Here is a 72,089-nt window from a genome sequence, read left to right on the forward strand (position 1 = left end):
GGTGTGGAACTAATGTGGGACAATTTATTAATCTGACAGCTGATAAAGTTTCTGCCCCTGCTGCGATAGCCTGCGAATGCCGCAAAACTGTTTATGGTCGAGGAGGGGGCTGATCAACTGGTTGGAGCGACCTCCCTCCCCTCTGAATCAGAGCTGTTTCAATCAATTAATTCGTTGATGGGACGCCCGGAAACAGCTTATGATGGTGTAACCCAAAACTTTGCAATTAATTATGTCGATAATATCAGTTAGATTTGAGTGATTTTTTTTCGAGGGGGTAAGTCGTGTGGTGATATCGAAACTTGGTACGCTTTTGAGCCATCGAATCAAAAAAAATGTGCAGATTGCACTCCGGCAGCACGTTCTTGGAGGGAAATTTACAACCTTGAAGATAAAGTTTTTTTTTCGATCCTCAAAAGTGCTTGACTTTGGCTTGGGAACAGGAAACATATTTTTCCGATTTTTATTTCTTTACCTTGGCGTGAGGAGCAGCAGCAGCAGATGGGGCACGTGCAACATTTTCTTCCTTGAGATGCAGTGGAAAAGTAAAATAAAAATAAAACTTCGAGTACATGCACTCAGGTGCCAAGTCATGCATTTTTCGGGGTGAAGATGAAAACGGTGTCGATATCAGGAGCGATGCTGCTGGAAAAAAAATGAAAAAAGAACATCTTTTTTCAAAAAAGTATATTTCTCTAACATTGTTTCGTATACCTTTGGTAGGCTCATTAAATTTTAGATTTCGTTGTTTAATTTATTGTCTTAAAATAAATTGATTTAAATTCTAACATTGTCAGTTGATCAATGTTGCAAAAAAAAGGAATGAAAAAGAACGAATTGCCATGAAATTTTGACCATCAAACAAAAACGATGCATCATACTTTATTCATAGACTAATTAAAGACTAAACACTACGAACATTTTTTTTTTCAAAAAGTATGACTCATAAGCTGTGATCACCGTCCTCATCCGGAAACTGGTTCCGTTTAAATCAAAACAAAAACCCAAACAATAACATTGCGCGTAATGTCATGTCAAAGTCAGAGCTGTCAGTTGTTGACATTTCGATCTGTCATTTTTGACAGTGAACCGGCCCTGCCGAAGGGTCATAATATGGTTGAGTCATGGTTTAGAGCCCACTGAGTAGTCTTTTTTTAGTCTATGCTTAAATATTGCACAAAAAGATCCTCTGAACGTCGTTCTGGGAAGCAATATTAATACAATCGCCCCTGCTCCCACTGCAGTGCACTGGGGAAAGAGAGGAAAGAATCAAAGTCATCCAACGGGGCGTAAATTTCCATTTATTTTCCACACCTCACAAACACTGGCTGGCTAGCCTGCTGTGGTCAACGCCGATGCTGCTGCGTTTGACGTTTGGGAAAAAACTTTGCTGTCTTTTTCAGAAATTTCCATAGTGATTGTGAATGAATTGTCATAACAAAACACGGAGAAAAAAAAATGGTCGACTTTAGACTGAAACATATTTTTTTAAGTGTCACAAAATACGAAATGTCAAAAAAATCTTTTCTCGCTCTGACGACATCAAACAAACCCCCCCGAGCGGCATGACTGGCAACGCTGCCGTGACACCTCCCGAAGGGCAGGAAATAACAACGCCGCTTGCTGAGCTGGGTGGGTTGTTGTTGTTGTTTTTCATCGCAAGGTGAAAATTCATGCAGAGTGCCGTCGGTGCCTGTGGCAGGACGGAACAATTTCCTCACTTGTCACTGGCAGCTTTCGACTCGGATTTCCATGCAAGCCAGCGCAAACAATTAAAAACTAATTGCGAAAGGTTGTGGTGTGGGAGCCTTTTTGCCGTTGTTTGAGATTGATATTGTTTTAGAGTGTACGGAAATTGTGTTTGAAGCGAATGTTTGATTTGAGTGGTAAATTTTGTAGTGAACGCAATCACAAGGGAAAGCATATGTGGGAATAGTCGATCTGGCATCACTGCCTTAACATTTATCGGGAAAATTTAGGAGTAGGGGAAATAATCCCTTTCTTATCAAATACCTATCATTGTCATATGGAGAGTTTGATGCTCGATTGAAGCCCCAAAGACACTATTTAGGCTATAAACTTACCAGCAACAGCACCGCCTCGAGTAAGCCCGCAAATTTATTCCAATTACTGACCAAAACGATCAAATTTAATGCACTTCTGATCATAATTCCTATTTTGCGAGACCATTCCTCATCATTTTGGTGGCACACACACGCAAGATGAGATCTAAACTGTTTAACGAAAGTCGCCATCAACATGTTTTCACTTGCGCTGACGTTTCCAAAGCGCTCAAGACATGAAATTGCTTCCAACAACCGGCAACATGTTCTTTTGAACATTAGTTAGTCGCTCACTTGAAAAATAATCCCGAAACATGTAAATAATTAGCAAGCACCATCAAAACAATAAACGCGCCAAGTCTTTTGACGTTTGACTTTTGACGACCCATTCCAATCGAAGGCTGACTTTCGACGACCGAGCGAGAAACGATGGCAAATAAAGAACAAAGGTTGGTCACCAACACCACCAGCACTGCCTGTTGGGGTGAGTCAATGATGCTAGGAAATTTTCTCTATAAATGGCACTTCTCGTGAGTGTTCGCTTAAAATTTCATCAATTTTGGCAGCACTAAGGGAGCGTTCTTTTATTACGTAACGCAGTAGGGGGGGAGGGGGGGTTGGAGGCCGTGTTACGCTCCATACAAAATTTTTAAAATTTGTATGGAAATTTTGTTACGAGGGGGGGGAGGGGGTCTAAAAGTCCGATTTTTCGCGTTACGTAATAAAAGAACGCTCCCTAAGCTGACCCAAAAGAGCGTTGGAAGAAGAAAGCACTGAGCTGAGAAAATAGGAAAATGGGCGTGGCCCAATGCATTCTCGTCTGATTAGAATACATTTGGGAAATATTTTTTTTAAATGCTTGTAAAAGGAATAGAATAACTTTTAGTAAAAGTGAAAATAAACAGAAATGTTCACAAAAAGTTGCTCTACTCGTTGGTGTACTTGGTTTTAGAAAATTTCAAGGAACAGTTCAGATTATCTAGCATCTTTCAAACACGACCACTTATTAGGCTTAAAATGGGTATTTTTCAATTCTCTCTCTCTCTCTTTCTCTGTCGCTGATGAGGGATTTTTTCTCGGGTGTTTCAATTTGACGTAGAAATAAAACCCGTGATCTCACCTAAAATTTCCCATATTATCATAGAAAACCCCGATTTTATCCCACCAGGGTTGAGATAGAGCCTTTCTTACTAAAGAATATAACTTCTTTCAATTCATAACATCCAAATGAACTCTGTTAAATAAGCTTACGAAATCACGAAAAAATAAAGTCTACTTTTAGGCGATTTCAGGAACACACGTGAAACAAATTGTTTGTAGCCGGATGAATGTCCTATGTCACAAAAGTTTTTGCATAAACATTGGACAGTTATGCAAAAACGGACAGGGCAAAAGAAACCGAAAAGCTACGATATCTTACATGTTGTAGGAAACATCGGTAGACAAGCTACTACAAACGAGTATATCTCGAGCCACAAAATATATGCGCCAGTATTCTCGCGCCAGTACACAGTGGTCGGAAACGCAAATTTAGCAGGAATAATTTATTTCCGCTTCAGGGATGCATTTTCGAGCTTCGGCGTCCAAGAAGCATTTGTTAAGAATGAAATTTTACATCTTTGGGTCAAAACAATATTAGGGTGGTCCAACAATTTCTAATATTTTCAAAAACTATCTTCGCTTCTAGATGAGATAGAGGTATACTTTCTTCGGCAGTATTGTAGTACTAGCCATTTCAAACAACTTTGTCGAAGACACCAAATCTCTATCTCTTAATCTGATCATTCTACAGCATTTTATATGAAAAGCAGTAGGGTGGCCCATCAAAAAAGTGTTTTTATTGCGTATCTTTTTTGCATTATTTTTGGCAATTTTGGTGTCTTCGGGACATATTTAGAGCATAAAAATACGCGTCATTTGAAATGTCAACCAGGCCCGTAGCCAGGGGGGGGCTACCGGGCTGCAGCCCCCCCCCCGAAATTTTTCCAATTTATTTAAAATTGTACTACTTTGAAAAAATCTCAAAACAATGATTGTGTGTACTACCTTAAAAATAATCTTAATACAATGATATTGTGTTCTCTCCACAGAAATAATTTGTAAGATAGAGAATCAAGAATAGATTGATCAAACTAAGTAATTTGCCTGTCCATTGCCGAGCTCAGTTTTCGTAGATTATGGATCCAATATTTAAAAATTGAGCTGCAGATTTGAACATAGTTCCATTCAGTAACGTTTCATTTATCTCGTAGTTTTAGCATTACATTGGTTAGGGTGGTCCAAATCTGGGCTTACTTGAGGCTACCCCCTAAAATCAAAGATTGACCCATCACTAGCCTAAGTTCCAAATTTGAGCGTCAAAATGTATGGAGAAAAGCAACTGTTTCAGTTTTTGACCTGTGGAAGGCGCAATAACTACCCAGTTCTTACCAATTTTCATAACTAATATCTTCTTTAAAATTTGAAAAACATTCCCGAAGACACCTTATTTTTTGGGTTTTTTGGTAGAAAGTTATTAGCCTTCGAAAATAGCAATATCCGGGGCTACATAGAAAAAATTAATTTTTTAAACTCATGTCTGTGCTAGCTTGCCTGTTATGTTGCGCAAAAATGGTAATTTTCGGAAGCTAATAACTTTTTAGCAAAAATCCTTAAATTTTGTTGTCTTATTTTTGATTGTCGAACTTAAGTATGACTCCTGAAGAACCATAAAATAATTTAGAATTTTTAGATTCAAAGTGGCGGCCAAAATGGTGGCCAAGAAATATTGTTCAAATTTAATTCAAATCTGGTTGCAGATGCCGAATTTGATGTTAAAAGCAAGCAAATAAAAAAACGATTTCATTTGTTCATGATTCGATTATCCGAAGTCCTTCGAACTTCGGCTAGTCGAATTTGGACTGCAAAAATAATAACCCTTCTTTATTTGCATTAAAACCCATTATCTTTTTGAGGACTTTTCATACTATTAACAAATGTTTTTTTCTACATTTTTCAAAAAATGCCATAATTTCTACAAAATATTCAGATTTGGTTTCAAAATCGAAATTATTTAAAATGAAGAACATTTGAGTGAATTTCGACTATTATCAGAAATACACTTCTAATTTTATCGTTTTGGTTTTTAGAATATGGTTAGTTACATATCTGAGACCTTAGAGAAAAATGCTTGAAAAATATCTGTGCGTATTTTTTATTACTTTTTCGTAATCCTTTTTCCCGAAACCACTCGTCCAAAATGCTTACTTTTGGTCACATTTATTTGTTTCCAGCGTGGCCACTCTCCAATTTTTATTTAATATATCAAAAATCGAAAGATCAACTAAGTGAATCCTTATACTAATTTTCACTTTGTGCATGAGCTTGCGATTTTTGAAGCAAGAAATAAAATGATAACAATGTTCATAAAGTAAAAAAAAAGAAAATTAAAGCTTGGATTCAAAAACTCAGAAATTAAATTATTTAAACATCATTTTCAAATTGTTAAATCTATATATATAAAAAAGTTCGAACGCGAATCAGATCAATACGGAGCGTCGGATCGAGGTGCTTTTTGTTGCGTTGTGTTCGTATAAGTCCAAGGAAGGTTCTTACGCCAAAAAGTGACAACTTTGGCCACTCTGGAACCGGTTCCGGATAATCTGCAGATTGTATGGGAAAAGTTACGTAAAATCAAATTTTGATCACAGGAGGCTGAATTAGCAAACAAGCAAGAAACGTCAGGAAACCTTAAAAGGGCAGAACGAAGTTTGCCGGGAAGAGCTTGTTTCTGATAAATAATTCATTTTTAAACTTTTTCATTTCAACTTTTTGGATTTTATGGAACTTTTTCATTTTAAATTTTTGGATTTTATGGATTAGAATTTCCATTTTGAAGATTTTAAGATTTCTTTATTATTATTTTTAATTGTATTTCATTGTTAATATTTTCCAAAGTTTACGTTGCCACCCTTTTAAAATTAGCCAAACAGCAGAGGGCAAATACATTTTTTTTTAAATAGATTCACAGCTTCAATGGAAATGAAAGTCTAATCAACTGAAAACAGTTTTTTTGTTCATAACTTATTTCGATTAAGTCCTTTTAGGAGCATCGACAACAAATTTGAAATGTTTTTTTCCTGCGTTGATAATCATGTACGACATGCTTGGGCTCGTTTAAAAATATTTGAAATTTTTGTAACATTTCGTTGAACCGCGGCAATTTTTTTTTCACGAAAAAAGCTTTTTGCCAGTAGCTAGATATTTTGAAAACTAATGAAGCAAAACAACTGTACTGATTTAAAGGTTTTGAAACACTTTTAAAATGATAAACCAATGGCTTGTAATTTAAATTTTTATATTTTTCATTGTTTGCTCTACCCTGTCGACTTTGGTCAGAGTTTAGTAACATAAAGTTCAGAATAATATTTGCAACGGTCTAATTGAGAATTTAAAAATTTTACTACTTTTAAATTTCTTAATTTTAGATTTCACCACCCTGGGCTCCTAAGTGTATGAAAGTATAGCACGGAGCGACGGCACCGAATACTCATATTTACACAAATAATTTTAGAACGCCCGCCGCGGGATTTGAACCGGCGAATTCTGGATTATGAGTCCAGTGCGCGGTCCGATTGATCCACACGGACGGGATTGTAACAATTACGCATAATAATTTCAAAAAAAAATCAGAAATTCAATAAAATAAATCAAAAACTAAAAAATAAATAAAATAATCAATATTAAAAAATATCAAACTTTAAAAAATACTATTTTTGTACCATTGATTATTGTAATGACTTTTCTCTCATTTTAAACTTAATTCTGAGCAAAAAACAAAATCCATTCTTAACATATTCGGCATTTTAAGATTCAGCGTTTTGACAGTCAAGTTTTGAGGCAATTGTTTAATATTATTTTAGCGAATAAATTTTTTTTTTCAAACGTTATTCTCAGTCGCATTCAAATAAATAAATCAAAATCTCATCAACACATATTGCACCCGAAGAAATATCAAATGCCGCTTTTTGTTTCTGTTCATTTTCAGCTGCGTATCGCTAAAGCAAAATCTTTCCGTAAATCTTTTCTTGACTGTTTCTTGAGCATTTTTTTGTATGGAGTTTTAAAGTCTCCGTATACAGGATTTTTTTTTAATTTTCATTTGAATGGTTCTTGTAGCAAAATTTAGACTAAGATTAGATTTACAGGAATAATCTACTTGGTGTAAGAATTCTTACATAAAGTTTTCTTTACTTTTAAAACATCAAAAATTTAAGATAACAATTACACATGATAATTTAAAAAAATCAGGAATTGCAAAATGAAAAAAAAAACTACAAAATTAATTAATGCTAAAAAATTCTGAATTTAAAAAAAAATTACTCATTTCTAAATAAAGATATTCAATAAAAAATATTCAAACATTTCAATAAATTATGTTTTTTTTAATCTTAATTTTTTGATGCTTCAAATATTTTTATGTCTGAATTCTAGTGCAGAGTAAGATTAGATTTTCAGGAAAAATCTAATTGAATTATGAGTTCTTACATAAAGTTTTCTTTACTTTTAATTTAGCAAGGTTTCTTAAATATAAAATTTCTATACCATAAAATGTGCAGGATTTTGTTCCCAGAGTCAAGATATTTCTTGAATAAACATCGATTCTAATAAATGGTTACAATTCTATATTATTCAACATAATTTGTATTAGTTAAATCCCAGAAATCTAAAAAAGGATTTCATTTGTGTTTTTTTTTTTGTTTAGAAAGATACAGAGAGTCTTTTCTATAACCAGCTCAACCAACTTACTTTTACATTATTTTCCTCCTTTATCTTTTAAAATCATATTGGTTATCAACACTTATTTTAAAAATAATTCAGTTTTGACAGTTATTTCAAAATAAAAAAATAAGTAAATTGAAGATTTTCATTTGTTAATCGCGTTCGCATTTAAATTTTTTATCATGCAAGTTTATTTTTTATTTCAAGAAGATGTGTCTCAGGAACTAATAGACCAATCTCCAATAGTTCTTAGTCCTTACACGATAAGAACAATACAAATTTTGCTTGAAGTTGCTGTTATATCATTTTCATTGAAAATACTTGCTAAACAGTTTGTACACTATTTTCAATAAATTTAATAATGTTAATTTTTGCGTTTTAATGAAAAAAGCACTTCAAAGCTTACTGTGCATTTAATTTTTTTGCCGATAAAATTTAATTATTTCTATAAACTCATAGACTTTAAAACATGTTGACTCTGGATATCTCTGGATAAGAAAGTCTTTAAGCATTTTTTGATACTCGTTGGTTGAAATTTAACCGTTTATTCGATCGGATAATTTTTTTTTTTAATTTCAAAAATAAGCAACATTGAAACGATACATTGAAATTTTATTTAAAAATTACCTGTGATTAAGATCTGATTTCTTTTTCACACAGCTGATAATATAAATCCCGACGGTTTAAAATTTGATAGTTCAAGTTTTGTTCGTGGGTTTTTCTCTCAGTATAAAGTACAAAAATATAATACTTATGGTTTGATAAATCGATATTTTTTCAAAATTTTTATTCAAGTTATGTAAATTTTAAATTCAGCGACAGTTTATCACGAAATTCAATTACAATTAAACAATTCAAGAAAACTTAAAAAAACACTTTCTTCTCTACTCCTTTAATACAAACTAGCTGCGTGAATAAAGAGAAACTCTTGACGAAGGAGTTTCTTCAATAAAGACATTGAAAACTAAAGAAGAAAATCTTTTAAAACATTTTTGCATACATTATTTTACAATTTTACAACTCATCTTAATAATTATACCATAAACCAAGTGATGGTATAAATAATTTGCTGGTTTCTATACTCTTTGAATTTTTGCACCCAAGCCCCCCCCGAACAAAAATCCTGGCTACGGCCCTGATGTCAACGAAGTCACTAGGTCATTTTGGTAAAAAGTTTCAGCGTTTTTTAAGTTTTTAATAGGCCTTTTTCAAATGTTTGTATCTTTTCGAGGGAGACACAAAAAAATACGCTCCGTTGTGCATCTGAAAGCTTAAAACTTCTTCTTTAATATGAATATAACACCTCAAAAGAGTTTTTCTCAAACCCAAGTTGCAGCGATTTAAAAATGATCATTTTATGAGATTTTGTACAATGCTCTATGAGAAGATTTACATGAATATCGCATTAATCAGTATCAAAACAGCTTTTAGTGAGCTCAAATGCAGGTAAAATTGGTTTGTGGACAAACGTGGTCGAACCTGGTTTTTATGGCAACTAGGGTGGTCTTAGATGACCTCGGGTGGTTCATATTCGTTCACTCTTATAAGATATGAGTTTTTTTAATTCGCATAGAAAAAAAAAAAAAAAAAAAAAAATTAAACAAAATTAAAATACATAACCTGTTTTAAATAGTAAAGCAGCTGAGGACATGATATCTGATTAGGATGGCTCAAATCAATTAGAAAATAAAAAGATTAAAGATTAAATATTTTGTCCACAAACCAAATCCACTTTTATTTGTATTTTATTGCCAAAAATAATACAAAAAAGATACGCAATAAAAACACTTTTTTGATGGGCCACCCTACTGCTTTTCATATAAAATGCTGTAGAATGATCAGATTAAGAGATAGAGATTTGGTGTCTTCGACAAAGTTGTTTGAAATGGCTAGTACTACAATACTGCCCAAGAAAGTATACCTCTATCTCATCTAGAAGCGAAGATAGTTTTTGAAAATATTAGAAATTGTTGGACCACCCTAAATCGTTTTGACCCAAAGATGTAGAATTTCATTCTTAACAAATGCTTCTTGGACACCGAAGCTCGAAAATGCATCCCTGAAGTGGAAATAAATTATTCCTGCTAAATTTGCGTTTCCGACCACTGTGCAGTATTCGAAGCTCAACTTGACAACTTGTCGACTGGCGACGAAGCGTCAAAAATCGATGCAGTGTGATTTTTTAGCAATTTTTTCGATTAAAATTCATGCTGAGTAGTCTTATTAAAGAAAATGAAAATGATGTCCAGCCATAAAGTAAAAGTAAGAAAGGCAACATTCATATTTTGTCCTGCATCATTCTCCGTATTTTACTTAAAAATTTTAGCTACACAGAAAAATGTGTAAATTTACACACACTGTTTCTCATGTAAAATCACTCAATGTAATATTTAAATAAAGTATAAAGATCAAAAATTCAAGTCCAACCATTTGACGTGCAAGGTAGTCAAACTTCTTTCCAGACAAAAAAGTAGAAAAATTACACTGCTCCAATGTTTGTTTTGTAAACAAGTAAACATAATGTTCCCACCGTATGTACACAAAGTGTGTGACTGTATGTCACACAACATAGTCACAAAGAGCATATTTGCGGTATTATGTGTGATGAGGTGGTAAGGCAAAGAAAAAAAAGACACGATGACAGCAGCAAACAACACTATACTTTGGCAACATATTCGTTCAACACCTCACCTCCCTCTTGCCTTCTGGCAACACTTCTCTCTCCTTAACCAGAAACGAAACAAAAAAAAAAACACGAAGAAAGAGTTTCGAACCAACCGTGGACAAAAACACCGCAATGTTTGTCGCAACCCCGAGGGTGAATGCTGATTTGGGAAATGTAATTTGTTCTGTTTTTTTTCCTGGTGCGAACAACTGCAAAGAACTACAAAGCTAGTAAGCACTAAAATGACGAAAACATGCAACTTTTGGAGCGTATTTCTTGTTAAAAACCACGTTTAATGCTAATAAGCACTAAACGAATGGAAAACAGGCTCTAAGTTGACACTAGAGTAGCTCTACAAGACATTATAGGGCCAATTTTCGCAATCTCATCGAAAATGCTGCCTTAACGGCCCACCACCTTCATGAATCTGCCCGTAACAACCAGCAAACGAGCTAGACCTGGTCCTCCCCGCTTGGATCGCCATAAACATAAGAAAGCAAAATATTTTCTTTCAAAATGGATTAACACTTCATAGCGTTGGCCGGCGGAGAACAAACGAAGCGGGCGCCCTATTAATTATTCATTTCCCGACGACGGAAGACGGTGGAAGGTCCATTATTGCGTTCGGCTCCTGACGACGGACCAGGACAAACAAAAGCTCAGCATTAGATATTGAAAATTATGACCGGCAGCCCGGCTGCAGGATGAGTCCCCGGCTGCGGTGGTTTAGATAAGAAAATGAAAAGGATATTTTTTTTTGCTTTTTATTCATTTGGATGGTGCGTGAATCCTTTTTTACGGCGAGGATAATTTATTCAAAATTTAAAATCAAGTGTTTTTAAGCAGGAGAAATTTCCAAGATTTTGAATTTTCTATTGCTTGCTTCCAATGAAAACCAGACCGGTTTAATTTTATTAAACGTGCCGCAGACTGCTGGTTGAAAGATGCTGTGTTTAAGGAGGGGAGAAGCACCTATGAAAAATTAATTAAATGTAGAAAGAGTTGGTGCAGCGCGTTAAAACTGGCAAGTCTTGAGAAATAATTTGATCTCTCAAATAAATAAACTAAATTATTATCTTAACGGTTATTCTGTAGGTTATTAGCAAATCGACTTTTCTTTCCTATCATTTTAAATAAATATTTTTCTTTGTATTCCCTATGTCAAAAGAAGCCATTGCTCAAGTTGCAGGTTGTGATTAGGATCTTTGAGAAAAGAAAAGACAAAAAATCTCGATTGTTCCACTTAAAATAACTTAAGCTTAAATTACCAAAATACTTTTTTTTGTTTTCCAACGGAATATGGTGCCGGGTCAAAAGCACTTATTTTAGACATTTTAAAACGTAATGCTTGGTTTTAGATTTTTAAGAAAATATTTTTACTAAAATGACCCTAAAATTTCAAAATTTTTATATTCAAAATTGCGAATTGAAGCAATAGTTTCCGAGATTTCTCAAGTTAAAAATATTAAAAATTAAGCAACAAGCCCTAGTGCTTTAAAATGCATTTACACTACACTGAGAACTCGATGGTTTGACACCAACTGTTGTCAAACAAACGGGGTCACTTTTTAGTTTGATGGAGGTCATACATACTATCAAACGTTTGTTTGGATAGTGTGCGTGAGTGCCGTGTACAAAAAAAGAGACATTTCGTGACAAAAATGTTTAATAATATTTGCACCAGCCTGCACTAAATTTTATAATTTTTTGCTTTTTGGGTTTTTTGATGCCACCTTGACTTATGCGTAATCAAAAACACTCTTCTTTAAGTGCACTCAGAGATTTTTGGGTCTATGAGCAATTCTCTCCGAAATCGGTCTTTTGTTAGAATTTTAATTTTTGTATTTTTTAATCCGACTGAAACTTTTTTGGTGCCTTTGGTATGCCCAAAGAAGCCATTTTATTTTCCATACAAATTTGGCAACTGCCCATACAAAAATGATGTATAAAAATTAAAAAATCTGTATCTTTTTAATGAATTTTTTGCTCGATTTGGTGTCTTCGGCAAAGTTGTAGGTAAATTGTTAATTTTTTATTTAACTTTTTGGCAAAAAACACTATTTTTATTTTTTTTTATATTTTTTAGAGGACATCAAATGCCAACTTTTCAGAAATTTCCAGGTTGTGCGAAAAATCATTGACCGATTTATGAATTTTTAAATCAATACTGATTTTTTTTTCAAAAAATTAAAAAATTGGTCGCAAAATTTTTTAACTGCATTTTTCGATATAAAATCAAAATTGCAATCAAAAAGTACTGTAGTGAAATTTTGATAAAGTGCACCGTTTTCAAGTTAAAGTCATTTTTAGGTGACATTTTTGAAAATAGTCGCAGTTTTTAATTTTTTTATATAAGTGCACATGTTTGCCCACATTTGAAAAAAATATTTTTGAAAGGCTGAGAAAATTCTCTATATTTTGCTTTTTTGAACTTTGTTGATACGACCTTTAGTTGCTCAGATATTACCATGCAAAAGTTAAAAAAAAAGACAAGATAATTGATGTTTTCCAAGCCTCACCCAAACAACCCACCATTTTCTAGTGCAACTAATGATCCGTCTCACAATGTTAAAATATACAACATTCGTAAAATTTTTCTTTTCGATAACAATATTTTTAATTTTTTTAAAATCGTGAATAACATTTCAAAAGGGCCAAACATTCATTATAACGCCCTTTTAAAATATTTGTCTTGGTTTAAAAATTTTGAAAATATTTTTTTTCAAAAAGATCAGAAAGCTTCACGAATGTTTCATATTTAAACTTTGTAAATCGGACCATTAGCTGCTGAGATATCGACATTAGAAAATGGAGAGTTGTTTGGGAGAGACTTAGAAAACATCAATTTTCCTTGCATGGCAATATCTCAGCAACTTAGGGTCGTATCAACAAAGTTCTAAAAAACAAAGTACAGAGAATTTTCTCAGCTTTTCAAAAATATTTTTATCAAAAGTGGGCAAACATGTGCACTAATAAAAAAAAAATGAAAAACTTCGACTATTTTCAAAAAAGTTACCTTAAAATGGATTTAACTTGAAAACGGTGAACTTTATCAAAATTTCCCTCCAGTACTTTTTGTTCGCAAATTTGATTTTACATCGAAAAATGGTGCTGAAAAATTTTTGCGACTAATATTTTGATTTTGCGAAAAAATCTTTATGGATTCAAAAAATCATAACTCGGTCAATGATTTTTTGCACAACCTGGAAATTTCTGAAAAGTTGGCATTTTATGTCCTCTAAAACATATCAAAAAATAGTGTTTTTTTGCAAATCAAGTTTTAGTGACGAAAAGTTAAATAAAAAATCACCAAAATTTTTTTATCGTGTATCATTTTTTTCAGTGTAGCCCATATCCATACCTACAACTTTGCCGAAGACACCAAATCGATCAAAAAATGTCTTCAAAAGATACAGATTTTTGAATTTTCATACATCATTTGTGTATGGACAGTTGCCAAATTTGTATGAAAATTTATATGGACAAACTAATGATGCAAAATGGGCATACTAAAGGCACCAAAAAAGTTTCAGTCGGATTAAAAAATTCAAAAAAATGAATGACTGAAATCTGAGACAACTGTTCCTATGGATTTCTTACACCCTAGCGCACTTCTGTGCAAAACATAAAAAACATTCGCTGATGTAGTTTACGAGATACAGCCCTTTTATGATGTTACATCCGACTTTCAATAAGAAAACCAAAACAATCCATACAATTTTATCATTTCAAAGAACATGCAATTCGAGAAAATGATGTTTTTTGCCTCATATGACTGTCGAGTATCTCTGGGCCAAGTTTCAGATGGTTTGCTGATGTAGTTCTTGAGAAACAGCCTTTTTTAAATGTTATTTCCGACCTTTTCTAAGAAAATCTATAACATCAATACAATTTCAGCACTTTAAAGAATATGCATTTCGAGATAATTTTGCTATTTGCATCTGATGACTGTTGAGTTTATCTGTGCCAAGCTTAAGAAGGTTTGCTGATCCCGGGCAGACGGCAATAACAAAATTCATGCCATTTCAATAACAAATACTGTTAAAATAACAAAAAGTGTTATGGAATCTTCCTGAAAAATCAATTTTTGCATAAGAGTTTAATAGCAGTTTATGTTATAATAACAAAATTTCTGGAGTTTTTTTTAAAAGGACCAATACACGAAATTTCCAGTTTTTGCTTTTTGGGTGTTTTTGAAAACGCCTTGAGTCAGGGGTATTGAAAAACACCCAAAATGCATAAACTGAAAATTTGGTTTATTGGACCTTTTCAAAAAAAAAAAAAAAAGAACTCCAGATTTGTTATTGAACTGATATTGTTTGAGAGCCAAACCAACTTTGAAATAACATTTTTTGTTATGAAGGAATACCTCCAACTGTTATTGGGATGATCGGATTAGTTGTTAAAATAACCAAAAATAATAACAAAGATTTGTTCGAAGAATAACTAAAAGTGTTATTAGTCTGTTATTACAATAACAATCCAATAACAAAAAAAAAAATCTTAACGACGAATAACAAATTTTGTTATAAATAACAAAAAATGTTATTGGCCTAGTATTTTCAAATATCAAAAAATGTCATTCCCAAGTTATTTCCGTCTGCTCGGGATGTAGATTCTGAGTTACCTGAGCAGACGGAAATAACTTGAGAATAACATTTTGTGATATTTGAAAACTCTAGGCCAATAGCAGACCATTAAAAATTTTTGTTATGATAACATAAACTGTTATTAAACTTTTATACAAAAATGATTTTTGCAAGAATATTCCATAACAATTGTTGTTACAGTATTTGTTATTGAAATTTCATGAATTTTGTTATTACCGTCAGTCCGGGTACAGCCAGTTTAAAATTTTACTATTGATTTCCTCACAAAAAGTCGGAAATAACATTTTAAAATGGATGTAACTCAGAATCTACATCGGCAAACCTTCTGAAACTTGGCCCGGGATACTTGACTTGAGTCATATGAAGCAAAAAACATAATTATCTCGAATTGCATATTCTTTGAAATGCTAAAATTGCATAGATGGTTTGGTTTTCTTATTGAAATTCGGATGTAAAAACTTGTAAAAGGGTTGTATCTCGAAATCTACATCAGCGAATGTTTTTATTTTTTGCACAGAAGTGCACTAGGGTGTAAGGAATCGATGGTTCACCAAAACTCGGAATGCATATTTTCTGAGCCAAAATTAATCTTTTTCAATTTCATCGGTTATTCCTTTCCTTTATCATAGTCCAGACCATGACCAACAAGCTTCAATATAAATTTGACATGTATTGGCTTGGACATTACTTCTGCCTTCTTAAATAAAATATTTCATCGAGATAATTTCGTCGAACGATTTATCGATTAAAACAGATACAACTCGTCTATCCTATACCCGAGCAGGGGTAAATAACACGGGAATACCAAATTTTGGTATTACTTGGGCTAATAACAGCGACCAAAATGTGCCCTTGGTTGCCCAGTAATAGATGGTAAAATACCATGAAATCATACCAAAATCTTGTATGTGTAAGGGCACAACAATACCAAACCATGTTATTCCAAGGGTAAAATAATACCTCAAAATAAAACCATTTCAATACCAAGTTGAGGTCTTCTGGATTTTGAACATTGCTTGAATACCAAAACTTGGTATTGCGATGGTTTTGTTTTTTAGGTATTCCCGCGCCATACATACACATTTTGGTATGATTTCATGGTATTTTGGCAACCAAGAGCACATTTTGGTCGCTGGTATTTGCACAAGAAATACCAAAATTTGGTATTTTCATACCATTTTCAGTGCAACAGTTGCAGGTAGTGAAAAAACGGAATTGATCCATATGCAACAGCCAAATCTACTCACCTGATGATTCCATGTTGTTCTTCGTGATATTCTTCACCACATCGAATGCATTTGTCATTGATGAACGGCCTGTGCTTGAAGTTCTTGAAGATTCTGAAAAATAACAAGATTGAAAAATAAGTGTTATTAAAATGAAACTGGATTGAAATTCACCAAAATTCAATAATCTGTCGATTGACTCGTTTTTCAAAGTATTTGGTTATCCCGACTTAAAGAAATTTCAACGTTTTTTGAAAAAAATATTAGTGAGTATATCACAAAAAAAATCAGCTTTAACATTTTTATGTTTCAAGCCATTTTAGCGCAAAATAATTATCTCGCCAAAATTTTTAAAAAAATTCCATAGTTTCAGAGAAAATTTATGAAACCTTTCAATACCAAAATAATACCAAAATGTGCCATCCTGACTCAAAGAAAGAAAAAGAAAATTTTCCACAATTTCAAGTCATTTCTGTAGGGGGTATATCAAAAATGTTTAAAATCAAGTTTGAAATTTCCGGTTTTCAATGAAAGCATTCGCTTTGGGACATCATTTTAGCGCAAAATTAATTATTTTGTCAAAATTGGTCAAAATTTTCCCATAGTTTCAGAGGAATTTGATAAAATACTGTAATACCAAAAGAATACCAAAATGTGGTGTTCGACCATTGACAAATTCTGCAATTTTGCAATATCAAAACAATACCTTAAATTGGTATGATACCACATTTTGCTCTTGCATAATCCTTAAGACAAATTTTCAAGGGTCCAGGAATACCAAAATTTGGGATTGATACCAGAGAAAGGTATTATTATGCATTTCCCTTGTTATTTACCCATGCTCGGGTAGCTCCGTAATTTGCTATTTTTGGTAATGTCCGTGCCAGCCTCATACCATACTATCCTGCATTTTTCGTCAGTCTTTTGGTAACATTTTAGGCTATTTCCTCAAAAAATTTGAACGTAAAAAAATCGTGACATCACCTTTAAATTTAAGTTTTAGATTTAAAAACCAAAAAATCTCATAGATGTGGCGTGTATTTTTGTTTCAGTGTATTTTTTTCAGAAAGCCCGTCCGTTTTCCTACAAGTTTGTCCTTGACCACTTTTTGATACGACGCAACGGTGTTGAGATACAGTAATTTTTAAATTACAAAATACAAAAATATATAAATACCTTACGCCCTCCGCAAATATTATTTTCGAGTACTATTGGCTTCATATACACAAAAATGGCTTATATAGGCCTAGGATAACATGTCTACAAAGTTTCATCGAAATCGGAGAGGGTCGGGTACAAAAGTACCAGAAATATTCCTGAATTGAGCTGGAATTGCTCTATAAGTTTACCAAAAATATGAAACATTTCAATGAAATATTTCATAGGCGTCCGAAGCACCGGGGAGACAAAGCAGAAATTTATGATTTTGATTTCTTCAAATTCGAGCAAATTTTTATATATTATATCAATTAAGTTGATGTTAACAGCTTAGTTGAGACCTAAAGAATGCCATTCACTGCCATTCAGTGTCCGGAATTTGAAGCAAAAGTGTCCGGATTTCTAATCCGGCTTAATCGGTGTCCGGGATTCGAAGCACAACAAGACATTTTAATTTTCAAATTCTGATCCAAAATTGTTAGAAACGACATATTTTGCATGCATTCTCTTAAAACTGACGGTTTATACTACATCCTGATGATATTTCTACTGTTCCAACTTATTACATGATTTTTTGCCAGCTAAAACAAAAATGATATGCAACTAAGTGTCCGGATTTCGAATCATGACGTTATTTAATTCAATTTAATTAAGCAAGACTCTTTTTTAACCCAGGTGGTATGTATAAGTGTTTTCGCTCATTTTTTACTGCAAGCGATTTTTTTTTGTGAATCAGTTAAATCGTAAGTGAGTTGAAAATCAATATGCATTGTGATATTCATTAAAACTTAAAAAAATATTAACTTATTCTAGAAAAAAAACACGCACCAATAAATTTACAATTTTCTTCCATATATATATTTCATCTATTCTTCTTAACTCTGATATACATCGTTTTACATAGTTCTGGATCTGCTTTTTGTTGGTTGATTTTCTTGGCGACCTTATTTTCCTCCCTTTCTTCTTTTAAATGATTCAATTCCAGAACTTTTCCAGGATTCAGATTCTGCACTGTGCTTCACGTCGTTACTGGAGGATTTTTTCGGGGTTTGTCTTTGCTAGGAATATATCTGTTTCTTTGTGTTTTACAATTTATGATTTTAGTGTTATATAAGTCTATATCAAATCGATTGATTCATTACCTTGAAACGTTCAATTCATGTCGAGTATGTTTTCTTTCTGTTTTTTCCTCAAACATCATTTTCCACTGCAAGCTCACTCACCAGGTTGGTTGGGAAAGAGTGAATTGTGCACACTACAAATTACCGCTATAGTTACAGAGGCTAAGACTACGGCTAGAACTGTGTTTTGGTTCGGGTTTCAGGTTGAGGATTTTTGGGTTGGGATTACACTCGATATTTTTACTTTTTTTTTGCTGTGAGGGGGAAGTCTTATTCCTACCACCAATCACACCGTCTGGCAAATTGATAATGCGCTGTATAATGCATTCTCCATTACACTATAGTTAATTGGGACTTTTTCATCTGATATCGGGGATCGCGCAATTCTCTTATAGACTAGCGTTCGCGAACTGTTGGATATTGGAACTCTTCGGTTTTGCCCTCAATTCTCTGCTTCTTAGCTGGACAATTCATCTGTTCGCTGTCGATAATATCGTGTTTTCGTGACTGTCTGAAGAGTTTTATACATCTTATTCCTTGTTTTGTGATAATTGTTTTTTTGTCTGCAAAATGTAATTAGTACTGAGTTGTATTTTTTCAGTTGGGTCCACGGTGTTATTGCATCTCGTTTTCTTACTTCCATTTTTCGTTTGCCAAGTTGAGAAAATTTATCAATTGGTTTCTTTTTCTATGATATTTTAACAAAATTTTAAACAACTTTAAATAAAAAAAAGATCAAAAGATAACGAAGCATAATTTTCACCACATGGACAGCATCTAGAATTTTGAACTTATTGTCAAAGTAATTCTTAAAATTTTCACAAAAAAATATTTTTCTCTACGTAAAAAGGAGCAATTTTGCAAGATAAGATTATCCATACGAGTTTCCACATAATTTTGCGAGCTTTTCATATAAAATTGGTATGTCGAATATATGTGACTTGAGAATTTCTTTTTTTGTTAAATTTAACTTTTAAAGGCTTGAGCTTGAGTCATAAAGTTCGAAAAATATAGTTTTTGTAAAAAATCGAACATTTCAATGCTTATTTAAAGTCGAAAACAATTAATGTTCAATTTAAAATGAGATAAGTTTTCAATTTATAGAAATTTGTAGGTTTAAGGGAAAAGAACCTTTTTTTAAGAAAAAAATAGAAAGTTTCCTCAGTTTCAAATTTCAACTGATGATATTTCCGATTTCGATTTTTAATGTTAACAAATTAAACTTTGTGAAACTTTCGAAAGTAAGATAAAAGGTCGAAAGACATAAGGTCGAATGGACAAAAGGTCGAAAGGACCAAAGGTCTATTTTATTTGTGGCCAGAATTACATCGTCGCTTGACGTCGCCAATTTTCCTGAAAAAAAACACTTGCTTATCGTTGCTTTACGTATTTTTGCTTTTTTAAATATCAGCAAATCTTTGAAAAAACGGATAAACTTCAAAAAATTATAGAAGTTATATTAAAGAATAAACAGTATTTTCCAAAACTTGTTTGTTGATAACAGACACTTTCACAGAAAAAAATATGCTTGTTGAAGTCAGACAATTTCCCACTATGATTGTTTTTCGACATTCAACCTGTTGTCCATTCGACCTTTTTCCACTTTCAACCTTTTGTCGTTTCGACATTATGTATTTCGATCTTTTATCATTCGACCTTTTGTGCATTCGACCTTTTGTCCGTTCGACCTTCTGTCCACTTTCGACCTGTTTTCCTTTTGACATTATGTCTTTCGATATCGAATTTTGAAAAAAAAAAATAGTTTTCAACAAAAAAAAACTCTTATGAAGTAAAAACGCATCAATTTGAAAATTTGAGTATTTTTTTTAAATACGGTAATATTTGTAAATTTTAGTTTTTTCCTAAAAAAAAAACAATAAAAAAGTGAAAAAGCAAACAAAATCTCGCTTCTTTCGATACCCATATTTGAAACTATTGAAATTTGAGTAGTTTCGATAAAATATGTTTTTTTTGTGAAAATTTTGGAATTTTCCAAAAAAACACAAATAATTTGAAAATGCATAACAAATTTCGCTATATTTGATACCCAGTTTGCAAATTCTGAAAATTTTGGTATTTTCGAAAAATACGGTATTGTGTGAAAAATTTAGTTTTCAACAAAAAAACTCTTTTTAGGTGAAAACGCATACATATTAAAAAATATATAGTATTTTTGAAAAATACGGTAGTTTTTGTAAAGTTAGTTTTTTTATAAAAAAAACTATCAAAAAATGGAAAAGCAAACATATTTCGCTTCGTTTGATACCCATATTTAAAATAATTGAAATTTGAGTAGTTTCGTTAAAATATGTTTTCTTTTGTAAACAAATTTCGCGTCGTTTGATACCAATAATGCAAAATTTGATAATTTTAGTATTTTCTAAAAATACGGTATTTTGTGAAAAATTTAGTTTCAACGATAAAAACTGTAATAAAGCATTAAAAGCTTCGCTTCGTTGGATTTCGAAATATTTTGAAAAAATACGGTATTTTGTAAAAAAATGGGTATTTTTGAAAAAATACGCAATTATATGAAAATTTTAGCAATAAAAAAACTAAAAAAAAGTGTAAATATTTATGTATGTTTTCCAATAATGACTCTTGTAATTTGAAAATGTCCTTGGTAAATTTTAGTATTTTTTTAAAAATATGGTATTTTGTGAAAATTTCAGTTTCCAACAAAAACTCTTATAATTTGAAAATGTCCTACAAACGCATCGTTTGATACCCATTAGCCCGGGTCAAAAAAAAATAAAATTGCTTAAATCAAAAAGTATATGAGATTTCCCGAAAGAGTACTCAAAATGGGGCCTCCAGCCCAAATTTCAGCACATTTGGTTGAAAATTGACTTGCCTTGAGCAGGGACAAGTTTAAATGGGAATTAACCCGTAAAACTTGAGCAATTGGGTACATTGCTCTGTACAAGTCTGTAGTTGAAATTTAACGACTTTTGCATACCATGGGGTCCAAGGGGATGGTCTAGGAAACAATTCTTCTGAAGGGTGCAAGATGATACGAGGCTTCTAATCTTGCCTAGAAGCAGATTCATTCCGGCGTCGCCGAAATATTCATGGTCCCAGCAAAATGTACAGGGATAAATCAAAGCACACTAAGAAGGCTGCCTCAATCAGAGGACGCCACATGTCAATCAGCCACCGCGTGGCAGGAGGGTTTCTCCAATTTTGGCTTTAAAAGTGGTTCTGTCAATGTTATAACATTGTATTTAGTCAGATATTTGTGCAAAAACACTTTATAAACTTCAAATATAATTTTAAACTCCAATTTTCAAATACCCTCCTGCCACGTGGTGGCTGATTGACATGTGGCGTCCTCTGATTGAGGCAGCCTTCTTAGTGTGCTTTGATTTATCCCTGTACATTTGCTGGTACGATGAATATTTCGGCGACGCCGGAATGAATCTGCTTCTAGGCAAGATTAGAGGCCTCGTATCATCTTGCACCCTTCAGAAGAATTGTTTCCCAGACCATCCCCTTGCACCCCATGGTATGCAAAAGTCGTTAAATTTCAACTACAGATTTGTACAGAGCAATGTACCCAATTGCTCAAGTTTTACGGGTTAATTCCCATTTAAACTTGTCCCTGCTCAAGGCAAGCCAATTTTCAACCAAATGTGCTGAAATTTGGGCTGGAGGCCCCATTTTGAGTACTCTTTCGGGCAATCTCATATACTTTTTGATTTAAGCAATTTTATTTTTTTTTGACCCGGGCTAATACCCATATTGCAAATTGGGTAAATTTTAGTTTTTTTTTTAAATATGGATTTTGTGAAAATTTCAGTTTTCAACAAAAAAAAAAAAAAAAAAAAACTGTAATAAAATGAGAAGCATTAAAAATTTCCCTTCGTTGGATACACATATTGCAAATTTTCGTTTCGTTCGATACCCCTAATTAAAATCAATGAAATTTGAGTAGAGTTTGGTATTTTCCAAAAAAGATTCTTATAATTTGAAAATACTGAACAAACGCTTTGTTTATATCCATATTGCCAATTTAGAAAATTTTAATATTTTCTAAAAAATATGATATTTTGTGAAAATTTAGTAGTTTTGGTAAAATATGGTATTTTGTGAAAATTAAGGTATTTTCCAAAAAAGACTCAACAAACTCTTCGTGTGATACCCATATTGAAAATTTTGAAAATTTATTTTTTTTTCTAAAAAATATGGTATTTTGTGAAAATTTTAGTTTTCAACAATAGAAACTGTAATAAATTGAAAAGCATTACAAATTTTGCTTCGTTGGATACCCATATTGCAAATTTTCGTTTGGTTCGAACCTAAAATTAAAATTAATGAAATTTGAGTAGTTTGGATAAAAAAATGGTATTTTGTGAAAATTTTTGTATTTTCCAAAAGAGATTCTAATAATTTAAAAATACTGAACAAACGCTTCGTTTGATACCCATATTGCAAATTTATAAAATTTTAATATTTTCTAAACAAAATTGGTAGTTTGTGAAAATTTAGTATTTTGTGAAAATTTTGGTATTTTCCAAAAAAGACTCTAATAATTTGAAAATGCATAACAAACGCTTCGTTTGATACCCATATTGGAAATTTTGAAAATTATAATATTTTATAAAAAGTATGGTATTTTGTGAAAGTTTAGTAATTTTGATAAAATTTGGTATTTTGTGAAAATTTAGGTATTTCCCATAATAGACTCTAATAATTTGAAAATGCTTAACAAAATTCGCTTCGTTTAAAACCCATATTGCAAATTTGGTAAATTTTAGTATTTTTGAAAAAATATGGAATTTTGTGAAAATTATAGTTTTCAACAATAAAAACTGTCATGAACTGAAAAGCATCCAAAATTTTGCTTCGTTGGATACTTATATTGCAAATTTTGAAAATTATAGTATTTTCGAAAAACTACGGTGTTTTGTAAAAAATTGCGTATTTTCGAAAATTGATAAAATATGGTATTTTGTTAAAATCTAGGTATCTTCAAAAAAAAAAAACAACTCTTATAATTTGAAAATGCATGACAAATTTCGCCATATTAGAAATTTGGTAAATTTCAGAATTTTCGAAAAATATTGTATTTTGTGAAAATTTTAGTTTTAAACAATAAAAACTGTAATAAAGTGAGAAGCCTTAATAATTTCGCTTCGTTGGATACCCATGTTGCTAATTTTGAATGTTTGAGTATTTTCGAAAAAATACGGTATTTTGTAAAAAAATGCGAATTTTCATAAAAATATGATATTTTGTGAAAATTTTAGTAATAAAAAAAACTGTAAAAATGTAAAAAAATCGTTTCTTTTGATGCCTATGTTGCAAATTATGAAAATTTGAGTACTTACGAAAAAAATACGGTATTTTGTGAAATTTTTTGTATTTTTCAACAAAACTGTAAAAATGTGAAAAAGCATACAAAATTTCGTTTCGTTTGATGCCCATATTGCAAATTATGAAAATTTTAGTACTTTCGGAAAAATACGGTATTTTGTGACCAATTTTGATTATTTATACATTGAAACTAAGGTTGGAGCAAATATTTTTAAAAGTTTTTGTCACCCCTCCCCCCATTTTGAAAATCATGGAGATTGTTTTTTCGGATAACCTCTGTTCAGAATTATTTTGAGCATGTTTGGGTTTAATTTTTTTTGAATTTTTGAAAATTTTCGGTGTAAAGAACCGCAAAAAGCTTGTTGTTTCGCTAAAATTTTTGTTTTCGTCAAATCTTACAAATCTTCAAAACTTATGATGACAAAACTACAGAACTGGTGCAAAATGCACTTTAAACCACTTTTTATAGCCAAGTGTTGAAAATAGGGCTTCCCAAGTAACCACAAGCACTAAATTGAAGTATTAATTCAGTACTAAATCAGCACTGGAATGTTTTGAAGTAGTAAATAAGCTTTGCGAGTGCCTCAAAGTACCAAGACTTTGCAGCATTACAACTGGCATTAAATCACCATTTACAACCTTGAAAATGTGCTTCAAAGCAGTTGATGTTTATCAACAAAAAACCCATCCATACGGGAAACATTTCAGCCAGGCACGCTCTTATTGACTTTTATCCTTCTCTCGTTATACCGTTGCAGTAAGCGTGCGGGCTAAGGCGCAATTCCCCCAGTGTTATAACAATTGTTATTCCAATTTTTATATTTTTTGCCATTACACATTTTAGAATGAAGCGTAACATTTCAAAAGGGCAAGTTTCATTAAAATATTAAAAAAAAATCAAAGAAAAGTCGTTTTGAGAAAATATAGATATTAATATAAAGTCAATTTAAATGTAGTATGAATACGGTGTTTGAACAAGATTTTTTATAGAAATTTCTTGAATTGAATTATCGGTAAGGTTTTTTAAAAAATGTTCGTTGAGCACACATCATTTGCTTTTTTATTTAAAAAAAATATGTTGTTGTAAAAAGTCCCAAAATTGCTACGTGATTTTTTAATGGCACCAAATTAATTTAGAGAAAATGAAAATTGTACTCTGAATACCAGTGAATTTTTTTTGGAAAAAACCTGAACAATAACTATTCCCTCAACTAAACCCCAACCCAGGACGCTCCTCCAAACTCAAATCGATTCCAGTCGATCTCTTCTTCTTCCTTCTCAATTGTGTTCCACACTACCAAAAAGAAACAATGTCACCCCCCTCTCACTCCTTAAAGCAACCGCTCCAGATCCTCACTCTCGGCGTCGCTCGTGCCCGTCTCCGTGTCCGTGTACTCGTCGTCCCGCCGGTTCCGCCTGCAGCACGGCAACCGGCCATCGTCCTCGAAGTCGCTCCAGTGCTCGAACTCCTCCTTGTGGTGCTCGAGCAGCATCAGCGACGGGAACAGACTGTCGCAGCCGCTGCAACTGTCAGAAAAAAAAGAAATCAAAAAGAAAGCCGAATTAGTCCAGGGGAAACTTTTTGATGAATAATTTAATGACACAAATGACGGTTTCAATTTAGGTTCGTTTTTATTTCCTTTTTCTGCTTTGCTTTCAGTTTCAGCGATTTATATCCTTTTTTTATTTTAAGCCTGTTTTCTACCTAATGTAATCTGTTCAAACGGATTCGATTGATTTCATCGAGAGGAGAAAAATAAAACGATTCTTTACTTTTCTAACTTTACTAATGCTATCAATAAATGCTGGAAAATGCTGAGTAATCATCCCAGAAGTCGTTTGTTTGAAATATTGTAGAATGTGAGAAAAAATTTACAACTTTCAAATTAAATTTAACAAAATTATATCTAAAAAAAAAAAAATAAAAAACAACATTGCATTTGTTATTTAACAATAATTATTAAGTTCAATTGGGCTTAGGCTATAGCAAATATTTTTCAACAATTTTGTCTCCTCCCCCCTTCAAAAACGGTCCGTAAAATCAGGGGTAGAAAAAACAAAAAATAATTAAACAACTTCAAAAGTTTAATGTGATTTTAAGTAAAATTAGCTGAACACGATTCAAAATACATTCTTCCTGTTTTTACATGTTTGAGATAGCTTTAAAAAAAATTATTGCTGCTTAAACTTTATGGGTACTTTTTCTGCGACCAAACAAACCATTGCACAATATTATTTTTTTACAAAAAGTCAAAGCACAGTACAAGATTAAATAGTATTCAAATGTTATAGAAATATTTTTGAAATATGAATCCTTTTTTAAGACAAAAAAAAACATAAAATTATTTAAAATATCCCGAGCAGACGGAAATAACTTGAGAATAACATTGTTTGTTATTGGATTGTTATTGTTATAACAGACTAATAACATTTTAAGTTATTCTTCGAACAAATCTTTGTTATTCGTTTTTGTTATTTTAACAACTAATCCGAACATCACAATAACAGATGGAGTTATTTTTCCATAACAAAAAATGTTATTCTAAACTTGTTTTGGCTTTCAACCAATATCAGACCAATAACAAATTTTGTTATGATAACATAAACTGTTTCTTCTTGAAAAATCCATTTTTGCATAAGGGTTTCATTATGCAAAAATGGATTTTTCAAGAAGATTCCATAACACTTCCTGTTATTTTAACAGTATTTGTTGTTGAAATGGCATGAATTTTGTTATTACCGTCTGCCCGGGTAGCGTTTCAAAGATTGGAAAAATTTCAAAGAAAGAAAATTCCACACAACAGCCACAAAAATGCAAAAATTTGGAATGTTTGAAACCAAAAAAATATTATTTACACTTTTAATCGTTTAAAAAATAGTTTTTTTTTACACTTTTGGACTTTCGTCAATATAATCTTTTGTTTTTTTTCAATCTTAAGTTTTAATATTTTTTGTTATGGAAGAATACCTCCAACTGTTATTGGGATGATCGGATTAGTTGTTAAAATAACAAAAAATAATAACAAAGATTTGTTCGAAGAATAACTAAAAGTTTTATTAGTCTGTTATTACAATAACAACCCAATAACAAAAAATTCATAATGACGAATAACAAATCTTGTTATAAATAACATAAAATGTTATTGGTCTAGTATTTTCAAATATCAAAAAATGTTATTCCCAAGTTATTACCGTCTGCTCGGGAACACAAAAAAAACTGGGTAATCTAATTTAGCCGGTACCTATTTTTGCCTAAATTATTGAATTATTCATAATTAACCTAACTCTTTCAATGAGATAATAACGATGAGGAAACCCGTCCAGATTTTTTCCAGATTCCAATTTTAGCAGATATCCATACAAAAATGGTTCATAAATATTCGAAAACTTGTATCTTTTGAAGGAATTTTCTGATCAAATCATTTGTAAAGTTGTACTGTTGAGGACTATTCAGATTAAATAGGTTCACGAAAAAATATGTGCTCATTTCAATTTCTTTTTAAAAAAATCCGTATCCCGAGCAGACGGTAATAACAAAATTCATGCCATTTCAATAACAAATACTGTTAAAATAACAGAAAGTGTTATGGAATCTTCTTGAAAAATCCATTTTTGCATAAGGGTTTAATAACAGTTTATGTTATCATAACAAAATTTGTTATTGGTCTGGTATTGGTTGAAAGCCAAAACAACTTTGAAATAACATTTTTTGTTATGGAAGAATAACTCCAACTGTTATTGGGATGATCGGATTAGTTGTTAAAATAACAAAAATTAATAACAAAGATTTGTTCGAAGAATAACTAAAAATGTTATTAGTCTGTTATTACAATAACATTCCAATAATAAAAAAATCATAACAACGAATAACAAATCTTGTTATAAATAACGTAAAATGTTATTGGCCTAGTATTTTCAAATATCAAAAAATGTTATTCCCAAGTTATTTCCGTCTGCTCGGGATGCTTTATTTTTGATTTTTTTTGATAAAATAAAGGAGACAAAAAATCTCTACCTTTGAGAGAGTATGGAGAACAATTTTGCCTCCGTGTTTTATTTTTTGAAATATATGTTCTTTTTCTGTAAAAATAGAAATTTTAGTTTAAAAATCTTATTGACCTAGTTTTTTAAATGAATAAATCTAGTTTGCAATCGAAAATTACTTCACTGAGTTTTTGATTAAGTGCACAGTTTTTAAAATGAAGCAACCTTTAAATTAACTTCAACATTTTTAATTTTTTTTAAGTGTTCAAAGGTGCCAGTTCCTTAAAATATTTGGTTTGAAAAGTTCAGAAAATTTTCAATAAAATTGAATCAAAAAGATTTTTATTTCTCATCCGAACATTCCCACATTTTCTAATTCCAATATCTTAGCAACTAATGGTCCAATTTGCAATGTAGAAAAATGGAAAAAATGTGAAATATTTATGATCTTTTCAAAAAAAATATTTTCGAAATTTTGGAATCAAGATTTATACTTCAAATGGGCTTAATATTTAATTTTTGGACCTTTTAAAATGTTTGTCTTGATTCGGATATTTTTTTATTTTTCATTCCGATCATTAGATTTCACAAATGTTGTGTGAAACACGTGGGGGTTAAAATCTATCTAAAAATCATGTAAATTTAGATAATATCAGCATGAAACCATTTTTCAACATTTTACTGAAAATGGGTTGTGAAGTGCATGATCTACGTTTACAGTTGTTTGCAATGCATTTATATAAAGAGCAGTTCTCTCAGATTTCGGTCATTCGATTTTTTCTTGTATTTTTTAATCAGGCTGAAACTTTTTTGGTGCCTTCGGTATGCCCAAAGAAGCCATTTTGCATCATTAGTTTTTCGATATAATTTTCCATACAAATTTGGCAGCTGTCCATACAAAAATGAAGTATGAACATTCAAAAATCTCTTGATCTTTTGAAGGATTTTTTTTGATCGATATGGTGTTTTCGGCTAAGTTGTAGGTATGATGATATGAACTGCACTGAAAAAAATTATACACGGTAAATTTTTTTTAGTGATTTTTTATTTAACTTTTTGGCACTGAAACCTGATTTGCAAAGAAAAACACTATTTTTTTTATGTTTTAGAGGACTTGATGTCAACAAAATATTTTCTTATATAAATTTTTAAACCAAGACTAATATTTTAAAAGGGCGTAATATTGAATATTTGGCCCTTTTGAAATGTCAGTCTTGATTTAATTTTATTGAAAATATTGTTTTCGAAGAGATCGAAAAATTTCACGAATTTTTAATATTTCAACTTTGTAAATCGGACCATTAGTTGCTGAGATATCGACGTTAGAATATGGTGGATTTTTTGGGTGAGACTTAGAAAACATCAATTTTTCGGGGTTTAAACCTTTGCATGGCAATATCTCAGCAACTAAGGGTCGTATCAACAAAATTAAAAAAAAAACAAAATAAAGAGAATTTTCTCAGCTTATCAAAAATATGTTTTCAAAGGTGGGCAAACATGGGCACTAATTGAAAAAAAAATGAATAACTGAGACTATTTTCAAAAAAGTTACTTAAAAATGACTTAACTTGAAAACGGTGCCTCTTATTAAAATTTTACTGAAGTACATTTTGATTGCAAATTTGATTTTACATCGAAAAATGAAGTTGAAAAATTTTTGCGACCAATATTTCGATTTTTTGAAAAAATCAGTATTGATTAAAAAAATTCATAACTCGGTCAAAGATTTTTTTCACAACCTGGAAATTGCTTAAAAGTTGGCATTTGATGTCCTCTTTTTTTTTGATATGTTATCAAAAAAAAAAAAAAATTAATGTTTTTTTTGCAAATCAATTATAAGTGACAAAAAGTTAAATAAAAAATCACCAATTTTTTTTACCGTGCATCATTTTTTTTCAGTGTAGTCCTTATCCATACCTACAAATTTGCCGAAGACACCAAATCGATCAAAAAAATCCTTCATCTTTCAAAGATTAACAGATTTTTGAATTTTCATATATCATTTTTGTATGAGCAGCTTTCAAATTTGTATGGAAATTTATATGGACAAACTAATGATGCAAAATGGCTTCTTTGGGCATACCAAAGGCACCAAAAAAGTTTCAGTCGGATTAAAAAATACATAAAAAATCGAGTGACTGAAATCTGAGAGAACTGCACATGTGCAAAAGTTCTTCTTTTCTGAACAAAAATAAAATGCCTTCATGAATTTTTAAGCACTTTTTTCCGAATGTTAAAAAGTCCAGAAGAAATCAGACACCCTAACAGACGTTCCCAGCAAAAGGGAAAAAAAACAGAGAAAAAACCAACCAGCCAACGTCTCTCTTATACTTAATTGATGACGCAGCATCGAAATCGGATTTTCCACCTCTTTTTTTTTTTTCTTCTGTTTGGTCGATCCAATCCATTCAGTCGCCTTCTTCTGACGACGTGAGACGGACAGTATTTGCCATGTTAAGCAGTTTTTTTCACTTTTCTTATTCCATTAGCGTTTCAATAAGCTTGTTGTTTTATTTGGACTTCGATTTTAGTCACTCTGGTTTTGAGAGTCTACTGCCTCCAACGACAAGTTGGTTTATTGTAGGGAGAGAAATTTAAGAAAGAAGAAAAAATGATAAGGTTGATGAACTTTTCAAACAGAAGGAAAAATACTGAATATTTATCAGACGCCATAATCAGCTTATGATTTGCTTTGTTCAATTGGAAAAAAAATCTGTTTCGATCGATTGTACCAACGGGATAATCACAATAATAGTAAATGTCATCAGATGATTGCTCTTAAAATATTGTCTTATTCTGTTTGGTTAGAAAAACTCCAAAAATTCTAGTTGGCTCCACCGACTCTCGCTCAACTTCTTTCATTAGAAATACCGAAACAATTTCAGAACTTGGCAGCAAATTCCGCATCCTCAAAACCCATCCAACCACATGCAATTTTGTGGTGAGATTTTTTGCATTTTACCTCCGCAGGTTTCCGCTTTCCCAGCACCTCCTCCCACCTTTTTTGCATGCAGGAAACGCCAGCAAAATGCTAATCCTAAGCCTTTTTTCCTCTTCCCAGAATGTTGCTGTGAGGTGCTGCTGCAGCAGCAGTTGGTACGTGTGGGAGAGCTGAGCTGAGCTGAGCTGTGCTGCTGCCGGGGAAAGCTTTTCCGGCTTGGGCGAGCTTTTGACTGCACATGGTTGGGTGGGCTGCGAAAGAGTGGGATACGGTATTTCCGGAAACATTTCTGTGACTTCCGATAAAATTAAGTAATACCTACGAATTTTGCTTCTAATCGACTTGGTTCAAATTAAGGTTTGCAAAACAAATATAAAGCAGAATAAAAAAAATCAAGCTTAAATAATTAAAATTTAATCGAAATATTTTGTTCTTAAAGAAGTTCCATGGTGTCATGTTTTCAAACAAAAGTGTTGAAGGTAAAAAATAAAAAATAAAAATGCAACGGTTTGTGTAATATTAAGTTTAATCTAATCTAATCGAACACAAACGCAGCCAGTCCGATGAAAGCATGATAGAATGTCTTGTGATGAGATTACGCTCCATCCAAGAAATCCCGAAAATGAATGGCAAACATTAAAACGGCCAGTCCTATTGCGTTGTGTTTACTGTAGATACGAACGAATCACACTTTCACAGAATCTACAGGGGAGGAAGGATGCGTGGACATACCGTACCAAACGCTCCTGTTTTCAGTTTTATATGTGTTTAGTAGGATGTGTTTAGTGTTATTACTTAACAAATTAAATATAATAGTGCAATCATTTATTCATTTAATATACTTTCCTCCACCTAATCCAATATTAATTTTGAAATCTGATTTTTTTTATAGTATTGTATTTAATTAAGTTAAAATATTTCATGGCATAAGAATTTAAGCAAAAGTTAAGTCCTAAAAGTTCATCATTATATCGTTTTTTATAATGCTTAAATTACCATAATTCAGTACTGAAATCTTCACTAAAATCCGTATTAATTACTTCACGTTTTCAACAGAAGTACATTGTAAGTTTTGTAGCAACACAAGTGCTAGTACCCAAGCAACACACTTTGTCAGATAAACGTATTTCCTAACTGGTTGTATAACCAATTTGCCTCGTTATCACAACTTGTTCTACAACTTCTGTGAACTGGAAAAAGCGCACTTTTTTTTGTTGTATAACTTGCCAGAAAAGAAAGTTATCAGAGTAAGTTGTACAAATGTATTTGACAACACTGTGCTATCTAACAAGAGATTCAACGAAAAAAGGGGGCGTGGTTTACTGTCAAATCAAAGCGCACACTGGAAAGGAAAGTTAGATAGAAAACAGCTGTCTAACCGTCGACTAACTTACATGTAAACAAACGTTTCCTATTAGAATTTCAATCAACCACGAAGCTAATGAAAAAAGTACGCTTGTTTCTGCAAGATTTATTTAAAATAATTCGAAATTGAATTAAAATAAAAAAAGAAAAAATAATCATGGCGCGCATGTGATTGGGGTGAAATTTCTGCATGGCGAACTTTTAGATTTTCCTTTTTTGATGAACTTCCTCTTTCCCAAGATTCGATCCGACGACTTCGACGACTTGTTGTTATCTCCACGGCAGGTCCAGGCGCTCTTCCGCATTGCTCCACGGGGCTTCATAGTAAATAAGCTGACCTAATCGTCAATAAGAAGGTTGCTGTCTGTTTTGTTAGCTAAAGAACGAAGGCTGTTATTGGAATTGAAGTTATATAAGTTTGTTTCAAGGCAGTTTTTATAACTCCATTGTATAACTTTGTTATAACAAACCGTTTCAACTGTCATTTCGATTACCGTACCACGGAGTAATATTGAAAATCGGTTTGATTTTGATTTGTCGTTTTCTCTATCATAAACTCTATAAGCTGATAATTTTTGTAGCTTTTACCAGCGATATGTTCACAAATTAATCGGTCAACAATCGAAACTATTGTAATCTTCAATGAACTCTAAATTCCTCATGTACAAATTTACACCACCTTACAACACGCAATGTCAAGTTGAATATGTATGTTGAGCATCAGTTATATAATCTATTCTCCGATAACATTTGTGTAACAAAGCGAGAAAACCTAAAGTTATTTATAGAATGGTTGGCCACGTCCATTTTGCAGAAGATGCCGTCACATGACAATGTTGGATAAGCAGTGAAACAAACAGTGCAATATTGTTTTTATTCAACAAACTGTTTTCGAGTCAAACATTGAGGGAACAGCATCTTGGCATATCAGCACTTGGACGTTCAATTACAGCTCATAAAAAGTGTTTTCGAGTGAAATAAAGTGATAAATAGCTTAATAGGAAGTGAGCAAGTAAGTTTCTATCAAAAGTGTTCCAAAATAAATTGTTTTAATAGTGAAAATCAGCAAATTGGATGGAGTTAGGAGCGAGTGCATATTCCCTATGTTGTGTGTAAAAGTTGGAAAAGAGTAAAGTTGACTGTGTTTTAACACTTGTATGGCACACGTCTCATGAGTTACATAAGTCAGTTATACAAGTAGTGAAACAAACTGATATGTAACTAACGTTGACATTTTTTCTCGTATGTTGATCCAAAACAGCTGTCTAACTATTATTCAACAGTCGACAAGTTATGAGTGCTACTTGGGTAAATTGAATAAAATTGTATTTTGCGATGATTATTTTGAACAGACAAATAAAATAAAGTATCGATGCAAAATAAAGATTTCTTTTTTGCTTATAAAAAAATATAAATTAATTTGACATCATTTTGATCTTGTTTAAAACTCAAACCTTCACAAATTATTTTCTAAAATTTCACGTTATTTTAATATCATGATTTACAGTTAAATATTTTTCTAATCTAAATCAGTGGCTCTCATTTTTGTTGACTTCGTTGTTGCATTTTGATTTTTGTTTTGGCTACTAGTGCCTACTCGGAGAGACCGTGAACAGAAGTTTTAACAATCAATTTTACTTTCTTAAATTTTAACAAAAACGTACTTGTTACTGCTAATTTTCAGTTAAAATAACCAAAAATCAGTATTAATTTAATAACATGTTTGTTAAAAATGCAAAAGGCAAAAAGCTAACAGATTTCCCGAACTCGAATGAACGTGCAAGACTGTTAGCTTTGGTTTTGGGATAATTACATTTATTTACGTTAATTTTTTCAGTTTATGGCTGAAAATATAGAATTTTGTAATAAATGACTAATAAATTTCGTATGCCTACTTGCAGCAAACGGTTCACTTTGTGAAAATTCTGTGTCCAACCACAAGAAAAATAACTAAGCCTGAGACCGTTGTAATTGATGATGACTTCCCGGGCATTCGGTAATAACAAAATTCGTGCCGTTCCAATAACAAATACAGTCATGCCCCGGTTTTGATTCGTTCAGCTGCCTCGGTTAAGCACGGTCCAGTGCATAACTGAAGCACAGAGCTTATGGGATTTTGGCTATATGGGAGACATTGGCTATAATCGTATGAAAAATCATGCAAACATCAAAAAATTATAGTGTTTTGGAATCGAGATGATGTCAGCTATCCATTAAAATTATAATTTCATGAAAATTTTCACAAAAATACGTATTTTTCCTGTATTTTGAAAATGCAATGGTTCTCGAAAAAATACTCAAAATTATTGTTATTGCAATATGGGTATCAAATGCCTGGAATTTTTTCAGACATTTCAAATGTCAAATAATAAAATAAAATTCAAAAAATTTACAAAACTACGTATTTTTGAAAAAAAATACTCAAAATTATCGTTTTTACAATATGGGTATCAAACGAACGGGATTTTTCATACATTTCGAATGTAATAACAACATTTTTTGAAAATACTCAAAATTTTCACAAAACTACGTATTTTCTAAAAAATACTCAAAATTTCCGTTTTTACAATATGGGTATCAAACGATCAGGATTTTTTCATAATTTTCTAATAAAATAACAACAGTTTTCGAAAATACTCAAAAAAATGAGTATTTTTTCGAAAATACGTAGTTTTGTGAAAATTTTAATATTATCACATATTTGCATTATGTTTTTTGAAATGTGTAATTTTGAGTATTTTTTTTTTCGAAAATAGTAGTTTTGTAAAAAAATTTGAGTATTTTCAAAAATATTGTTATTACATTCTAAATGTATAAAAAACCCCTATCGAGGTTTTGTGAAAAGTTTTAGTATTTCCAAAAAAATGTGGTTATTGCTTTGAAAATGTATGAAACAATCCTGATCGTTTGATACCCATAAAACACTGAAATTTTGAGTATTTTTTTTCTAAAAAACATAGTTTTGTGAAAATTTTGAGTGTTTTCAAAATAAGTTGTTATTACATTTGATATGTATGAAAAAATCCCTATCGTTTGATACCCATATTTTAAAAATTGAAATTTTGAGCATTATTTTCAAAAATATGTAGTTTTGTGAAAATTTTGAGTATTTTCAAAAAATAATGATTTAACATTCGAAATGTATGAAAAAAAATCTTTTGATACCCATATTGCAATAACAATATATTTTTGGTTTCTTTAGAGAAAAAAAATGCATTTCAAAATACAGGAAAAATACATATTTCTGTGAAAATTTTCATGAAATTATAATTTTAATGGATAGCTGACATCATCCCGATTCCAAAACACTATAATTTTTCGATGTTTGCATGATTTTTTATACACGACTGTACTGTGGAATATTCTTGCAAAATCAATCTTTGCATAAGGTTTTAATAACAGTTAATGTTATCATAACAAAATTTGTTATTGGTCTGCTATTGGTTGTAAGCCAAACAACTTTGGAATAACATTTTTTGTTATGGAAGAATACCTCCATCTGTTATTGGGATGATCGGATTAGTTGTTAAAATAACAAAAAAGAATAACAAAGTTGTGTTCGAAGAATAACAAAAAATGTTATTAATCTGTTATTACAATAACAATCCATTAACAAAAAAAATATCATAACGTCGAATAACAAATCTTGTTATAAATAACATAAAATGTTATTGGCATAGTATTTTCAAATATCAAAAAATGTTATTCCCAAGTTATTTCCGTCTGCTTGGGTTATCGGATAGTTTCACAGAGATGGAAAGTTTACAAATAACGGCTTAAAACTTGTCAAAAATTTTGCTCGGAATTTTTTTCTTTCGATAAATTAAACATCTTTGGTTCAAATAAATATGTTATATACTTTTTTATTATTTTTGTAGATTCATGCAACGTTATTATTTAAACCATTAATCAAACTTTACATGTTTTATAACAACAGTTAAAAAAAGTTTTTTACCTTATGCTTTTGAACAGTAATGTAATTACCTCAGCCAAAAAAAAAATTATAATTTTAAAATGAAAAATTTTGTTCTAAATGAAAAAATGACCCTCCTAGGTCAATGTAGATTAGAATAGTACACAGAAAAAAAAAACAATTCTCGAAACCATGAAGTCTGTTCACGATTATGAGAACCACGAAGGAATATATTCACGTTTATGGTGCAAATGCACCATACTCATGAATAAATTCCTTCGTAGATCTCACATTCGTGAACTTAATTCACGATTACGGGAATTGATTTTTTTCTGTGTAGGGGAAATTCTCGTATGTTTGGTAGGTTAAGCACTCGCTCCTAACTCCATCCAATTTGCTGATTTCACTATTTAAACAACTAATTTTGCAAAACTTTTGATAGAAACTTGTTTGCTCACTTCTTATTGAGCTATTTATCACTCGGTTTCAGATGGAAACGCTTTTAATTAGCTGTAATTGAATGTCAAAGTTGTGAACTGCCAACATAAGAGGCACGCTGGAATTAGATGCTGTTCCCCTACATTAAATTTCCCATAAAATGACATGTTCCAAAAAATTTTACAGTCGAGTAACGGAAAATGGGAGAATTTTTAAAACTTTTTTAGTGTTTTTTTCGATGAAAAATACGTTTTTTCGGAATTCTGAGTACGCCATCAAATTGGGCGTCTAATTTTACATAAAAGTCCCTTTGACACCAAATTTCTATCTCATCACCGTTTCAGGCTGCAAATTGTTGAAAAACACCTCTCTTTTCGCATGTTCAAAAATGGAAAGGGTCGTACCGCCCCTCCGTCACGAGATATCAAAAAAACAGACCTCGGTTTCGTGATCAGGGACAAAAGTTACCCCTTAGGACAAAGTTTCACGCAAATCGAAGAGGGGTCGGGGCAACTTTTCCCGATTTCGTGTGAGTTGGTAGAGAATTACCCACATATTATTAACAGAAAATGAGTTAATGAAAAATGTTACCAAATAAATCTAAAAAATAAATATCATTTTGACATTATTATTTACATCTTTTCGAAAAATTCTCATAATGAAATGGGGGTAGAAAATAGTTTTTTCTTCAATGTGAATTTGTGATGACCATGCAAACTAATCAGATTATAAAAAAAACTCATGTTTCTAAAACTTATAATTATGTTGAAAATTTTGATTTCAAATATCAATTTTAATAATATTGAAGCAAACATTTTTCCAAAATTCTCATGACATTATTACAAATATATTACAAATAAAATATCTAAAATTTCATTCAAATATTTTAGTTTAAAAAACATCCACGTCTATTTGTGCACCAAAACAACCCTTCCCGGACAGACGGTAATAACAAAATTCATGCTATTTCTATAACACATTCTGTTAAAATAACAGAAAGTGTTATGGAATCTTCTTGAAAAATCAATTTTTCATAAGAGTTTAATAACAAATTATGTTACGATAACGAAATTTGTTATTGGTCTGATACTGGTTGAAAGCCAAAACAACTCGGGAATAACATTTTTTGTTATGGAAGAACACCGCCAACTGTTATTGGGATGATCGGATTAGTTGTTAAAATAACAAAAAATAATAACAAAGATTTGTTCGAAGAATAACTAAAAGTGTTATTAGCCTGTTATTACAATAACAATCCAATAACAAAAAAATCATATTGACGAATAACAAATCTTGTTATAAATAACATAAAATGTTATTGGCATAGTATTTTTGAATATCAAAAAATGTTATTCCCAAGTTTTTTCCGTCTGCTCGGGTTTGCCCACCAAAAAAATCTAGGCCACCTCTCGAAATGCAACCCGTGCGCGCGAGCCCGAAATTGAAATCGCAAGAAGGTTACTGCATTCCCGATGCAATTCTGGATTTTGCGGAGCAAGACAAAAAAAAATGCATGCAAATTTACGACTCTCACGAACCAAGGTGGAAAAATGGATTCCGTTCGGTTGGCCTGGTTTCACACCGCACACCTGATGTCGTGGAATCGCGAAATTATGGCTAAACTGGGGGGTGATAAATTTTGGGAGCTTTTCGAGGAGAACGGTTTGGATATCAGTTTTTTGGATATCAGTTATTGGTTGGCTGGATGGTTTGAAAAATGTTGCGTCCTAATTGGATTTTGGAAGATCGATGTTTGTGGCAATCTTAACCTTTGCTGGTTTGATTGGATAGGATTGAGGTAGGATGTCAACAGGAAGAAGATTTTCTTCCTGGTGAATAAGTACAAGGGCAGCCATTAGCAATTAATTGAACAAAGTTATCCTAACCAGAATCAGTAATTACAACAAGGTTTCATGTTTCAGATTGCAACAAACCTTGCAGTTGCTTTGTCTGATGTATTTTGCTCAATCTAAATTTGTGCTATTGTATTAAGGGTTGGTCCAATTAAAATTTGGAACAAAATTAAATAGTTTTCATGAAAACATTACATTTAGTTCAAATTTCACGAAGCTCAATCTTTACATAAAATTGCTACACATATAAACTAAGATCTGCTCGGGAAAGAGCTATTTCCACCTAGAAGATCCAGCCTGGCCATAAGCAGATTACAGCTGGCTCGTTTCTCGATAGGGTAAATGAATTTGCCTGGTTGAGGGCTTCTGGTTGAAGCCTTCAGGTTGGTTTACCCCGGCCCAGTCAGCCCAGTCCACAGAGGTATTTATTGTTCAGAATTATTCCGAGAATTGTGTTTCATGTCGAAGCATTGTGTGTGATCAATGTGTAGCTTTATTGGCGAGCTTTTAGAGAAAGAACGTTCAAGCATCTTTAAGGCATGATTGTGTTTGCTCAAGAAAGATAACACGTCTGCTTGTTCTATCTTTGGGGTATTTGAGCTGTTAAAATGTAAATCAGGAATTCATTATTTGCCAAGTAAATCATTATGATGATTCTAACAAAACCCATTCACATTTCAATTTTATTTTACATTTAACAGTAATTTTGACAATTTCACTAAGAAAAAGAAAATTTAAACAAAATAAAATTCACTAAAAACACATCTCTTCAACCTTTGAAATAGCATCTTGAACCATAGAATTGCCACAGAACGAAACTGTTTTCGGCGGATTTCGTACCCACGGCAGCGCAATGTTATGTAAGTTATGAAATTATTGCCAAGGTTACCAAGGAGCGCGCGAGCTTGTGCGTTGGTATGCTTGTGGTTGTGTGTTATGAAAAGCTCCCGGCTGTCATCATCTGGCACGCGCGCGGAAAGCTTCTTAGTGCAAGGCTTGCTGGGGTTAGCAAATTTGACGTGGGTTGTCATTTGGGGGTATTTTACAGGGACTGTTTTATTCTTGTAAGTTAACTTACAATTAATTGTTCAAAATATCACATTGTTATCATATTAAAATAGATTGTTTTTAACCCTCTACTGCCCAATTTTTTTTTTCGAAGATTTTTATTTTTCCCGTATTCAGGAGGTCACTTTGAGCAACTTTTGTGTCTACTAAAAACTTTTCTTCTGTTTTTAAAAATGCTTTTTTTTCAGCCATATTGACATCTTTTTGCATGTTTATCACATTTTTTACTCTAGAACCATTCTCAATTAAATGGTTTAAAAATGCTTAAAGTCATAGTCTGAGACAATACAAAAATTACTGCATATTTATTTTTACTTAGGCTGGTACAAATATTTTTAAAAGTTTTTGTCACCCCCCCCTTCAAAATTGGCCCGAAAAATCAGGGGGCAAAAAAAATATTTTTACAATAAACTTCAAAATTTCAATGAAAATTCAAGTGCAACCAGCTGAAATCAAATTAAAATACATTCTCCTGCGTTTAAAATCATTTTTAGCATGTTTGGGTTTGTTAAAAAATCTTAAGATTTTTTGAAAATTTTCGATGCAAAATCTTTTTTTTCGATACAATTTTTGTTTTTGTCAGATCTTAGATTTTTTGAAAACTAATGATTGCAAAACAACTGAACTAGTGTAAAATGCATTTTAAAACACTTTTTTCATTGAAATGTGAAGACTATGGCTTGTTATTAAATTTTTTATATTTTTTTATTTTTTTGCCCCCCCCCCTTGACCATGGCCAGGGCCGAGGGACAAAAACTTTTTTAAATATTTGCATCGGCCTTATAATAAAAAAATATTAGTGGAAAAAACAGCCAAAGTTGACCCCAGAAAAAAACACATTTTTCAAACCATTGGTTAAAACACATTAAACAAATTTTACTTCCAACCCTAGAATTTTCTTAAATTTCAAGATTTCTTTTTTCCAATGCTTATTAAATAGCGCAAATTGATTGGAAACTGAAGCCCGCTTAGAGGATTGGGTTAATTTATAAAATAAATTATGAGGTAAATTAAAAAAAATATATTTTGGGTATTTGTAATGTTAAGCAATGTATTTAACAAAAAATAATTAATTTCAAACAGTCTCTCACATCTGTTTTTCATTTGAATGTTTTTTTTTTCAAAACGAATACATGCTAAACGTTGTTTTAAAACTTTTTGCATAATTTTTCATTGGCAAAAACAGTTCAGTATGAAGAACGAACATTATAAGAATTTCAAAAGCTACATAAGGTGTTAATGTTCACGATATAAATATTAGAGTATTTAAAAAAAAAAACTGTTATTCGCAAAAAAATAAATTTTCCTAAATCGTTATCAAAACTCGCGTTGTTCGATATGAAAATTAGAATATTTTCGAAAAAAATATTTCAATTTCTATTATGTTTTGTATATTTCACACAACAATGGAATGTTGTGTAAATCATTACCAAATTTCAGTAATATGGGTATCAAATGAATGTTTTTGCAGTCAACATTTATCAAAAAAGCAAAATATAGCGAATTTTCTCAGCTTTTCAAAAAATTTTTTCGAGGGTGGGCAAACATGAGCACTAATTTCTAAAAATAAATAACTTCAAAAAAAGTTACCTAAAAAATGATTGCCAATTCGATTTCACATAAAAAAATAAAGTTGAAAATTTTTTGCTAACTCGGTCAAAGATTTTTTGCCTAATCTGAAAATTTCTGAAAAGATGGCATTTGATGTCCCCTAAAACAAATCAGAAAATGAAAAAAAAAATATTTTTTTTTGCAAATCAAGTTTTAGTGACAAAAAGTAAAATTAAAAATCATCAAACAAAATTTTACCGTGTATCATTTTTTTTTCAGTGTAGTCCATATCCATACCTACAACTTTGCCGAAGACACCAAATCGATCAAAAAATTCTTTCAAAAGATACAGATTTTTGAATTTTCATACATCATTTTTGTATGGACAGCTGCCATATTTGTATGGAAAAGTAAAAAACTGGAATTTTGAGTATTTTTTCAAAAATATGTAGTTTTGATCAAATTTTGAGTATTTTTCAAAATTTCTGTTATTATTTTCGAAATGTATCAAAAAATCACGATCATTTGATACCCATATTGTAAATGACTGAAATGTTGAGTACTTTTTAAAAAACGATTTTTTTGAATCTATTTTTTTTGAATCCATTTTTTTAAAATTATTTTCGAAATGTTTGAAAAATCCCGATTATTTGATGTAATAAAAATTATTTTGAATATATTTTTGAGAAACATAGCTTTTTCAAAACACAGGAAAAATATGTATTTTTGTAAAAAAAATCATGTAACTATAACTGCAATGGATAGCTGACAACATCTCGATTCTAAAACACTATATTTTTTAAAAGTTTGGAAGGTATTTCATAGAATTATAGCCAATGTCTCCCATATTTCCAACATCCCATAAATTCTTCAAAAATCTATAGAAATTTTGAAAATTTTCGATGTTGAATTTGAATTTTGTTTTACCCAAATCTTCCATTTTTTGAAAACTAATTATTGCAAAACAACTGAACTAGTTTAAAATGCATTTTAAAACCGTTGTATTATTCAAATGTTTAGACTATGGCTTGTTATTCAAATTTTCATATCTTTTTTTTTACATCGACCTCGACCTCAGCCAGAGTCGAGGGACAAAAACTTTGAAAATTATTTGTATCAGCCTTATGGAAATAAAGTAAATTACAGTATTTTCCAAATAATTTGTGAAAATATACAATTATACACTAAAAACTCAAGTGTTGTGAAAATTTCATTCCAAGTTTCAAAAATTAGTGTATTTGCAAAAGAAAAAAAAACGGAAATTTCTGAAAATTTTAGTATTTTACGCTTAAATAACGAAATCTGTGCAAATTTTAGTATTTTACACTCAAATACAGAAATTTGTGAAAATGACAGTATTTAACATTCAAAACTCATGTGTTGTGAAAATATTTGCCCAATTTTGCGTCGTTTGATACTCAAATTATGAAAATTTTAATATTTTCCAAAAAATACAGTAAATTGTGGAAACTGTACTGTAAGCAAAATATATAAAAAATAAAATGTGTGTATTTGAAAAAAAAATCTCCCTGTGAAATTTTAGTAATTTACATCAAAAAAGTGCTGGTGGGTTTGTTACACATGACCTATATGACAAAGACATTTGTACAAAGCTCTTATTATTTCTAGTGTTTTTTTAAGAAAGGGTACATTTTTTGCTTTTTATGTGCTTTTGAAACCGCCTTGAGTCAGGTGTATCAAAAATACTCAAAAAGCAAACATTCAAAATTTTGTTTGTCAAACCTTTTTTTTCATTCAATTAAATCTATTAAACAGTAGTTTGAAATGTTTTTTTTTATATCCCGAGCAGACGGTAATAACTTTGGAATAATATTTTTTGATATTTGAAAATACTAGGCCAATAATTTTTTTTTTGTTATTTATAACAAGATTTGTTATGCGTCGTTATGATTTTTTTGTTATTCGATTGTTATTGTAATAACAGACTAATAACATTTTTAGTTATTCTTCGAACAAATCTTTGTTATTATTTTTTGTTATTTTAACAACTAATCCGATCATGCCAACAACAGTTGGTGTTATTCTTCCATAACAAAAAATGTTATTCTCAAGTTGTTTTGGCTTGCAATCAAAATCAGACCAATAACAAATTTTGTTATGATAACATAAACCGTTATTCAACTCTTATACAAAAATTGATTTTTCAAGAAGAATCCATAACACTTTTTGTTATTTTATCAGTATTTGTTATTGAAATGGTATGAATTTTGTTATTACCGTCTGCCCGGGAAATTGAGCAGTTCTGTTCCCCTAGCGTTAAATGGAAAATAAAATGTCTTCTTTTTTTGTGAATTAGGAAAAAATATAAAAATATCCTGAATCAATGCAGTCTTTCAAATCAAAAAAATATTCATGTTTGATAGAATGGAAAAGAATCACAAGAAAGCTGAAAGAAGAACTAATTGTCAAGAAAGAATGAAAAAAGCTAACAGAAATGAAAAAAAGCTAACAGAAATAAATAATTATCGCTTCTTATTGAAGAAAGTTACAGGTTGTGCTTTATGGCTGGACATCATTTCCATTTCCATAATTATTACATTTTTTCTACTTTCGGCCTTTTGATCACATGTTGTTTATTAAAAATGCCGAGAAAATGTATTTTCAAAACTTGGGAAAACTCACAGAATTAAGTAGAACAACCGAACTCATACTCAATAATAATAAATAAATCTTAATGATGATCTGTAAAACCATACAGAAATCGTTTGTAATAATTTCAAAAATCTTTTGCATTGATATTTCTTCTTCTGCTTCTGCTGAAAAATCGAAAGGGCAAATGTGCTATTGAAAAAAAATTAGAATTTTCCTAAACTGTAAAAAAATATTTGCGTATGTATTTTTTATACCTCCAATTCGAAAGATTTTTCATCATTTTAAATTTAAATGTTAAATCATAGTTTATTTAACATTTTTGCAAATTTCTCAGGATTATTTTTTCCTAAGTTTTAAAAAACCTCTAACTTGTTTTTTTTTTGTTATTGTTAAGATTAACATTGAAAGTTCAGTTAATTTTTAACTCATTTATCAAGATAATTAACTTAACTGTTTTTCCCAAAAATCTCCCTACACAACCACCGTTCATGACTCTTCCCATCCCTTACAACAGAGAAAAATCTTTCCGGAAAAATCCACCCCGTCCCCGGAAAATCGCGCTCACGCGGGACAAAAAGGGTAACACAGTAGCATGCTAATATCTTTCCACCATCGTGTCAGCAGCCAAAAAAAAAAAGACTCCGTTTTTTCGTCCTCTTAGTTGTGGATCTCCGAGGAACTCCAACGTGGAAGAAGACAAAAAAAGAACTCTGACTTTGTGGCACTCCACAAAAGTCAGTCTGCACGCCTAGGTGTGCTTTCCTTGGGAAGAGGGGGGAGGAAAAATCGCGCATAATATCACGAATTTTCTTCTGCGAAGAACTTTAAGGAGGTGGGAAATTTTGTTGGGGACAGTCAGACTTTGAAGATTTAAAAGTTGGATTTTTGAAAAAAATTAAAAGCTTAATTTTGTGAAATTATTTAAAATATTTTAACTTAATTAAAATTTTTGACCTTAAATAATCCCATTTGCTCCCACTATCCACTGCAAGAGCGTGAGAAAATGGTTCGCAGAAGTCATCTTCTCCAGGATATCATCGGAGCAGGTTTTTTTTAAACTCCTTCTACCCCCGTCAGTCTCGTGATGCACCAAACCAAGAAGATGGGTTTGTGAAATTGAAATACTTTGGGAACTATTTTCATTACGCAGCCCCGGCAGAGAGAGAAGCATCGCTGAGTTACGTGTCACATAAGATTTCATGATATTGGAGGTGTGCTGAAGTGAAAAAGTGATTAAAAAATGGTGGAGAGAGGGAAAAGCTTACGTGGGATCACGTTCTGAGGGTTGGAATTTGTTGAGTGCAGGTGATTTGCAGAAAATTAGTAAGCTTCTTTACAGTGGATTATAAAATGAGTTGCAAAATGATTAACTTCTCAGCATATCAAACACATTTGTTTAACAGGAACTTTCAAGCTGAAAAAATATAAAGAGTGCTGAAAACATCAAATTTTGCAACCTAATGAAGAAATAAACACTTTTACAAACTACCAATTTTATAAAACATATCATTTATTTAAAAAAATGCAAATATATTAAATTTTAAAAAGTGAAAAGTTCAAGTAATTTGTTAGTTAACAGTAACGAGAGATTGTGATAATAAATTTCCTCAAAATGGTTTTTACATAACAAATCAGGCAATTACAAATAATTTTAGTGTACACAGTAAAAAAGTTTTATTTTTGAAGTTTGAAAATTTTCTGGCTGAATAATTCTACTTTTTTGAATAATTTTACCTTAGTTTATGCGTAACATCATAATTTATCAGCTCTTCCATTTGAATTCAAAATCAAAGTTAACTAAGACAAAACAATCATGCAAAAATTGACATAAAAAATGCAGTTTGCTTTAACAAGATTGCACTTCTATTTGCCTTTGATTTCGAGTTTTTTTTAAATTTCAAATAATTTTAAACGATTTTTTGAACTTTTTGAAGGGAAGACAGACACTTTGTTAAAAACTGTATGTACCTTATATGACCTAATTTTTTTAATCACTCAAATAAGGCTAAAAAAAAAACAATTTAAAGTTTTTGTTAACTTTCTACAATCTAACCTCGCCTCTAGGCTTCGATCTAAAAATTCGCCAAAAATCAATTTTCAACAAATTTTTGATCTTTCAAGTGTTGGAAAGAAGAACCCTAAAAATTTAAGAAAATTTTAGGGTTTGAACTTATTTTTGTGGCTTTGCCAATGTTTTCAAAAATGTCATTTTTTCAGGGGTCAATTTTGTATGCAGTAATTTGTGTAGTGTCCCAGAGAACTTAAATATTAATGGTATGTTTATATAGCAGAAAATGTGAAAAAACCAGCAAAAAAAAAAAAAAATAAGTTATTGATAAAATTTGAAAAAAAAAAAAAATGATAATCAAAAGGTTATGATAAGAGGTGGTCGAATAGGCCAAATACTATCAAAAACAAACATAAAATAAACAAGATAAATGCAAATCAAAATACTAAAAATGAACAAGAAAAATAACAAACAAAAGAAGTAAAGTAAATAATTTGGGCAATAGCGGGTTAAGGGAGGCCAAAAGGTGCTATTTAGTAAAGTTTAGTTTCAGGAATTTAGTGAAAATTCATATTTTTGTTTCAATAACCCGAGCAGACGGAAATAACTTGGGAATAACATTTTTTGATATTTGAAAATACTAGGCCAATAACATTTTACGTTATTTATAACAAGATTTGTTATTCGTCGTTATGATTTTTTTGTTATTGGAATGTTATTGTAATAACAAACTAATAACATTTTTAGTTATTTTCGAACAAATCTTTGTTATTAACAACTAATACGATCATCCCAATAACAGTTGGAGTTATTCTTCCATAACAAAAAATGTTATTCCAAAGTTGTTTTGGTTTTTATAACAAATAACAAATTTTGTTATGATAACATAAACCGTTATTAAACCATTATGCAGAAATGGATTTTTCAGGAAGATTCCATAACACTTTTTGTTATTTTAACAGAATTTGTTATTGAAATGGCATGAATTTTGTTATTACCGTCTGCCCGGGAATATTTGAAAGTTTGGAGTATTTAGGGGATGAGGCTGAAAAGAATGTGAAATTAAACTATCATTGGCCTAATCATGTCTTGAAATGCTCTAAAAACAAACGACGCAAAATTTTGAAATGATTTTTCCGCGTAAAACACTCACTTTTACAAAATACTTAACAGAAACCATACACTTAAAAAAAACTCTTTTTTTCTAATTTGGGATTTCTCAATGTTGGAATTTTTACTCATTTCCATTAATTTTTTTTTTAAATGTTGAAACTATGATTATGTGCAAATCATTGTGAACATTTTGAATGCTGTTTTCCATATAAAATGTTCTGTCAAAAAAAATCGTCGCGTAATAAAATCACTCTCACAAAATACTGAATATTATCAGAAACTATATTTTTTGAAATAATCATATTTTCAATTTTTTTTTTTTGGAATTGTGTGTGATTTAATTTTCAAAACTTTGATTTTTTTTACTCAAATTTAATAAAATTTCAATATTTGTTTCAATGTCAACATTTTGATAGCTTTTTGTGGATTTTGAACTCAATTTTTATGACATGTTGAAATTTTTATCAATTTTACATAGGATTTCACAGAATTCTAGTTTATTAAAAAGATTGTTCAATTTTTGTTTTTGTTTATATTTTTATAAAATATCTTATTTTCATGAAAATACTCCATATTTTAAAATAATTTTCAGTAATTTGATCGTTTGAAATATAAATTGAAGTGTTAGCACTATTTCAGTTTATTTTAAAATGATATTCACAAAATATCATTCCAAAACTGTTATTTTTTCAATCTTGTGTTTTTGAAAATGTAAAAAATGTGATGATTTGAAACTTCAAGCGACGTGGATTTTTTTTTCGTCCTTTACTTTTGAGTATTTCAAATCTTAATATTATAAATAAAAAAAAAATCAAAAATTGTAACTAAATTTTTATTTCAAAATTATTGAATTTTGTAAAAAAAATATGCCAAAACTATGTTGTTGTAATTATTTATTCCAAAACTTCGTGACGTTTGACATTTATATTAGGTATCAAATTATTAAAACTGGAGTATTTTAAATGAAATTCATGAAACTATTTAATTTTTTTTGAATTCCAATGAAAAAATATTTGCAACGGTCTTAGTAAAAAAAAAACTCTAATATTGTGAATATTCATTTAAATGTTCGTTCAGTTTTACACTTTAATTACAAATAATAAATATTCAAGTGTTTTTTTTTTAAATCCAATAATTTTCGATTTAGATGCATGCAGATTTTAATGTATGCAGATATTTCAATTTTTTTTATTATTGTGAATTATAAAAACATTGGTATTTTTCCAAACAATATGTTTTTGCCTTTCTTACTAAAGAAAGGTATAGTGTTTGCTTTTGGCTCCGACGCCAAATCAAGCTTCGTTCCCAAATCATTTCTCGAGAAATATTCATTCGAAAAATCTGCAAAAAATCATGGACGATCGATTTTCGACGCCCGATCGATTGACAATGACAGAATTCGTCTACCTCCAATATCCGAATTTTGGCGCTTAATTTACTGTAGAGCACGCGTGACGTCCGTGTGTGGTAAAAAAGTGCTCAATTTTGTGGTAGGGGGTTTCTCAGAGCCCACATTATGGATTTAAGCTCTCTTGGGCGCATTTGAAAGGGGATGTGCTGAACCTGAACCAGTTCCATACCAAATTTGAATTTATCCATTTTTTATGGGGACTCGGAGTGTGTTTTCACCAAATCAGGCGGTTTTCAAATGAAAATTCGGTCGAAAATTGAAGTATTGAAATCGTTTATTTGTCCAAAAAAATGCATTTTTCCAGCCCTACATCCTCCCAAATTTTCATCCATGTCGGTAATGTGGTTTTTGATTTACAGCTTGTGGACTAATTCACTGTGAGGGGGAAAAACCCCTAAAAAAGGTAAAAGCCAATTTTCACCAAATGCCAAAACTATTCCTTTGGCATTTTATCTAATTTTTTTTCTCCACATCATAATCTAGACCATACTCGATGTTCTGAAACAAATTTGACCTCATTTGGATTTACCGTTCAGATTTTAGAAAATTTCCATTTTTGCCTTTCTTACTAAAGAAAGGTATAGTGTTTGCTTTTGGCTCCGACGCCAAATCAAGCTTCGTTCCCAAATCATTTCTCGAGAAATATTCATTCGAAAAATCTGCAAAAAATCATGGACGATCGATTTTCGTCGCCTCGTCGACAAGTTGCCAAGTTGAGCTTCACATGCAGACGCGAGCAATGCTGGCGCGTATAGAGTTTTGATACTAGATTACCCCCTTTTAGTGCAAGTTGCTTTATCGATTGCTCGTTCATCACACATCGCCTATCATTATTTTCTATGCTAAGCTTCAGTTAACGCAAACTAGACGCAAGCAGCTATCTGTTCTGAAGCCTCATGCTCATTCTTTTGCCTTTCTTTTTTTGTTTTGCTCATTCTCTGATCGAACTCTGAGCGAACGAATTTCTGGGAAGCGTTCAAGCTTCCCATGTGCCAGTGACAACGCACATCGCGGGTTTGGTTTTCTAGCTTCGGTACTAGCCTTTTTGTGTATTAGTATTTTTGTTCATCGTACCAGCGCACCAAGGTGGTTTATTCGGTACGTTTGCGTTTGTCGTAGTGAAGTCCCACCGAGCGCTCAGTCGTTGTATGCTTCCCAATCCCAAAAACGCCTAAATGCTTGCTTATTGAAAGCTCTCAATTTTGCCTAACGCCTAAATGACAGTTTAGTGAATTACAGTAGGCGTTTCAAAGCTTTCAAGAACATTTATGCGGCTTTACCGTTACATCGTTGTTTACAACACGGCAAATTCTCGGGTGTTGAAACACTTTCTGCCAGTCATTTTGTAACCACTTTAACGCATTGGAGCAAGACGGAATTATTTTGTTTTCTCGTTAATTTTTAATATTTTGAAAAGTGCAAAAAAACACTCAGAGAATACGAACAATTTAGCGATATGCAGAAAACATTACGAACATCGCAAATTGTGAGCTAATTCTCTGTCTCAAAAACAATGTGTTCTGATTTAAAAAATCGAAAATGCTTGTGTGCGAGCACAGTTTACAACCGGCCATGGCAAATGGGGCAAAAACCAGCGCTTTTCAGTTATATGAAAAAATATGGTTGAGTTTCGAATTGTATTATGAATGGACCATTCTTTATATTGCTATTTCTTTGAAAAAAAAAAATAAAAAAAAAATCAACTGCCGTTAACTTCCTTTTGTAAGAAAGGCTCTATCTCACCCCAGGTGGGATTAAATCGGGTTTTTTTTTGTGAAACTCAAAAACTTTGTGGAATATTTGAAACGGCCTGAACAGTTTAGTTAATTTTCTTTTTTCTTTTTCCTGCTTCAGTTTTATAATATTTAATATAAAATGACTGACTAGAAAAAATAATACTGAAATTGAAAGATAAATTAAGCAAGTAAAACATGAACCTGAAAAAGGAAATTGAAAATCCCTTTCGACTGACAATGAATTTCCAATTAAATCCCAAGCACAATTTGCAATTAAGCTCTCGAAATCGAACAAAACTGCTCCTCCTCGGAAACGAAGCAATTTCCCAACTTGTCACTGGCCACGTCCCCTTGAAAAACGTACCAGCACCAAACTATTTGGAAACGAAGCTGCTGCTTTTTTTTTTCTTCCCAACCGGGCAACAATTAAAAACTAATTGGAAGCTTTGTTGTTTTTTAAGCTGGCGTTAAAAAAAAACGGAGCGCGCTTAATTTCAAGCTTCACAGTGCGGTGAAACGTGACCAAAAGTTTCTCGAACGAAAAAAAAAACAGCTTCAACAAATTAAGAAAACAAAGTCGTTGAAGTTTTTGTCACGTTTCGGGCACCGAGGAAATGGGGCATCAAAAAGCGTTTTTTTGTTGTCGTTTTTATTTTTAACGAAAAAGGACACCTGCAGATCAATGAGCAAATTGTCGTCAAATTCCATGGAAAGCTACGGAACGTGACTTTCCCGTGAAATACCGCGTGTCTCCACCACCCTGCATGCCTGCCTTGGAGGGGGGAGCACGAAAATGTGCGTGGTTTTGGAGGATTTGGCTTCGGCATCGGTGCTACTTGAGGAATCTCCATTTCGAAGAATTTCGATGCCAAACCATCCCACCCTCCTACTCTCGAAAAACATTTGTACATTTTGATCTGCTGAAATGTGTTTGAAGTAGTTCAAAGAGTCTAGTGTGTGTGTGTGTTTGGGTCCCATCTCTTTGGTGGTAAGCAAAGCTCCGCACTCATCTCTTACCACATAAGTTGCGAAATTGAAAAGAGATGTCTGGAATGGAATTGAAAATCTTCCTTCAAGTGGGGGTTTGGAAAGCTCTGCTTGAGCTTGTAGATTGTGGCTTAGTGGAATTCATCTTCCAACTAGGATGAATAAAATATTTTTATTTTATTTTTTTGGGCTCACTATGCGAAAGGATTAAAAAAATTAAAAAAATGATTTATAACAATCTAATCATCAAAATGATTTTTGTTGACAGTGTTGCCAAATAAAGAAACTTGGAAGAAACAGTTCTATTTTTTTTGTGTCAATTTTGTCAATTTTGTCAATTTTGTCAATTTTGTCAATTTTGTCAATTTTGTCAATTTTGTCAATTTTTTCAATTTTGTCAATTTTGTCAATTTTGTCAATTTTGTCAATTTTGTCAATTTTGTCAATTTTGTCAATTTTGTCAATTTTGTCAATTTTGTCAATTTTGTCAATTTTGTCAATTTTGTCAATTTTGTCAATTTTGTCAATTTTGTCAATTTTGTCAATTTTGTCAATTTTGTCAATTTTGTCAATTTTGTCAATTTTGTCAATTTTGTCAATTTTGTCAATTTTGTCAATTTTGTCAATTTTGTCAATTTTGTTAATTTTGTCAAATTTGTTTTTTTGAAAACAGGTTTATTTCTTTATTTTTGTTATTGTTTATTCAAAATCGTGTTTAAAAAAATATTTTTTTATTTTTATTATAAAAAAATAAAACATTTTATAAATATCTTTAAATACCTGATTTTTTATTGCTTAAAATGTTTTTTTTTTGTAATATTTTTCAAAATGATTTAAATATCTTTAAAATTCAATGATAACTTACATTTTATTAAATTTTAAAAATCTTCTGTCTTTCGATTTGTATTTTTTTCTGTTTTTTAGAATTTTATTAATTTCATTCTTTATAATTTGAATTAAAATTGCAATTAGTTAAAATTTGCATATTTTTAGTTGTTTGAATTCAAATAAATTTTAATAAATTTGTTTCAATTGGTTTCTATTTGTTTTAATTTGTTAAAAAATATTTTAATTTGTTTTTATTTGTTTGAATTTGTTTAAATTTGTAAAAAAAATATTTAAATTTGTTTGAATTTGTTTAAATTTGTTTAAAATTGTTTAAATTTGTTTAAATTTGTTTAAATTTGTTTAAATTTGTTTAAATTTGTTTAAATTTGTTTAAATTTGTTTAAATTTGTTTAAATTTGTTTAAATTTGTTTAAATTTGTTTAAATTTGTTTAAATTTGTTTAAATTTGTTTAAATTTGTTTAAATTTGTTTAAATTTGTTTAAATTTGTTTAAATTTGTTTAAATTTGTTTAAATTTGTTTAAGTTTGTTTAAATTTGTTTAAATTTGTTCAAATTTGTTTAAATTTGTTTAAGTTTGTTTAAATTTGTTTAAATTTGTTTAAATTTGTTAAATTTGTTTAAATTGGTTAAATTTGTTTACATTTGTTTAAATTTGTTTAAATTTGTTTAAATTTGTTTAAATTTGTTTAAATTTGTTTAAATTTGTTTAAATTTGTTTAGATTTTTTTAAATTTGTTTAAATTTGCTTAAATTTGTTTAAATTTTTATACATTTATTTAAATTTTTTTAAATTTGTTTAAATTTGTTTGAATTTGTTTAAATTTGTTTAAATTTGTTTAAATTTGTTTAAATTTGTTTAAATTTGTTTAAATTTGTTTAAATTTGCTTAAATTTGTTTAAATTTGTTTAAATTTGTTTAAATTTGTTTAAATTTGTTTAAATTTGTTTAAATTTGTTTAAATTTGTTTAAATTTGTTTAAATTTGTTTAAATTTGTTTAAATTTGTTTAAATTTGTTTAAATTTGTTTAAATTTGTTTAAATTTGTTTAAATTTGTTTAAATTTGTTTAAATTTGTTTAAATTTGTTTAAATTTGTTTAAATTTGTTTAAATTTGTTTAAATTTGCTTAAATTTGATAAAATTTGTTTAAATTTGTTTAAATTTGTTTCAATTTGTTTAAATTTGTTTAAATTTGTATCAATTTGTTTAAATTTGTTTAAGTTTGTTTAAAATTATTTAAATTTAATTAAATTTAATTATTTTTTTTAAATTTGTTTTAATTTGTTTAAATTTGTTTGAATATTTTTAATTTTTGTTTGTAATTTGTTGGTTTATTGGGTACGACAACTTGTTAGTTTACACTGTTAAGGAAGTCAAGGAAAACACTTTAGAAAATTTAGAAAAGTTACAAAGGATCCAAATAAAGGGTAACAAGTACAAGTAAGCTAAAGAAAACTAATCGTCAAACGATCTCTTAAAAGTACTATGTTTAAATTTGTTTAAATTTGTTTGAATTTGATTAAATTTGTTTGAATTTGTTCAAATTTGTTTAATTTTTTTTTGCAATTGGTTTAAGTTTGTTTAAATTTGTTTAAATTTAATTAATTTTTTTTAATTTGGTTAAATTTGTTTAAATATATTTAAATTTGTTTCAGTTTGTTTAAATTTGTTTAAATTTGTTAGAAGTTGTTTAAATTTGTTTAAATTTGTTTAAATTTGTTCAAATTTGTTTAAATTTGTTTAAATTTGTTTAAATTTGTATGAATTTGTTTGAATTTGTTTAAATGAGTTTAAATTTGTTTAAATTTGTTTAAATTTGTTTAAATTTGCTTAAATTTGATAAAATTTGTTTAAATTTGTTTTAATTTGTTTCAATTTGTTTAAATTTGTTTAAATTTGTTTAATTTTTTGTCATTTTTGTCATTTTTGAATGATTTGAGCGATAGCTAAGATAATATTTACAACTAATATCCACACAATTTCAAATATTTCAACTCATTAGCTCAGCAAATTGGATATCAAACAAATGCACTCCCCAAACCAAACAAATCGACCAACTGCCAGTGCAACTGCAGACTTGCAAAACTCACCCAAAATGTCGCTTCTTCTGCTGGTGGGACGCCAGCTGGCGGTGACAGTGGAAGGCCCGGTCGCACACGTTGCAGGTGAGGGACTCATCTGAAAATTAGGAGAAGGAGGAGGCAAAACGTGTTAATTGCTAACCCAATATTTGCATATCTCGCGAGAATGATGATGGTGGAGTGCACAGTTTGCATCAATTAAGTGCATCCATCACACAAACGCACTCACACTCACACATACGTTTACAATTCTGAAAATAATAATTTTAAACCGATGGTGGCGCCATCTGTTGAAAATGAATCGAATATCGATCGATAATGTCACAGACAAGAAGACAAAGCTATTTTTTCATTTTTAGTTGCCCTAGCACCCTCTAGATGACGCTAGTGAGAAACGTCACTTTTACGACGCTAATGCGGCTTCCTTCCGAATTTGTTCCGCCGATTTTGCCGTACGTGATATCATGTGTCATGCCGGCAAGGAACGTGATTTATTTCATGCCATTTTCACCTACCGAAATTGGGTTCCACGGATGGAATGTAATCGCATTGACTCCAGTTATCTTTATTAGATGTAAGATTACACCGCGTCTCTAGGAAGGAGAGTGATCGATAGCCGAAACATTGGATTATGTGGGATTTCTCTGCAAACTGTCAAATTATCATGGCGGCCATTATGGCAAACTCAAAACCACACCAATTTATCGAAAAAACAAGCAAAAAGTCACAACTTTGCATGTTTCCAGTGTTTTCAAACAATAAAGTAAGCACCACCAGTGTTGCCAGATGCAGGATTTATCGAGAAAGAAAAAACTTCAAGAAAACTTCGTCATCGAAGCACACTTGATTGACTTTCTCGTTGCCGGTTATTTTGGGGAGGCACAAGGGGACTTGAACTTTTGCAAGTGGTCCGTGAAATTACGACCGAAATGCTTCGGTTATTGGAAGAAGTTCATGAAGGATGAGGGGTGCAAACTTGGAAGGAACATCGCGAGGACTTTGGAATGATGGAAAGCGGATTATTTTTAAGGGTAAAGATGGATAGATGTTTAATTTGGTTGAAAATTTGGTAAATTCAAGATATTTCAGGTTTTGTTGATGTCAGGGGAAACTTGTTTAAAATTACTCAAAAACTTGAGAGTTAAATGCCGATTAAATGATATTCTTGGTTAAAAATATACAACTTAAAACCTTAAATTATATTGAGTGTTAGCGTTTGACAGTTAATCAAATGCACACTAGCAAACTAAAGTCTGCTACATTAAAAGCTAGAGTTTTAAATACCTTAAAAATAATATAAACAATCTTTTTTTCGGCAGTCGATTTACATCGATTTTTCAAAAATATTTATACTTAAAAAATCTTATATCTGACATTTTGTATTAGTTTCTTGAGATTGAATCATTTTCCAATCAGTTATTCAAACTCTTAACATTTTTTTCAATTCTGAAATTTTTTGAAAAAAATTTCGATTTTTCTGCAATTTTGCTCAAGTTTCTTAAAATTTTTGTAAACTTGTGCAGATTTCTGTAAATTTCTGTAACCTTTTGTAATTTAATTTTAAATTTTTGTTATTTTTTAGGTAATTTTTTAATGTGAATTTATTAAACATTCTGTAAATTTCTGTGCATTTCTGTAAATTTCTAAAAAAAATCTGTAAATTTCTGTAAATTCCTATGAATTTCTGTCAATTTCTGTCAACATCTGTAAATTTCTGTATTATGTTCGTAAAGTTCTGTATTTTTTATAAAATTCTGCAAATTTCTGTGAATTTCTTTAAAATCTGAAAAATTCTGTAAAATTCCGAAAGATTCTGTAAAATTCTGTAAAATTCTGTAAAATTCTGTGGAATTCAGTAAAATTCTGTAAATTACAGTAAATTTTAGTAAATATTTTTCAGTGATCTTCAGCAAAAATCTGTCAATTCCAGTGAATTTTAGTAAATTTCTTGAAATTCGTTTATACTTCTTAAAATTTCGTCAATATTTTGATTAATAATTTCGTGTTTTTTTTAAATTAATTTAAATTTCTTAATTTTTTTTTATTTCTGTATTTTTTTTAAATTTCTTAATTTTTTTTAAATTTTTTAAATTTCTCTAAATTTTTTTAAATTTCTTAAAATTTCTTAAAATTTCCTAAAATTTCTTTAAATTTCTTTAGATTTTTTAAATTTCTTTAAATATTTTTAAATTTGTTTGACTTATTTAAATTTCTTTATTTTTTTTAATTTTTGTATTTTTTTTATTTCATGAGAATTATTTAAATTTCTTTAACATTTTTTTAATTTTTTTTAATTTTCTTTAAATTTCTTTAAATTTCTGTAAATTTCATTAAATTTTATTAAATTTCATTTAATTTCTTTAAATTTCTTTAAATTTCTTTAAATTTCTTTAAATTTCTTTGAATTTCTTTAAATTTCTGTAAATTTCTTTAAATTTCTTTAAATTTCTTTAAATTTCTTTAAATTTCTTTAAATTTCTTTAAATTTCTTTAAATTTCTTTAAATTTCTTTAAATTTCTTTAAATTTCTTTAAATTTCTTTAAATTTCTTTAAATTTCTTTAAATTTCTTTAAATTTCTTTAAATTTCTTTAAATTTCTTTAAATTTCTTTAAATTTCTTTAAATTTCTTTAAATTTCTTTAAATTTCTTTAAATTTCTTAAAATTTCTTTAAATTTCTATAATTTTTAAAAATTTCTTTAAATTTTTTTAAATTTCATCAAATTTCTTTAATTTTTTAAATTTTGTAAATTTCTTTCGATTTCTTTAAATTTCTTCATATTTCTTTAAATTTCTTTAAATTTCTTTAAATTTCTTTAAATTTCTTTAAATTTCTTTAAATTTCTTTAAATTTCTTTAAATTTCTTTAAATTTCTTTAAATTTTTTAAATTTTTTTAAATTTCTTTAAATTTCTTTAAATTTCTTTAAATTTCTTTAAATTTCTTTAAATTTCTTTAAATTTCTTTAAATTTCTTTAAATTTCTTTAAATTTCTTTAAATTTCTTTAAATTTCTTTAAATTTCTTTAAATTTCTTTAAATTTTTTTAAATTTCTTTAAATTTCTTTAAATTTCTTTAAATTTCTTTAAATTTCTTTAAATTTCTTTAAGTTTCTTTAAATTTCTTTAAATTTCCATAATTTTTTAAAATTTCTTTAAATTGTTTTAAATTTCATCAAATTTCTTTAATTTTTTAAATTTTGTAAATTTCTTTCGGTTTCTTTAAATTTCTTCATATTTCTTTAAATTTCTTTCAATTTCTTTCAATTTCTTTCAATTTCTTTAAATTTCTTTAAATTTCTTTAAATTTCTTTAAATTTCTTTAAATTTCTTCAAATTTCTTTAAATTTCTTTAAATTTCTTTAAATTTCTTTAAATTTCTTTAAATTTCTTTAAATTTCTTTAAATTTCTTTAAATTTCTCTAAATTTCTTTAAATTTCTTTAAATTTCTTTAAATTTCTTTAAATTTCTTTAAATTTCTTTAAATTTCTTTAAATTTCTTTAAATTTCTTTAAATTTCTTTAAATTTCTTTAAATTTCTTTAAATTTCTTTAAATTTCTTTAAATTACTTTAAATTTCTTTAAATTTCTTTAAATTGCTTTAAATTTCTTTAAATTTCTTTAAATTTCTTTGAATTTCTTTAAATTTCTTTAAATTTCTTTATTTTTATTTAAATTTCTTCTATTTCCTTTAAATATCGTTAAATTTTGTTACATTTATCAAACTTCATTAAATTTTTATGAAATTTGTTTAGTTTTTTTGAATTTTATTATTTTTGAAAAAAAAAATCTTTAATATTCTTAAGATTTCTCTTAATATCTTTTATTTCCTTAAAATTTCTTTAAAATTTTGATAAATTCTTTAAATTTGTTCTGCTTTTTTTTATTTTTTTTTTTGAATTTGTGTTATTTTTGGTTTTTTTAAATTTCGTTTAATTTCTTTACATTTTCAATTCCTTTTTTCATTTTTTTAAAATTTTTACATTTTTTAAATTTGTTTTTCAATTTCTTTTGATTGCCTTTAATCTATATTTCTAAAATTTTCGACGGTTTTGTTCGAACGCGAATCAGTTCAATACGGAGCATCGGATCGAGGTGCTCTTTGTTGCGTTGGGTTCGTATAAGCCCAAGGACGGTTTATATGCTATAAAATTCCCACTTTGGCCATTCTGGGACCGATTCCAGAGCATCTGCAGATTGTATGGGAAACTTTACGTAAATCAAATTTTGATCGCATGAAACTAAAAAGAAACTTAAAAGTCAAGGAGAAGTTTGTCGGGTGAGGCTTGTTTCTCAAAATTCTTTTAAATTGCTTTTTTTTAGTTTCTGCAAATTTCAATATTTCTATTGAATTTCTTTTATTTTTTTAGATTTTTTTTTATTTCTTTAATCCTTGTTAAATTTCTTTGAATTTCATTAGATTGCTTTGAATTTCTTAAAATTCCTTTCAAATTTCTTGAAATTTTCTTTTATTTCTTTTATTGTCTTTTAAATACTTTTAATTTTTTTAAATTTCTGTAATTTTTTGACGCTTTTTTTTAAATATTTCTTTTATTCAATGAAAATGTCTCTCTGTCTGTCTTTTTTGTCTTTTAATGTCTTTACAAAAATGTTTCTTCAAATTTCTTTTTTTTTCTTTTAAAACATTTGTTTGAAAAAAAAAATCTTAGGTTTTTTTTTAAATTTGTTTGATTTCTGCAAAATTTCGGAAATTTTTGGAAAAATTTCTTATGTATTGAGTTTTTCAAATTTTTTCAATTTTTTTAAAAATTTTTGCTTAACAAAAATGTCAAAAAATTCTTTGGGAGCGGCCGTGGCTGACTGGTTACAGTGTTTGCTTTGTAAGCGAATGGTTCTGGGTTCGATTCCCATCTGCTCCCATCGAGAAAGTTAAGGACATAGAAATACTTGAAATGCTGAATATAAAACGAAAAATCAAAGTCGCCGAAGGCGGGGTTCGAACCCCCGTCCTTTGGATTGGTAAGCAAAAATGCTAACCACTAGGCCATGGCGACTTGGTGAGCATAGACTGGAATTAGGAATACTGTTACAACCAACCCGCAACGCCTTTCGAGGTGTATCCTAGGGTTCTACCTCTCCTACTAACATTGAGTCCAAAACCTCCCTACAAACATCTATACCACTAAGGTGACGTAGGGGTCCTTACGCACTTTAGATAGGTGTTTACTAACGATCCTCCCCATCCCTGAGGATAGCTTGGACTCGGCCCGGACCCCCTTATGCCCTGGGTTGTATTACACACTCATCAAAAGATGAAGACATGGTATCTCCCGTGTTGGATTATTGTTCCGGATGAGGGTCTAACACAACCACACCAAACAGTGGGATAAGCGTTGTGGAGCCTTCCGGTGGTGGGGCGTCCTCCAAATGCTAATGCTAATGCTAATGCTAACAAAAATGTCAAAAAATTCTGTTTTGAAAAACTTACATCATCAAGATTTGTTTTCTTGATTTTAGAAAGGGCAAAGATTTTCTTTTCTTTAATTTCTCAAATAGACAACTTTTTATATTTATTAAATTTAATAAATAAAAATCAAAATCTCTGCCGCGAACTTCAGTAGGTGGTTATTGAAAAATATAAATTAAAAAAATATTTTAAAAATTCTTAATTTAATTTAAAAGTATCAACCCTTTAAAAAATGTTTGAAAAGTTCTATAAAAATCTAAATTTATTTTTATAATCTTCATAAATTTTGAAATTTCTCAAGTTTTCTAAAGAAATTTAAAGTTTTGTGAAAGTTTATTAAAATATATATACTAAATAGTTTCTTTTCTCACAATTAGATTGATTTTTTTTTTTAAGAAATTGTGTCTATTTGTCTATGTGTCCCGAGCCCAGCAATCCAAACAGCAAAAGCGCCACTTGATTGGTCTTTTCGGGAGTTTTCGTTGGTAAGTTTTGGGATTGTTTTGGGGCAGAAAGTTCGAGCGAAAGTCACGGCCATAATTTTGAACTTTTGGGTTGCTCTAAGCTTGTAAAGCAGAGATAATTACGGGGTTGATAGTCTGTGTGATAAATTATCAAATTGACTTAGAGGTTGAAATGTGGATGTTTCAAAGGAAAAATATTGAATTTGAAGAAAGTCATCCTAAAATCACCGTCTATCAATTTGGTAAAAAAAAATCGTTTTCAGTTGGCTCCCCTTGTACGAAGTTAATCCACTCCACGTGTCCAACTCGTGACAATCCCTGTCGGAGCAACTGAAATGGGTGTCCAATTGAAAAAGTTTCAACACAAAAAACTCCTGTCAACTTGAGCCATTTTTGCCCATTTTGTGAGCGCACCTCGCCCTTAAAACCCACTTGAGGAGATAAGCTCGAGCGATAGTTGACAAGTTGGCAGTAACAACAACGACAACGACAGCAACAAAAACAACAAAATGACAACATCAGCGCAATGACAGCGACTAAAAAAGGGCTTTAGAAATGTGTCCGTCCCCCTCGAGGGTCCAATGACACTTTGGGGACGGCCGTCGACTTTTTAATTACAATTGAGCGTGGCACGGTGAAAAAAAGTTTCTTTCTTCACTCCTCACTAGAGCCATCTAGTTGTGATTATGTGCAACTGTCACTCAGCTGTCAAACGCTTGCAAATGAGCTGTGGTGAGTTTAAAATTTCGGTGGTGAGTATTGAATTGAATTAGAAGATTTTTGCCAGTGTTCCCAGATTTCCTGCCACGAAAGCCCCCTTGCAAAGGAAATGTTCCAAAATCCGTCAACCGGCAGTGCTGCCACCTGTCGGGCTCATTCTCTTTCGCAAACTAGCCCAACAATAGCCGCGGGGGAAGGTTTTGTGTCCCGTCACCGGAGTTTAGTATCAAATCGTACAACAACCTTTGTGTGCGGGACTCACAATAACGGCGATAACACCCAACGAAGCTGCTTTTCAAAGGCGGGCCTCCTCCCCCCTGGAGGGCACTCACGAGGAAAAGCGTTTTCACTCCTTAATCGTCTCACCTTTCACCAAACAACAAAGGACTATTTTTGAAAGAGGGGGAGGTGGGAAAAGGGCACACTTGGGCGCTGGGAAGATGTATGGATTCATTGTGTGGTGGGAAATTGCTTGTGGAGTTTGAACATTTAAAAAAATATTGATCAATTATTTTTCTAAGATTTACACACGAAAATCTCTTTTGAACATCCATTTAACCGTCAATTTAAATTATTAAAAACATAACACAGCAATTTGGAACTGACAGAAGAGTGTTGTTTATTTTATTACCGTGACTTTAAACTTATGACAGAAGGATTTCAATGATAATGTGCGTTCAGCACAATGTTCAGCAACTGTCAAATGAGCTGTGGTGAATTATTAATCGTTGAGGTGAGTTTCCAACCATTAAATTTTAACTTACAATTTTTTTGGTACATAATTTGACAACTAGATGGCGCATGTGAGGAGTCCCAACATTTTTGAAGATTTCATGTAAAAGTCAGCATCAAAGGCAAATTTTCATCAAAGTTTATTGCGCTAATAAGTTCTACTCATAAATTACAAGTAAATAGCATATTACAAGAAATTCTAAAGAACTCTTGTTAGCATATCTGGGGAAGCAAATTAAACGTAGAAGACGCTCATGAATGTTTAATTAAGGTGCCAATAAAAATAATTTTGAAGTGCTCCAGCTACTGTGCTGCGCCCTGATGGTCGAGCTTTCCGTAGACTGAATTTTATGGAGCGGTGAAGTTTTGGACCGGAACGAACGTTTCCATTTACTTTGGAGGTGGAATTGCTAATCACGTTGCTTTTCTTTGTGGTCATTTTAAATCTGATCTGCTTTTTACATTATCTGGAATGTTGTGTTTTTGTTTAGAATGTTTTTACAATGGCTGTGATGCCATATTTGTCGTATTTGTTGAATTTATATGTTTACATTAATTTAAATTCGCCTTATAGGTTTAAATAAGTTAATTTGATAAAAATAGTTTACTAAATTAATCAAAATAATTTAAATTTATTGAATAAGTAATAATTACTTAACCTAAACTTAATTTAGCTAAATTTTGTTAAATTTAGTTAAATGTAGTTATATTTAGATAAGTTAAATAAAACTAAATTAAGATTAATAACATTAAAATAAGAAAAATTTTAGTATAATTAGTAGGGTGGGTACGGATTTTGAAAAGTTCTCAGATCAAGTTCTGGTGTGGTTCCCCTTGTAGGGCATACACAGAAAAAAATAATGTAAATTTGGAAGCTGTAATTTTGGAAGGTTGAATATTACCTCTTTTATGATGTAATTTTACTTCAATTTAGACTGAAAAAGTGACATTACACCAGAAAAGTGGTAAAATTACACATTTCCAGAGGTAAAATTACACCTTTTTCTGACATAAAAGATGTACCCCTTCCCAGATGTAATATTACCATGATTTTTTTTTCTGTGTACCCAAAGGGACTCTCACACCAAATTTCAGTTCATTTGGTTGAAAACTGGCTTGTCTCAAGCGGGTTCAAGTTTACATGGAAATTACTATGGGAAATTTTGAATTTTCGTTCATTCGCTCCTACAGGCCTGGGGAAAACATGTAGAAACTTCTAGGATGGCCAGAAATGAGCGGAATCGTCTGGAGAACAACTTTCCCTAAGAGACCAGGTCGATTCCTGTAGGAGCGAATGAACGAAAATTCAAAATTTCCCATAGTAATTTCCATGTAAACTTGAACCCGCTTGAGACAAGCCAGTTTTCAACCAAATGAGCTGAAATTTGGTGTGAGAGTCCCTTTGGGTATGCCCTACAAGGGGAACCACACCAGAACTTGATCTGAGAACTTTTCAAAATTCGTACCCACCCTAATAATTAATAAAAAGTGGCTTAAGGTGAAGCCGTTGTTCATTTTCGAAGATAATTGATTATCACTACTAAATATTCTCCATTAAATTCAATTTAACGAATTTCAGCACCAAAAGGAATCAGCGTGTGCCGGTTGTTGCCTTCTTGAAGCCACTGTAGAAATTTTTGATCGAAATCAATTTTGCTTCAAAATTTATATAATTTTGTGGAACAGTCATTAACGTCCTAGTAAGCAATCATTGATTAATGACGATTTCCATAACTTTACAAGGAATGGGATAATCGTTTCCAAATGGAATCAGCATGTGTAGGGCACTATTCTAAACAACTTGTTGAAGGATTTTTGTCAAAATATTGAAAGCGACGCAAAAATTATATCTTTGAACGAAAAATCATAACAATGATGGAAGTCTTCACGTTAATATAGGTAAATTATTTTAAATTAAGTTAGATTTATTAAAATTAAGTTAAATTTACTAAGATTCAGTTAAATATAGTGCAAATTAATAAGGTTCAGCTAAATTTAGTTAAATTTTGCTGAATTTAGATTAATTAAGTTAAATTGCGTAAAATCATTTATGTTGAATTCAGTTAAATTTAGTTGAGTAAGGATAAATTAAGTTAAATTAAGTACAATTTTGAAAATTTAGTAAAATTTGGTAAAATTTAGTTAAATTTATAAATTGTTAATTAAATTTAGTTACATTTAGTTAATTTATTTTCAATTTAGTTAGATATTATTTAATTTGGATAAGTTTGGCTAAATTAAGGTAAGTTGAGTTATATTAAAATAAATCAAGTTAAATTAAGCCATATATAGAAAATTTTAGTATAATTTGTTTAAACTAAGTTTAATCATGTTAAATATAGTTTAATTAAGCAAAATTAATTTAAATTAAGATAAGTTTAGTCAATGTTAGTTATATTTAGTTAAATTAAGTTAAATTATGCTTATTTTAGATAAATTTGATTTATTTTTAATTTAGTTTGATAAAGTTTGGTTTTGTTAAATCAAGTGAAATTTGAATAAGTTTAAAATTCAGTTAATTTAGTTAAACTTGGTTAAATAAAGCTAAATTTATTTCAAAATCAAACCATCCACATTAACGACCCCCGGGTCTTTTGTGGTCTCTATTGCAAGTTTCTGCTCGAACCTAGGAGTCCGAAGGCTTGAATGAGGAGAGCACCCAAACCTCTTTTTACTCCAAGGAACCTTCCACCCCAGTGTTTGAACTGACGACCTTTGGATTGCGAGTCCAACCGCCGCCAGCGATTCCACCGGAGTAGGCTTGGTTTGGTGTGTTGTTTGTACTTATGGCATGGAGACGACTCCTACACCTGGAATGACTTAACGGCTTAACAACCAAGGCCGGGACCGAAATTTTACTTCCTCATCCGATGGAAGGTTGCAGCAGATGGGAATCGAACCCAGAATCATCCGCTTACAAAGCGGACAGCGTAACCATTCGGCCATGCACTGCCAAATTTATTTAAATTCTATTAAATTTATGTAAGTCAGCTTAATTTAATCAAATTTCAGGAAATTTTGTTAAATTTAGCTATATTTAGTTAAATTTAGTTATTTTTATTAAATTCAGCTAAATTCAGTTAAAATTAGTTAAACTTTGATATATTAAACTGAATTAAGCCAAATATGGTCAATTAATTTTTAATTTAGTTTGATTTATCTAAATTAAGTTGAATTTAGTTGAAAATAAGTTAAAACTTGTAAAACATAATTAAATTTAGTTATTTGAAAAAAAAACGAATTAAAATTGTGATTCGATTATCTCAAGTCCCATACAAGCCTTTGAATAATCAAGAATTTTGTCAATCTAATCTGGACTATAAAAACATTTCTTTTTAATTTTTTGATATGTTTTATATTATATATTATATATTTTATTTATTTTGTCATCCCACATATTCGGAACGGTTTCCAGATCGGCCAATGTTCAAAAAATCATAGCAAATCGATAATTGAACTAAATGATTCGCTTTTACCTTCATTTGAAAGCTTTTCTTGCGATCTTTCGAATGCTGTATCGAACATCTACAAATTTTAACTTTTATATGAAGTTTTTGAAGAATTACTTTGACCCTTGAAATCCACAAATTCGGAACACTTTTTTCTTACGAATGTAAACAAACTTTGGATCTCTCCAGGAGTACATATTTATTACCAAATAATGACTTCACACACTGAAACAAATGAAAATCAAGCTTAGTGATGTTTTATACATGGTTTGATAACTTTTTTTGTGGAAATATCAGTTAAATTCAGGTGTTCCACAATAGTGGGAGGCACAATAACATCCCACAATTATGAAACAGGCCATTTGGAGGCAGTGTTTTGCTGCTCTGCACAAAATAGTCTTGGAATGAAGTTTTTGCTCAAAAAGTACTACTTTTACTAGTGAAATAGCAAGATAATGTCCAAATGAAGGTTCTGAAAATAGTAAGGTCGACAGAAAAGCTTCTTTTGGCATGCTATTGACAAATTATCATCAAAGTGTTCCAAATTTGTGGGTGTTCCGAATATGTGGGATGACTGTATATTTTATTTTTTATTTTTGACCAAGTTACTAGCTTTGTGAAATTTTATTTTTTTTAACTAATTGAGGCCAAACAAACTTTTGACTTAATTTTTTAATCTCAAATAGATTTTGCCATAAAAAAATACTTTCACACCGTTTTCAATTTATAGCTATTTCAATGTGATTGCACATTTTTAAAGAGCTGAGAAAAATACTTCTATTTTGCTATTTAGGCAAAGATGAAAACACGGGAAAAATTTTTTTTTATCCCCCCCCCCCCCCCCCCCCCTAAAGTGTTGTCGATTGTCCATGCTCCATAAAAAAAAGATTTCTTCTGTATGGAAACTATCCACGATGGGTGTTGAAATTTCCAAAAAAGTGTCCTCGTGGTTACGAATCAGAATTTCCAGAACCAAAATTAGATTTTTTTCAATTTTGGTAATTTCCGGAACAAAATATAAAATTTCTCGGGATTCGGGAATTCCCGGTTATGGAAAAAGTCCGAAAATTTAATTCTTTTTAAGTAACAACAATTCATTATAAAATCAGCCCATACTTCCGTGTATTATTTTTTTCGGTGCAGTCTCTCCATATATACAATTTTACAAAAAACCTCAAATAGATGAAAAAAATCCTTCTAAAGATATTTTTACATGTCATTTCTGTATGGACTTCTGCCAAATTTGTATGGAAAATGTTACGGATATACTGATGATGCAAAAAGGGGAACCCAAAGAGATTCAGCCAAGTTAAAAAATACAAAAAAAAAAATAGGATGACCGAAATCTCAGAGAATTGCTTAGCTGTGGTGAATTCAAATATTTATGTGGTGAGTTTCCGAAAAATTCAAATTGAACGTTAAATTGTTGATTGTGGGATTTTAACAGTGATTTAATGTTTTTGTCAGTAGATTTATTCACAGCAAAAATTACTGTAAAATTGGAAGGTGGAATATTCCCTTTTTTCTGATGTAATTTTACCTCAATATAGACTGAAAAAGGGACATTACGCCCATGGATGCCACTGAGTTTTTCAAAATGTCTGTAAAAAAATCTGTGTATGTTTGTGCATTTCTCTCAAAATCAAATATATAAATTTACAGTCATGGAAATTCATCATAAATTTGAATTTGAAGACTAAAGAAATAAGTTTAGGTTGATATTTTTACAAAACATTAATTTAATGAAGTTTTTCAAAAGTCTGTGTACCTAAAAAAATGTCTGGCACAAGCTCAAATGTCTGTACACATTTTCAGAGGTAAAATTACAAATTTTTCTGACGTAAAGGATGAACCCCTTCCCAGATGCAATATTACCATAATATTTTTTGACTGTTTAGGGTTAGATAGGAAGCTTTTTACAGGAAAGCTCAGAGGTATCGCTATGTATTCAGTGAAGACTCTTCACTTTTGTTTGTTTAATTAAATTTATTAATTGGTATTAGGGTAGGGTAGTCATCAATGAGACACTTTTGGTTTTCAACTTTCAACGATTTTTGTATTTTTTTCATCAGCATGTTTTAATGAGCTTGTTGTTGCATTTTCTTTCTTTTAATGTGTTCTAACATTGACCAAAATATGAGATTGATCTGACGTCTACAGCCAGAGTTATTCAACTGTCTCATTGTAGACGCACTTGGCAGGAACAATGAGACAGCTGGGGAACAATGAGACACACTACGAAAATCAAGATTTTTCTAGTAAAACATCATGTTTTTGTATTGTTCCATTGCAGGAGACTTGCTTTGAACATTTTCAAACAATTTTGTCAACATGAAACTTTAATTAACAAAAGTTATACTAAAAAGAATTTAAATTTTGTAAAATCCATATATTTTGCGAAATAACTTTATATTTTTGGTTAAATGAAGTTCAAACTAAATAAATGTGCCAAAAATCACTTCCAATTTATGTTTTGAAAGATTTCCAAAGATTTTGAAAAGTTTATTGAAGAAAAATCAAAGTGTCTCATTGTTACCCATGGGCCGAAAAGAGTGGGGAACAATGAGACAGCCCTGGATTCTGGGTATATTCTAAATTTTGGTCAAACCTAATAAAAGGACATTGTAGCCCAACTCATGCCCTGTAAAATGACGAAAGAAATTTGGAGAAATATTAGTTTTTAAGTTAATGGTAGCCTATGAGCGAAAATGTAATTTTTAGTCAAAATTTACTTTTAAACCCCAGAATCAAACATGTATGAATAACTTTGCAAGGGAGCGTCCATATCCAAAGTCACTTGTATGGCAGACGTGTATCTAGTAGACACGCCTTTCCCCCAAATATGAGCCAGATTGGTTGAAACTACGTCTTGTGAGAGCCATTTTATCATTGTTCCCCGTGTCTCATTGATGACTACTCTACCCTAATCACACCGAAAAAAGTTCTGAGACTAAGTAAGCAATTTTCTTTGCGGTTTAATTAACCAAATGTCTTTGTTCCTCTCTTGCTTCAATAAAACACCCAGCGCACAAATTCAGGAAATAATTTATCAAACTTTTCCTCGTAAATCATGTTCCTCTCCGGTTCCTTTTTTTTCACTCCCCAAAACAACCATTACCATCATAAGCATTGAAGCACCAGCTCGCAAAGGAGTGCGCCACGTAATTTCTTCAAAATTTATGTAAATTACACGTCTGCTTCGGCTGGCAGTGTTGCCAGCCAGGTACTTGGAGCAACGCATGAATTTATGTAACATCTCGCGAAACTGGAACGCTGGAGGTCCTTTTCGAGAATGGTGCACATTCACCGCTTCTGGCAAGGAAAATTGCTTCGCTAAGTGATTTACGTACGAGAGGATATATTTTTTTTTGGCTTTTGACACTGCGAAAAAAGTGTAATTCAAAGAGCTGGGTTTTGATTTGGAAATAACATTACATTTTTATCAGTCTTAAACATGAATAAGATCGCAGAATTTTATGATTTTTTTTTTTCTATTGATTTCATAATTTTACAAAATTTCTAACCTGTAAAGTAGTTCACGATTGATTGCGCTCTGACGATTCAATGATCTTTTAATCGAAAATTAGAACTCTTGGTTGAATTCGGCTAATTGAGAGCATAATATTTTTCACGAGCGCATTAACGATTACGTGCCATTTTTACGATCGTTCCGTTGCATCGGTACCATTAATCGCACCGCAAAGCAATTCACTCCCACTCAAAGGTGAGGAAGAAAAAAGCGCCAAATTATCCATTAACGACCAACCACCCCACCCTCGTTCGATTTTGTTGTTTGAGTGGAATTTACTAAACGTAATTTGAAGTGATTTACCTGTTTTTAAATTGACAGAAGCAATTTGTTTAGAAAAAAGTAAAATCGCACAATATTTATGTAAAATTTTACATGATTTCAGAGAAATCATCAGGTGAAAAAAATAACTTGAAATTGAAACCTTTTAAAGACCTCCTGAATTGTTACTCCCCAAAAATTTCTCAAAATTCTCAAACAACTTCATCATCACAGCCATACCAAAATAGCATCACCGTTTTCAACAAACCTCCAACTTGGACCAACTAAGCACCGATTAGCGTGTATCTTCTAATCCTCCCATCCTAGTATGCCACATTAGCCTTAGCGCGGCGGTACAAAACGAATCATTACCGCCCTCAGGGCGTTCAGACGGTGGAAAATCCTGCCACTTTGCAAAAAGCTCTCGCTCACTCGAAGGGGGCTTCCCGAATAAAGAAATGCCATTTGATGACTATAGCAGATTATAAAATTACTCTTTGAGTTATAGTAACCGGGTTTTTTTAGTTATAATTTCATTTACTCAAATTTCAATTAGACTAAACTTCTTGTGAACTGTTCGCTCTAAGGTAACTGTTTGTCAAATAGAACTAGGAATAATAAACAACTATAAGACAAATGGTAGTCATATGAAAGACAAACAGACGTAAATTGTTGATTTTTTTTAAACAAAAATCATCGATTACACACGAGTGCACACAGTTTAATGCAACTGTCAAAAGTGTGTAAGTAAGCGGTGGTGAATTTTAAATTTCCGTGGTGAGTTTTAATACCATTCAAATTAACCGTTAAATTGCTGATTGATGACACCGATAACCATACAATAAATAGTACTCAATTGGTTGTTTTCCACTCGGGTTCGTGGAAAATGCCAGAAGGGCCGCATCAGCACAAATTTCTTTCCAGCATCCTTGCTTAGCGTTACATTACTCTGCCTCTCAATGCATACAACCACCAGCGTTGTACAGCTTAAGTGAGAATCGATAAGAAGATTATTGACAGGAGGTAGGGTAGGTGGACCTATATTGGATTTGAAATTGCAATTTTTGAAAAAATGGTTAGAAATACAGTCATGCCTCGGTTTTGCACGCCTCGGTTTTGCACTGCCCCGGTTTTGCACCGTTCAGCTGCCTCGGTTAAGCACGGCCCAGTGCTTAACTGAAGCACAGAGCTTATGGGATTTTGGCTATATGGGAGATATTGGCAATAATTCTATGAATAATCATGCAAACATCAAAAAATGATAGTGTTTTGGAATCGGGATGATGTCAGATATCCATTAAAATTATTATTTCATGAAAATTTTCACAAAAATACGTATTTTTCCTGTATTTTGAAAATGCATATTTTTTCTCTCTAAAGAAACTAAAAATATATTGTTATTGCAATATATGTATCAAATGATCAGGGTTTTTTCATACATTTTGGATGTAACAATAACATTTTAAGAAAATACTCAACATTTTCACAAAACTACGTATTTTCGAAAAAAATACTCAAAATTTCAATTTTTGCAATATGGGTTTCAAACGATCGGATTTTTTCATACATTTCTCCAAATTTTCACAAAACTACGTATTTTCGAAAAAAAATACTCAAAATTTTCGTTTTTACAATATGACCTTTTAAATTAAATTGAAGCATAGTCTCAATCTTCCTGTTCAGCGGATTTCGCCAGAAAGAGACGACGATGGCCACGATACCAAATGAACACAAAGCGATCTAAATATACTGTTTTCAGGCTGGATTAGATACCAAACTGTCACACGTAGCACCACGGTGGTTTGAGATATTTAGAATCTCAAGGGCCTCAGTGGTACAATTGGCGGTGCGTCTCAGTACTAATAAGGTGGTTGCGGGTTCAAGTCCCGTCGTCCCTTAGAAAATTCGGACACATGACGATACAAAGTAACAATTAATGAAAAAATCTCAACCATGTGATACTCATATTGTAAAAAACTTAAATTTGGGGTATTTTTTTTTCGAAAATACGTAGTTTTGTGAAAATTTGGAAATTACCACAAATTTGTGTTATAACTTTTGAAATGTATAAAAAAATCCCGAACATTTGATACCTGTTGTGAAAAACGAAAATTTTGAGTATATTTTTTTCAAAAATACGTAGTTTTGTGAAAACTTTGAGTATTTTAATTTTTTAATAACTTTCAAAATGTATGAAAAAATCCCGATCGTTTGATACCCACATTGTATAAACGGAAATTTTGAGTACTATTTTTCAAAAATTCGTAGTTTTGTAAAAAATTTGAGTATTTTATAAAAATGTTGTTATTAAATTTAAAATGTATGAAAAAATCCCGATTGTTTGATACCCATATCGTAAAAATTTAAATTTTGAGTATTTTTTTCGAAAATACGTAGTTTTGTAAAAATTTTGAGTATTTTCTAAAAATGTTGTTATTACATTCGAAACGAATGAAAAAATCCCGATCGTTTGATACCCATATTTTAAAAATTGAAATTTTGAGTATTTTTTTCAAAAATACGTAGTTTCGTGAAAATTTGTAGAATTTTCAAGGAATTTGTTATTACATTCGAAATGTATGAAAAAATCCCGATCGTTTGATACCCACATTGTAAAAACGGAAATTTTGAGTGTTTTTTTTCGAAAATATGTAGTTTTGTGAAAATTTTGAGTATTTTCAAAAAATGTTGTTATTTCACTCGAAATGGATGAAAAAATCCCGATCGTTTGATACCCATAATGGGTAATTCTCCGCCAACTCACACAGCAGTTGCCCCGACCCCTCTTCGATTTGCGTGAAACTTTGTCCTAAGGGGTAACTTTTGTCCCTGATCACGAATCCGAGGTCCGTTTTTTGATATCTCGTGACGGAGGGGCGGTACGACCCCTTCCATTTTTGAACATGCGAAAAAAGAGGTGTTTTTCAATAATTTGCAGCCTGAAACGGTGATGAGATAGAAATTTGGTGTCAAAGGGACTTTTATGTAAAATTAGACGCCCGATTTGATGGCGTACTCAGAATTCCGAAAAAACGTATTTTTCATCGAAAAAAACACTAAAAACGTTTTAAAAATTCTCCCATTTTCCGTTACTCGACTGTAAAAAATTTTGGAACATGTCATTTTATGGGAAATTTAATGTACTTTTCGAATCTACATTGTCCCAGAAGGGTCATTTTTTCATTTAGAACAAAATTTTTCATTTTAAAATTTCGTGTTTTTTCTAACTTTGCAGGGTTATTTTTTAGAGTGTAACAATGTTCTACAAAGTTGTAGAGCAGACAATTACAAAAATTTTGATATATAGACATAAGGGGTTTGCTTATAAACATCACGAGTTATCGCGATTTTACGAAAAAAAGTTTTAAAAAAGTTGGTCGTCATCGATCATGGCCGTTCATGGTCACCCGCGACAGACACGGACGACGAAACAAAGAGAAACGCAAAAAGTAACTTTTTCAAAACTTTTTTTCGTAAAATCGCGATAACTTGTGATGTTTATAAGCAAACCCCTTATGTCTATATATCAAATTTTTTGTAATTGTCTGCTCTACAACTTTGTAGAACATTGTTACACTCTAAAAAATAACCCTGCAAAGTTAGAAAAAACACGAAATTTTAAAATGAAAAATTTTGTTCTAAATGAAAAAATGACCCTTCTGGGACAATGTAGAT

The 72,089-nt window shown here is 30.8% G+C and overlaps 1 protein-coding gene across 1 annotated transcript; it reads right to left on the reverse strand.

The window, feature by feature from the left end:
* Positions 1–24,251: 24,251 nt before the first annotated feature.
* LOC120428512 (uncharacterized) lies at positions 24,252–54,070 on the reverse strand. The gene is made up of 3 exons (XM_052707458.1): positions 54,061–54,070; positions 53,841–53,928; positions 24,252–25,446 (listed from the first exon to the last, which is right to left on the reverse strand). Exons 1-3 carry the CDS (start codon positions 54,068–54,070, stop codon positions 25,251–25,253), a joined length of 294 nt encoding a protein of 97 aa, XP_052563418.1. The 3' UTR covers positions 24,252–25,250.
* Positions 54,071–72,089: the final 18,019 nt, after the last annotated feature.

The sequence above is a fragment of the Culex pipiens genome, chromosome 1 (assembly GCF_016801865.2).
Source record: "Culex pipiens pallens isolate TS chromosome 1, TS_CPP_V2, whole genome shotgun sequence".
NCBI lineage: Eukaryota > Metazoa > Arthropoda > Insecta > Diptera > Culicidae > Culex > Culex pipiens.

Bases quoted from the DNA above. Each gene is read 5' to 3' on its own strand.
- LOC120428512 (XM_052707458.1), bottom strand. The intron at 25,447-53,840 runs GTGAGTTTTGCA...TTTTTCTGACAG, and splicing joins CAGAAGAAGCGACATTTTGG to TTGCAGCGGCTGCGACAGTC.